General features: G+C 39.8%; 1 protein-coding gene across 1 annotated transcript; it reads right to left on the reverse strand.

The window, feature by feature from the left end:
• Positions 1-1,210: 1,210 nt before the first annotated feature.
• Positions 1,211-43,325, reverse strand: ntf3 (neurotrophin 3). The gene is made up of 2 exons (XM_038739285.1): positions 43,154-43,325; positions 1,211-6,338 (listed from the first exon to the last, which is right to left on the reverse strand). Exons 1-2 carry the CDS (start codon positions 43,169-43,171, stop codon positions 5,457-5,459), a joined length of 900 nt encoding a protein of 299 aa, XP_038595213.1. The 5' UTR covers positions 43,172-43,325; the 3' UTR covers positions 1,211-5,456.
• Between the last annotated feature and the right edge of the window lie 12,729 nt (positions 43,326-56,054).

Genomic DNA, 56,054 nt, shown 5'->3' on the forward strand with positions numbered 1-56,054 from the left:
ATGTATACTGCTGCTTAGTCTTCTTGGAGAATGCCAGTATGCCCAAGGGTTCAAGTTCTTTCATCAAAAGATATTTGCCCTTTACAATCAAGTGCACTTTCACTATAAGCACCCATTCAGTCAGCACATTGAAGGCATTGCTGATCTGCTCTCCTCTGCAGCCTGAGAAGTGGTAAGCTCCTCTTAGAATAAGAGATTACTGCCTCAAATCCCAGCTCTGCATGTATGTACATCTCCTTAAGTCAGCTTTACCTCTCTGTAAAACCCCTGGGTCATTACAGACGGCACAATGTAGTGAACCCTCCTACCACTTCCCTCAAAAATAATAACAATTCAAACACCCATGTACACTTCAAAAGGAGTGCATGTCCCATTATACCTCTAGGTGGGAAGAAAAAAATGGGGAGAAACCATCTCTCGCCTGAGGATCATGGGGTACCTGGGAGGCAGAGAGGGGTAATGGATAATCATGGAAAGTCTAATTGGTGTTGTCACTTTTTGTTACAAGCTTTGGTGAGAGATAATCAGCAATGGATGATCTCATGACCTGAGCTGGACTGTTTGCAGGGTGCCCCAACTTGGCAAACATCACAGCCAAGCTTTGTGCCTGATATCATTTCCATCGGTCTTCTGGCAACATAATGTGCTGAAGTAAAAACTTCAAAAGGCAATAATCTTCTGTAAGAATATAACTGTCTCATCAGCGTAAATCATCATCAAAGCTGCAGAGTAGAAGAGAGACCCATCCCTGCTGTGGATTGTCATACTAGTAATCCATATCATGCTACTTTTTGGATTAAAATGCAAGATCACTTTTATATTCTGGAGTACATTTTTCACCAGTACATGTTGGGCTCCGGTGAGTTGTGTATAGTATCTTTTGGTACATTGTTGTTCTATAGTACCAAATGGATATAGTTCTGGGTACAATCAGTAAAGTACAGTCAGGGTATAATCTACTTTTGAGTTAAACAGTATTCAACAGGTAAAGCCAAGGTAGACCTAATTTTTGACACTTCCTTAAGACCTCTTTAAGTGTGTAACTACTATACTCTTGTCTCTACACCCAAAACAGTCGTATTTCCCACGATATTAAGACTTGCTCCATTTCAAAAGTTAAAAGAAATGTTTCAGAATGTTGTGCTACTGCTCTAGTTTGCCTAGCATATAGGAATCCACCCTATCACCAGACAAGAGTCAATATTGGATGATTCTGCAAAACTGAGAAAAGGTTTGAATTTCTCTCTGTAGCTCTCTTTTATTGTTCTTTTCACAAATACCTCCAACACTTTTCATGTGTACAGCCAAGATAAACACTGTGAATGCCTGAAGGGAAGACTGACTGAAAATGTGTGTTGTTGTCATTATATCTAAATGATTATCTCGACTCATGACAGCCTTCATTTCACTCTGCCCGCTAAGGTTTGCTAATCGAAACAACTACAAACACTTTTAATTTCAGACATGGTCAAACAACATGTCGTACAAACAAGTTATTTTCTAGCATAACCCAGCCCTTTGAGTTAGGCAACTGAAACACTTGGTTAAAGCTACAGAAATTAAAATTAATAAATGTAACCAAAAAAAACCAATCATACTCTTATTCAGTGCTCCCAGCATGTTTTTAATCGGTAAATATGGAAAATCAGTGTGTCAGAATGACTGAAACCAGTGCTTGACTTTGGTTCATATCCAGCTGCAAAAAATTTCACCAATTGCCTGGACCAGACACTTAATTAATAAACGTTGCATAAGAGCTTTACATAGACTGTAAAGTATCATGTGGTACATTTACAGCTCAACTGAGAGATGCACTGCTCTGCAAATTATAGATGCTGTTGTGGATGCATAGGTATTACAAGATTTGTGACCAAATCCTTTGCCATGTGGGTCAATCTGGGTCAGAAAGGTAAAATAACTCACATCTATAGTATGTGCCCATGTGGAGTAAGACACATAAAGAGGACTCTGTGTTTTTGGTTAGAAGTGTGAAGAGTATGGTTATGACGAGTAGTCTAGTGTAGTAGTGTCATTGTAGGGAAGATAATGGTGTTCATAATGCTTGGTGTAGTATTAAATGAATGAGCTTCTGGACTTAGTGGGACTAATTAGGGGTTATAATTTTCTTTTTTACTTGACCAACATTCCAATGTCTTCAACTGCTTCCACTTCAGTTACTGACTTACTTTCTCAGGGTGCTTTTCAGCAGCCCTAAGAGAACATATCTGAACTTGCTGCAATCAGATCTGAAAGTTGATGGAGAAGACGATGGCAACATCAATATAGCTGTAGATTTAATTAATGGTCATGAGAGTCACGTATTACTCATCAAGTCTGTAGCTGTATTGTTATCTGCTCTATTTTGTGCTCTGTGGGTGTCTAAATAATCATTGGGATTGCTAACCATTGATGCACAGTTGCAGCTTTTGCAAGAAGCCCTTACTCTTAGGTCACTGAAACATTTTTGCCGCCAAACTTTTCATTGCAACATCTGGACATGATGTCACATATTTGGCCAATGGTCCATGAGTAGAAGAACAATCACAAATAACTAATGCTCTTCAACATTGTGTTAGTGTGTTTAAAGGTGGATGTTTCCTTTAAAACCCAAATATTCGTTGAAAAACAATCAATTGCATGCCAAGCCAATACTCACAAGAAAAAAATGTCTGAAAAAAATGCAGTCCCCTAACCCAGGCAGTGTTTGTAAACAAACACTGTACATCCATTTTTTGAAAAATGTTATTCCTAAAAATCAGTCCATTTTGAAACAACTCAGTGGAATCTGTTCTTAAAAGTTCTCATTATTGCTATGACTGATACCTCATGGCTCATGTTAACCCAGGATGGGTTGCTGTCACACTAGCAATCCTTTGTTATTTATTGCTCATAAACTGAAACCGTCTCGGTATCTTGATTGGCCAAGTCTTCGTGTCTCCTCACATACCATTTAATACACATCATACCTTTACTCTCAACACTCACATGTCTGTGCACTGCAGTGACCTCTGAGGAATTTTATAATGACTGATTCATATGATATGTTTGTCAGTCATATTGCCTGTGGTCTCTTTCTGTCTCACTGCACATTTAGGGATTTGCTTAATTAGATTTTTCAGTTTCACTGTTTTTCTCTGCCGTCCTGTCTCTCTACATTTATGTCGTTTTGTTTTTGCTGATCTCCTGCTTTTCTCTCTGATGATTATACCATTTTGTCACAGATGTGACTTTTTATCATGGCAGCAGGTTCTTGGTGTGCAATCAGATTTGTTTCTGAGCCAAACTGTATATTCATTTTTCTTTTTCACTTAGGATGTTTCTGAAACCTTTTCTCAGGCAGAATGTGTTCTTTGTTCCACATTGCAGGCTTGATTGATTTTATGTATACAAAATAAATAATAAATAACATTATGACTGAGGCTAGTTTGCTCTTGAACTTTACCCTTTGGTTCTGGCTCTGAACCTGCCATTCTGGGTTTTCCAAACTCTAAATACTGTAACTAATATCAGATAATAAAAGTGCTCTTTAGATACTTCCTGCCCCCGTTCAGCATTAGTCTTGCAGATAATTGATCTTTGCCGTCTAGTCTGCCATGTGATTGAAATGATGTGAAGTAGCCAAGAGTTTAAGCTGCACTTTCTGACATTAAAGTATCGCTGTTCTAGACTCACACACACACCTAAACACACTTTTTGTCACTTCTAATCTTGTACATTGTACAGCTCCACGTCTTTTGACCACTGACCCCATTTGATAAAGATTTAGTTACGTCTGATATATTTGTTCTCTTTCTGTGCTGTAGAGCACTGGTGAGATAAGTGAAGTGTAAAATATCTGATCAGATAGCAGAATAAATGACTATTGATCAGACCTCCAATCAGCCATCAGTGTTTCTCTCACTGGCACAACTGTGGACTCCCTGGAAGTCCCTGAACACAAGACTGGGAAACACCACCTGCAGAAAATCCTCATTTAAAGGAATGGTGATAATGAGTATGCTTGTTTTTATCAACAATTTGCCGGAAAATACCAAAACATCATATGATGAACACATATCATTTTTTATCTACAGACTTCATCATTTAACTTGAAGTATTACATTAATTTAGCAGCTGATGTAGGAAAACCCCAAAACTCCACTTGAGGGAGTTCTGTCACGGTTCTGGTGAAATTTCCATCTCTCCAGTGTACATGTACAATCTAATAAAAACAAAAAATCTCACGGTCACAAAGCCAGAAACAAAATTTCTTCTCAAAGTGACATTTTAGAGATTCAGCTATATAGCAACGAGATGCTGGTAAATTCCCCCACTCCATTTTATACAGGACAGAAGCAGAGTGAGAGCAGTGGCTGCTGCTGTTCAACAAGTACTATTTGGCTAATAACCTTGTTAGGAAATGTATCAGCTTTTACTACGTATATAATCTTTTTCACCATATAATTTTTTCAAAATTTGAAAGGGTTATTTGTTAATGAAATGCTGCCAACTTTAAGAAATATAGGCTTTTATTAATAGGAAGAAACAAAAACAGCTCATGATAACGTGGTGAACAGAGTCAAGGTGGTCTGAGGAAAACCAAGCAGTTGGATTTTCTTGAGTCTCTATCAGTCACTGCCAGCAGATTCCACAAGATCAATTAAAATTTTTATTTTGTCAAATAGGTCTCCGAGAGGACTGAATGAACTTAGGGTGTGTTACAACATAACAGCATGGTCAATTGTGAACGCAGTGTAAATATATATATATATGTTTGGTCACAAATCTCAAATCTGTGTTTTGGTCATAGGTTGCCTTGTACCGTCTGACAAAGTTATGTGTCCCATTAAAGGGAATTTGGGCCCCATATTTCTCCAGGGACAGGACAGGTCCCTGCAGCGTTATAGGTTCACCTCCAAAACATTGGACAGACACTACGTCTTGTCTCTCTGCTCTACAGCCACACTGGTCAAGGCACATGTAAAGTCTTACTGTGAAGCACCTTTGCAGCCCAGCTCTGTATTGTATTGTCTCAAAATGAGTTCATAGCTTGTTTCATTCCTTTTATAGACATTTTTTCCTTTTGAAGAAGACTTCTTTCAATAAATAACACAAATATATTCATACGTCATATATAGATAGATAAACATGTATAAACTACATGCATTTTATATAATTTAAATAATTTATATGTACAGTTCCCCCTCACATACTCACTCCCTCCCTCCCCAACCCCTCTCAAATAAGTTCTTCTGTAACAGCGGTGCTGCACCGGCTTGTGGATTTGCAGCACATTAATGTGAAATATCATGTAAATGGACCCACAATTCATTCAGTAGCAGTTTATAGCAGAATGTTGCACTTCACCACCATGACACATAATCCTGTGGTGGGGAGCACTGTCAACAGGAAATAAAATCCTGTACAGGAAGTAGAATTCCAACAGCTAGTCCCCAGCAGGGCTTGCATTGTTTTGTTTACGTCCTATGACGTTTCCTTGACAATGCACAAACGCACGAAGTGTCTATGCGTATCCACCTCCAGCCCACTGAACTGCGAACCTGTGTCAGCGCTCGAACGTATGTCTGCGTTGTCTTGCACTGTGAGTTCCAGTTCTTGTCATCAATGCCCCGGCAGCCACCTTTGAAGGGCCTGGCGGTCCGACAGCGTGTCTCATAAAAGTACTGTTTGATGTCCTGCGTGGCACTGGTTTTAATTTTGGCCAGAACAGTGACAGGATCCCCCCTGGTGTCCACTGCTTGGGTTTTATCTGTCACCCACTGGCTCTCGCTGTCGCACACAGAATATTCCCCACGGTAGCTCTTGTGCTCAGCATAACGCTTCTTCCGTGTCTTGTTCCCCGCGGCCCCGCCTTCCTGTCCGCCGCTCACGAAATCGTCCGCGAGGTAAAGCGGTGGCGGCTGCAGTGGAGGCCGGTCGCTCAGTAGCACCCGAGGTGAGTTGTACCTCTTGTGCTGCCTGAGAATGTCTGAGTTCAACAACAACACCTGCTGGTCGACCATACCCTCACTGCTCCCGCCACTGCGACCCCCTGTCGCCCACTGCTCCCCATCGCCCTGCTCCTCTAAAGGAAAGTTTGCACCGAGGAGAGGAGGCAGTGTGTCCTGGGGCTCAGTGTCCCTGCTTCTCCCCTGTTGGCTCTGGTTCCCCCTGGTCTTCCCCCTGGTCAGGTCAGCCTGAAGCAGCTGGATGATAAGGGAGTTTAAAGGGTCTGGACTCTGCTGCTGCTGCTGTTCCCCCTGGTGACTGCTGTCCATGTTGGTAGCCTGGATACCATAGAGGTACACAAGGACCATCACATACAACAGGATGGACATCACTAGATTCACCTGTAAGATCTGCAAAGACAGAAAGAGAGACAGTTTTAAGATACATGCTTTACTTTCAGTTTTCTTCCTTACAGAAACTTATTTTTCTTCCTAAGTAACAATTAACACAAGCATTAATCCCTCAACACTGGAGGTTTTCAAACTGTTCAAACTGCAGGAGTGGCTCTGACACACAGCTCATGGAGGACATTAAGGGACTTTAAAACACTTAGCGATCCATTGTAGAAGTCTGCATCATAAATCATACTGCTCAATTTTCTCTGGGGATTAAAGTTGTGAAAGTCTCTGTTGTTTTGTGGGAACCTTTGGCTTGAACTTGGTTATCCCACTGTAATTTGTGGTGAACTGCTGTAACAGCAGCAGTATGTGTGTGTCTTGGTATAAGCACACAGTTATGGGAACTAACGTGCTGCTACATGTTCAACATACCATGTAAAACACCCATTATTCTGTTCAGAGTAATACATGGAAACTCTTGACACGAGCATTTAAAATGCGCAGAATGAAACCTGGCTCACACACACACGCCATCCACACACTTTGTTGATGTCACCAAAAGGTGTCTCGGTCTCTCTTTAAAAACATTTGTTACATCAGTTGTCATGGTGAAAACCTGACACTTCTTAAGTAATTCCACAGTAATGAAGCTTAGAGTAGGTTCAGTCAGGAAGACTCTTCTCATTCGTTCACATTTCTCTCTCAGTCCCTCTTCTCCTGCTTATTCATAATCAACTGGATATTCGTTTACTCTTTAAGTTAGCCAGTCTTATTGTTGCTGTCAGAGTTTAAATCTACATCTCTCCTCTCTGCTGCTGTCGGCTTTCATTTCAGTCCAAATTATCGCAACCATCCAACTCCAGTTCATCACTTCCAGCATCCAGGTCTGAGCTCACCAGAAGCCCGCTCCACTTCACATCCATCCAGATCTCAGCCATTCTCTTCATCCCATCTCCGCCTCCACCAGCGTCTAGACTCCATAATGGGGGTATCCCATGCTACTCACAGCTTCACTACCCCCTTAAAAATATGGTGACGTCATGGTGGAGTCTAATCGCCAGAGACTATTCACATTCTCACCTTTGTTATGAACACTGTGTTCACTTTTTCTCTTTCAGGCTTTATGCCTAATGTCTTGCTATAATTCCTTGATCCGCAAAGACACATTTTCATCTCTTGTGGGTTTGGTCCTCACACCAGCTCCAGTGCCATGCCTATTCTCATGTCAGCTGAAGCCAAAAATATTACCAAACCAGACCCTACCCATCTGCAAGCTCCGGTGTTTTCAACAATATATATTTATTTACTTTTTTTTCAACACTCAGCTGCTCAAGCTGAAATTTGTCTCAGCTTTTTAAGTTTGTTTTGATGTTTGAGTGTCTTTTACAGATGGTCACTCCTTGGCCATCTGTAAGAGATAGTGTAGTAGATCTGCACTTCACATATTATAACATCATGTTTGTGTATGCCTGTGCATGCAGACAACAGCAGATGTTTCAGCGCCACATGCTTATTCCCAACTCAGAGTCAGGGTGTACTGGTGGTGTAAGCCTCAGGAAAGTGTTATTAGCACCTACTAGCTTTCAGATAAGCCTACTGACTAACCCTCATTCATAAAGTTCCATATATTAACAGCCTCCAACTGCGTCTGCATTCTTCTACTGTTGGCCATCGAACAGTTTCACTAACGGGACACTTGTTGGGAAGGGAGTGTTTTTCAGTCATTTCCTTTGCCCAGCTTTTCACATCTAAACCTGACAAAATGACAAACCATAAACACTGACATATCATCATCTTTAAAGTCCAGCAGACAAAGAGCAACGTTAGCATTCATTTGGAGATTTGGAGTTTTGGGCACCTGACAAGTCCAATATTCACTCTCCCTTTAGCTCTGTTTTTTTTTTATCTCCTCCAACTCCTGAAGGAAATACCTGGCTCTAAATGCTCCACTTTGTTCACCAGCTAGCTGCTGACTCAATGTGTCTGGTGTTTGGTAATGAGTAGGTAATGTGCAGTGGCGTTTATCAGAGATTTTTTGCTCAAAATAACAGCCAATCCTGATGTTCTAGGTAATGAACACCAGCATTTCATATGACGACTACGTCATTGGCTTTCAGAGGCTGTAGCAAGCTCAGTTTTAAAGCTAGAAATACTGGTATCATGTGAAAATATTTCTCTGTAGTGAGACAATTTTTGAAACTTGACCTTACTGTATAAAATGACCTATTGTAACCTCTAGGATAGTCACAACCTCATGAAACCTTACAAACACAAACAAGAGACCTAGGGCATTCAGAGGGTGCATACCCCCCCTCCTAAAAAGACAAAAATGGGAGTATGGTAGGGAGGGGTGGAGTGGAAGGTTAAGAAAAATGTCATGACCATCTATGATAAAGTCAAAGAACAAAATTAGATATTAGCATACTTTTCTTCTGTGTCACCCAGTGTAATTATAATATTCCCACAGATAAGCAGGTGGTGATGTGTGTTTTATGTTTCACGGGCCGTTGTTTATGTTGAAATCCAAAGTACACACAAATGTTCACTAAACCTTCTATTGACAGGTAAAGGTCAAACGCCTTTCAGAGAGAGGAGGAGAAAAGAAGCGAGGGATAATGGACAAACAGAGAACAAAAAGAGGTGACGTGTCCCTATCAGCGATGTTATGGCAGGATGATACAGCTGTTGGATGGATGGATGCATGGGCATCAGAAAAGACACGCACACACACACACACACACACACACACACCTTTATTACTCCTAAGTCATAACAGCTCATTTCTCTCTGTTTCTGTCCAAAGGGAAGTATTTTGGATTATTGGAAAGTCACAGAAAGTCACTCTCACACACACTCATACCTTTACACTTGCAAGGACCCTCATTGGCATAATACATTCATAACACGTGTCAGAGAAATAATTTTAACCCTATTAACACAAGTTTAAAGAGTAATCCACCAATTTAGCAACTCCTAAGTCTCTGATGGACTCCTAATTGACAGTTTAAAACAAATGCAGAAGAACCTGATATATTTGTTTTTAAAGCAAGGGCAGGCAATTCTTTTCAGAAGCATTTTTGGCATGTCTTTACATCCCAACAGTAATCAATAAATCAAATGCTCTGACACACAGTGAAACAGAATCCAGTATCTGTGACTGTCGCGGGACTATAATAAGCACAGCCAATCTCTCTGTAAATCAGGCGCCTCACCCATGAAAACTGCATCAAGTCAGACAAATTAATTTTCCCTCCTGCTGCCATAATCACGGCCATAAAAGCCCTCACTGTCGTTTATGATGTTGACATTCAGGCTTGCGGAGGCTAACGAAGCACAGTGGGTGAGCAATAACTGTCTCAGTGGGCAGGATGATAATGAGACTGCGTGCGCATGCACTGCATGTTCTCCCATATTTGTATGTCTACTGTAGGAACAAATGACTACACAGGAGGACAGGATAATTAGGAAACACCTCCCCACTGAGGACACTTTGCCCGTCCTCACCTCTACAAGAAGCTATTATAGGACAAGGACTCAAGTTTAAAGCTTTAGAGTTTAGAGTTTAGCTTATAATTAGGTGTTGGTTACGCTAAGGTTAAAGGTTAAGGAATAAATGTAGTCATTAAAGGTCAAAGTGTACGTGTGAGAGAGTGAAAGGAAAAAAGAACAAGGCCGACAGATGTTAATGCTCCTGAAAGATAAAATGCAATAAAATATATTGGTGTGAAGCGACAGATGGTCAGGATATTAAAAGTCCACCCTTTTTAAAGGCATCAAGGTGAAACCATTTATAGACACACTATGTTTGAATGTGTGACCACAGAATTGATAATGACTCTGTTTGCTCTTTCAGTCTGCCTTTTGTTGCCTCGATTCACTTTGCAGCTGAAAATGTCCAAATTCAGGTTGCTTTTTCTGGAGGCAGCAGGTCTGGGCAGCATTAACGTGGATGACAACGTTATTCACTACTCACTTCTCACAAGCTGTTGGTGCTCTTCTCCGCCCTCTCCACCAGCAGAGACGGAGTAGGGAGAAGATCAGGTGTTTTATTTTATCCAAGCATGTGCATGAAGTTGCTCATCAATGTCACTTTTCGTGAACCGCACCAATCTAAGTCTGGATGGGGCAAAAAGGTTGACGTGGTACTACACAAACTTTCAAATTGTTGAACTCATCTACTCGCATTGCTCCTCACATTCATCTACAAATCATCAGAGATTCCTTGAAGTTGTATACAGGACAGAAATTCATAGCTGGTGCTCATTACCATCTGTTGTTTTTAGAGCGAGGTTAATGACAGCATCTCTTCCGTTAGCATAAAATTTTCCTTAAACTGACTTTTACCCTCAAAGAAGCAGGGATTCGACACAGCTGTTATAAGCATATTTACAAGAAATTCACCATGTGCCTCTGAGAATTGTGCTTCACACTTAAATGGATAATTGCTCAAGGAAAATATATTTTTCATGTGACATTCAGATGGTACTGTGGCCTGAAAATAGTCAGAACTGGGTGAAACTGGAATGCAGGGTTCTGGGGCTTTAGTGCCCCGCACCACCACAACGGCCCATGTGACTCCTATTTATTTAACATGAAGATTGACTAAATGTTTTCTAGCATTTTCTGCTGCCAGTTTTACAGCAAAAAAGAAATTTCACTGGGACAATTAAACAAGATGGATATCTCTTTAAAATCACACAGTCCGCCTCAGACACTCAAGCAATAACTGGTACTGGAACAAACCTCTTGGTCCACCACTTTGGTCCAGACAGTAGTATCCCAACAATTATCTGATGGATTGCAATGAAATTTGGTACAGATATCCATGGTTATCCACTCCCATCAGCCTCAGTTGTACTTTGTGTTTAGCGCTCATTAGCAAATGTTAGCATGCTAACACCCTAAACTAAGTATTTGCCATACATCAGCATTGTTATTGTATGTATGTTAGTATGCGGATGTTAGCATTTAGTTCAATGCTAAACATCAGTAAGTAGCCTGATGATTTTGTAATGGCTTCAGTCAACAAATGAAATATTATAAATGGTTAATTCTATCTTTTAAAAATATTTTCGGAGCTTTTTGTGTCTTCTTTTCAGATAGGACAGTTGAGAGACAGGAAATGTGGGAGAGAGAGAGAGGGAACGACATGCAGCAAAGGGCCATGGATTGGACTCGAATGCAGCAAGGACTCAGCCTTGGTGATGGTACAACGGTAAATTCCATCTTCAACCTATAACCAACAGTGTTTCCCTAGGATGGAATTGTAGCAGCGGAGGAGAAGCGAACATTTTTTGTATGTGTGAATATAAAACCCCACCACGATGCACACTAGAATAGCTTCAAATGTCAGTGTTTTCCCTAGTTTTATGTGAGCTTTAGATTAATGTTTTGGTGTGGTTTTGGTAATCATGGTCAGGGGGGTGTCCTCCCCCAAGAAAATGTCACGTTTTCCAATGTTAAATATGTAATTTGACATCATCTTGGGCTATTATTTTCACCATATCTTCAACAAATAGTTGGAAAAGCTAGAGCAGATAATAAACAAACAACACCCAAAGAACAGTCTACTTGAGGAACTACAACATTAGATTAGGGGAAAGTAATTTGGTTGGTTATGATGCTCTCCAGTGATTTTACATTTATGGCACAGCATGTTTGGGCATCACCCCCTAAGACTTAACGGCAGGAAAACCCTGTTAATATGACCTCAGAATTATTATACATACGATTGTTCATGTTTCCAAAAAGAAACATCTCCTCATTAGCTTAAAATGACTAGTTTGCATAACTTATTTGCTTTACTAACCTCAGGTCCTCCAGTAACCACCGTCCTCAGCCACTTATTCAGACTAATCTGAAACCTGAAAAATAAATTTAGGAATAAACCAGTCTGTACAGGACAGAGCAGAAGGCTACACCAGTGTAGTCTGTAAGGGTGATGAGTGGTGATGGAGCAGTGCTAACACACCTAACCGACACAAACATTTACTGCCAGAATATTTTCCTCCCCTCGCATTCACTTTCTGCTGCTCGAACAATCGAACACTCGCTTACCCACCTCCCGATTCGGAGTTACACAGCTCTTATAACAGCATAGTGTGTGAGTGAAAATTAGTAGCGCATTGATATAATGATGATTGTGTGAAATTTTAGTAGTGGTGGACACACTACAAACAGGGATAAAAAGAAGACCACTCCATGTCAGAAAAAGCACATCAGTAAGTTAACATGGACATCATAGACAAAATACAACAAGGACCAGCTTTGTTCCTGGCAGACACATCTCAAATGTCTCTGCTTCCTTGAACAAACAGGGACAGTTTCAAAACAGTTCCTGTTCGTTACAATGCAACAAAACTGAAGACAGACAGGTATTGTGTTAGACACATATTACAAAGGATTCTTATTTCAGGAACTTGTATCTACTCTCCTCTCAGTCACCATCCAAAGCTAAGGACCACAGACGAGACTTTGACCGTAAATTGAGTGGTAAATAAAAAGATCAGCCCTAAGATTAAGCTTCTTCTTCAACATAACAGTTGCAACCCTCACTAAGACACTTTAACTCCTTCACTTTTTACACTTGGAGCTGCTGACCCCCATCTGCATCATCAACATAAAGCACAGATGCAAACCTGAGGCATTGTTTTAATTTTTACTCATTTTATGACAGCAGATTAGACACCATATGACTAAAGATGGAGTGTTTTATCTACCTTGATTTACTGACACCCAAGCCAAGACAGACATCTGAGGACAGGTCAGAGCTTGATGAGGTATGAAGGTATTTTTGTGTCTTTTTAATGCAAGCAAAAAAAAATTAAAAACTTTTCAACTTACAAAACTGTATAACCTGCAAAACTATCTGACTCGCAAGGAAAACTTTTTGACTTTCAATCAAAGAGGAAAAATTAGCAAGTAAAACTTTTTGTGACACAAAAAAAGGCCTGTTTGTTGTTAATTACAAACTTGATTTTTGATTGCAGTGCGATAAATATGCTTTCAAAGCATTTTTTTTGCTTGCATTAAAAAGATACAAAAATACCTTCATAATGAAGCAGGTATTAAAGTGTCAACTCAAACATCATAAGAATATACAAAAAAACGGGCCAGTTGCCTTTCTTTAAATGTCAGAATCATTTGGATAATCTTTCACCTCAGGCAGTGGTGAGGGACGGGGAGGAATAGGTGTTGGTCTTTGAGTGTAGAAAGGTGTGAAGGAAAGGATAAAAGGAGGGGGATTAATATAAATCCTTATGTAGAACTAGTGAAAATGTATTGCGTGATCTAGTTTGATGGCTGCTTTGTGATGATCTTCACGTGACATCATGAGTGCACTCCAGATTTTGCTGCTACTAGCTGACCGTGTGTTTCTCACAAACATAGGCTCCGTTTACCGCAGTTCTGTGTCTGTGCAAACTGAAACACTGTCTATCAGAGCGTGCACACGAAAAAGAAGGAAGACATGGCTGGTAGTATTGTCTTCAAATAGAGTTGCTAAACACCTAGTTCACTAAAGGAAGCCATCTGACTGTGCGAGGAGCAAGCTTGTTGATGTGTGCATAGAATCAACCTCTGTAGTCTGACTGGTCCACCAATAGGCGAGAGGTTCACCCTTTGAGACACAGCCCCTCCTCATTTGCATAATGAGGCAGAAATGCATAGAAAAATGTAAAAAGGACAGGCAGAAATAAATATAAAAATATAATTAATTATTAATAAGTAATTAATAAATAAAGTTGAAGATTAAAACGGACAATAAATAAATAAGGTAATTAATACAAGGATGAATAAATAAAGAAGCTAATTAAAAGAGATACTAAGAATTAATTACTGTCTACATTTATATATTAACAATTTGTGCATTTAATATGATGCGTATTTATTTATGGAGCATTTCTTTATTTCAGGATCAGTCCTCCATAGAGATGCACATTGTAAACTAGTATTAGATACTATACAGTGTACTACACACCTCAGAGGTTGCAAATCCATGCTCTATGGCCAATCTTGGCACACTAAGATTAACTACATACACAATACATTATATAAAACAAATATCCGGGGTTGAAGAAACAGATCAACATCAACAAGCAATCAGTAATAATTTTTAAAAAAGGACTTTCCATTCCACCAAATAGAAATAGCTGTAGGACTATGTAATGCCATTGGCCTTGATCTGATGGAACTGGTTCTCTCTGCATTTTAGGAGTAGTATTTCCTAGAATCCTAGAAAAAGGATGTGCCACTAGCTAATACCCTCCTGCCAAAGTCATTACTTGATACCATAACTTTATGCTAAAGCTGAAATAAAACTTGTGTACTTAGTGAATACAGAATACCAACAGAGTAAGTGAATGTGCAACGTAAAAAGTGCAGCCTGGGCTAAGACTTGTCTGGCTGAACTACACTTTACTTTAAGAGCCTACAGGTACTTAAATAAAACCTGAAAGAAGCTGGGTTGACTTAGATATTTTGGCACTTTTTCCACACATGCAAAACATGTCCTGCCAGTTTGAACACACGGAGCAAACATGGTGATTGTAAGCTTTTACAAATAATTGAATGTCAAGTAAAAGTAAAATCTTTGACAATGAAAGTACAATTGCATCATGTTTCTCTCACTTTTTATGTCCGCTTCCCATCTACCTTTTTCTTTTTCTAATCAATACATCATCGTCACGCTTCTTGTTTCTGAATTTCTGTATAAGCTTGGTTAAGTTAGTTATTGTCCTTACAGAGGCCATTCAATAACTTTAATCCAGCCCGGCTGGGAGGAATTCAATGACCTGCTACACACACACACAAACATACACAAAGAAAAAAAAACTGCATCCAACCCACCATCACCTTTGTTATCATTAACACATTCATCAGAAGCTTTTCAGGTCAAATCAAAATGAGTACAGAAGGCCTCTGAGGGGACTTCATGTCCAAATAAAAACAAATCCTTGCTGCTGATATAGAAGTAAACATGTTCACAGAGAAAATTAGATTTTACTTTCAGAAGAACCCATATTTGCAGACAAGTTAGCAATGTCTGTCTCACTCCCTGTGCTCCCTTCATATCTTCATCTTAGGCGGCTCAAGACCCATTAGATCAATGTCTAGCCCCCTGCACACCCCCCCACACACACACGCACACATTTTTTCCATTCATCATCTCACACTGCAATCTGCTCATATTCCTTCCCACTGCTCTCCTTTCTCTATCTGCTTGGGATTTCATCATTCTCTATAGCTCTATCACATTACATAATTGATAAACAAGCCTCACAAACTCATTGTTCCTCAGAATCAATAGAATTTGGTCAGTTTTTCCACAATAGTAAAGCAACTTTTTTTCAAACATGAATGATTAAAGATTTCCACTACAAAGTATTTAATGTCCCCAAATAGTTAGTCTAATGCAAACACTTTATACATGAATGAGTGTGCACCTATTTATCTATCTAAGCTCTTCCTCAATCGGTGCACATGCTCATTTACCTCTCTGTGCCCAAAGTACCTGTGCTAACCATTTCATACAAAATAGAGCTGGGTAAATTGCCAAGATCATCATCTCACCTCCTCTCCACGCTCACTGAAGCTGTTAATCCGGTACAAGCTTCTGTTGAAACAGAGCTGCTGAGCATTGTAATGCATGTAATGTCAATGCCCAGCAAATAGGAACAAATGGGAGAGAGCTTATCTATAAGATGGAAGTACTGCCCTGAGGTAGCATTTGCAAAAGTTTTGTTGCATACAGTCTGTGGGAGGTACAGGTAGAAGCTGAGAACCTGAGCTTTTAACTCCTGTGGGATTGATGTAAATAATCAGCCTCACTGTGGCAGCATCTTAGTAGGTGCACAGATGGGTTTCCTCAGTGACGTACTGGGAGGCTGCACTGTCTGTGATGTGAAGGGTGGCTGATGGGCTGGCTCATAAATGTTGTGTGTCACACCGGTTCCAGCATGCCGACTGTGGCTTTTCACACAGACATCGTTCAGCCTCTGTTACTACCAACATTCTGTTGTGTGCACATGTAGGTCAGGCACCATGATATGATGTACTATTTTGGAGATCTATTCACAGGTATGGGATAAATCATGCCACCAGACAAGTAGGGTGTATGAGCACGTTTCAACTGCATTTAAACTGGCAAAATCTGAGAGACTGTCTGAAAGTGTCCTATCCTGTGAACTCAGGTTGCCCCATATTTGCTTTTTACCCCACCTTCAACTGTGGCCATTTAAAACTGCTATTAATACATTTCTCTTCCAGCACAGTCAGACAATGTCATGCAAACTGGTTCTTTATTTTAATCTTCCTCCTTTTTCCCCTTTTCTTCTAACTTTGAATGTGTAGCAGCAACAATGTAGTAGTAGTGCAGGCAGCATGGCTTTAATACACAGCTAATGTCAGACTGTGTTAAGTCCCGTTTAATAAGTAGAGCTGTATTTCATTATATTTATGTATAAGTTCTCCCAGAGCCATTAAACAAGATTATTTAACTTAAATAACATTATTTTACTTAAATAACATTATTTAACATCTCTGGGGTCTCGATGTTGATCCGAGGACCTGTTAAAACTATATCCGTAAGCAGACCGACATACAGCCAATCAAACTCTGGCATGTCATCATCGACAGGCGCAGGCCCAAGCAGATCTGACCACCCAAGCACATCTGGTACCTACACCGCTTCTGGGATGCGCACTGACTATAATGGCAGCGATTAGCTCCAGCTACCGCAGCACACCCGTAACGAGTCAGTGGATTTAAGGGTTATATTTCAGATTTTGCCTTTTGATGTTTTGTAAATAAAACATTTCAGCGCTACACAAGAAAAAGTCACCAAATCAATCCCAACTCCTTCACCAACAAATACGTGCAGCAAGAGAAAGCATGTTGTGTGGGCACGTGCTTCTGTGTTGTTCCTCTGTGCAAATGTCAGTGGAGCCTGTGGCAATGTAAGTCAGATCATGTCAGGGTTTGTTCTGGAAGTGTGTCTGTGCGGAAACTTTGGAGCGATGTGGCCCACCAAGAGGAATGTGTGTGTGTGTGTGTGTGCTTACCCCTCAATGAGCCTCAAAAACAATGCTCCTGTGTTCACTGTTCCTTTGTTTGTTTGTGTGCATATCAGTGGTTGTTTTTGTGTGCATTGGGCATGTACAGTACAGAACTGCAGGGTAATTCAAACAAACATGAAACTACCTCATCATCATTTGATGTGACTGCAATCAGATCACTGACAAAAATATTTGGAAATAGCTAGTAAGAGTTTTACTTGCTAATACCTGGAACATCATCCTTTACATTTACTGTAGTAAGGTGGTATGATGAATCCTCCTTTATCTTATCAATGTAATGTATATTTCTTTTCGAAGTAATCCATTCCATCCATAATGTAAGCCCATTTCTACCAATGTGATGAAAAAGAGATCCTGTAAGTCATTATAATAAGAAAAAGTGAGTTAGTATTTCAAAATAATGAGTTTGTGTCTCAACATAATTAAATGTTCTCAAAAAATTACTTAGTAAATTATCTCTTTGTATCTCAAAATAATGAGATTTCTCAGAATTAGTTAACAAAATAATAACTTACTTATCTTGAAATAATTACTTAGTATCTCAAAAGAATGAGATTGAGTGTCTTATTCTTTTGAGCACAATTTTTTACCTTTTTAACATTTACAGGTTGAAAGGCAGAGTGGTACCTCATTTAATCCTGTGTGTGTGTCTGCAGGTGTGACTGACAGAGAGTACAGGGCATATGTAATGTAACCTAATTGGCAGAAATAATTGAACAATTTAATGAAAAGGATGAAAATATGCTGTTTACTGGCAGCGGAGTAGTTGCATGTTAGCGCAAGACAGACACCATCCCATCTGTCTGATTAACACAAAGGAATAAAACAAACAGCCTGGTTGACGTTTGGCAACACGGCAGCAGAAAGAGGGCCAACCAGTGGAGATACGCCAAGATGGTAATGCTAGGGCAATGCTAGGAAGAAATTACTGCTGCATTTCAGCATCTTTTAGTTCGTTGTTTTGGTTTTCTACCTCGCAACACCATTTTCAACCTTATTTTCAGCAGCTGCAGGAAGCTTCAGGAAGCTGTTTTCAGTGGAAAAAAACTTATTTACCCACTGTACACAGCCTGCTCAGCAGACAAAGTTTTTCAGCCCAGGGGTACTCTAAGGCTATGTTCAGACTGCAGGCCAATGTGACCCAAATCCATTTTTTTTGCTCATATGTGACCCAGATCTGATCTTTTTATGACAGTGTGAACAGGCCAAGTCACATGGAATCTGATCTTTTCAGTTTGGATTTGGGCCACTTCCATTTGTGGTCCAAATCCGATCATTTAAAATGCAACCTGAGTCTGGACACTCAGATCGGAGTAGCTGTTATGCTGTAGACGGAAAAGCTCCACATAAAGCCATAATTAAACATGTGGCTCTCTTTCTTCTCTACCTTGCTACATCTGCTCAAAGATTCCCTTTCTTACACTTCATTGGATCTGGGAAGAAAATCGGAATTGAGCCGTAAGGCCTGCAGTCTGAACATAGCCTACGTTTTTTATTAAAGATCCACATATCAATTTTACATAAGGTCAGAGGATCAGAAAAATGCCATCAAAATGCACCAACATAAGTAAAGGTTAACAAAAACTTTGTAAATTCAGCAACAATGTTCTTAAAGCTTACCTTTTACCTTAGTAGCAGAGGGAACCAAAGCCAGGCCTTTATTTCAAATTTCATGTTCTCCATATAATGTCCATCTCCACAGCACTAATTTCATCAGTACAGCAACAGAGTTGTATCAGGCTTTTCATTTTCCATTCCATTTCATGTGAGCTAGTAGGCAAAAGGTAACCCCCCTCAATGTCTGGTTTATTGGTAATGTTTACATATCACTGACTTCTTGTGGTTAGACCACAGAGAACACACACACACTCACACAGAAACTGACGACAGGCGCGCAGGCACACGCGCACACACACACACAGACACATAGTAGTGTGGTGTTGACGTCGGGCCTTGGTTTCAAGTTTGGTAAGCTATGTGTTTGGTATGCTAAATCCATAGCAGGAGTTGGCCGGAAGGGCAGGAGTTGGTCGAGACCAAAACAGAGCTAAAGGGAGGTAAAGTACTGGACATAAATGGGAAAACCTAAATGACACTGTTAAGTTGCAGGAGAATAAATCTATGCATCCACCTGGAGTATGTGCGTAATATATCTCATATGTTTTAGGAATAAGAGAAGAGAAACACGATGAAAACAGGGAAGAAAAGAAAGTGGCAGTACATCAAAATATTGTAATTTGCCAGGACAATCAGGAGAGGTTGTAGGAAGAGGAGAAGTTGAAAATTAAATATAGCAGGGAAGCAAAAAGGGACTAAGGGCGGTGAATAAAAGTGGGAGAAGATTAAGCTATTTTAAGAGGGTTAAGAGGTTGGGATGAAAACAACAGTGACCAGCAATTCACTATCTAACGTCTGAACTGAACTGAACTGACTGTAACTGGGACGCCTGGTAAGCTACTGGCAGACTGTCAAACGTCAGAGAAGGAAAAGAGGAAACTCCTGACTTTTTGCACATTTGACCCAGTATTTTAGCTTCTCACACAACAATCTTAATGTCCAAATGGAAATAAATAATGAGGCTTAATGGACATTATGAACGCTTGAACTTCTTCTATTTATCCTGGCATCAAATTAGTATCTTGTGATATAATTCTCCACTCTTAGACAAACAGACCTGACATTTACTTTTTTTTCTAATATAAAAACTCAGAAACAGCAGTAGTTTAACAAGCATCTAGTATACTTTTGTGACTCCAACAATAACAGCATCTTGTAAATGTAATGGAATATACTGATTTATAGCACCTTACCTTTCATTTGCAGCTTTACTTAGGACAACAAATGGGTCATTTAACTACTTTTGCTCTGTCTGGCCTTGACAAGAACACATTATTGGGGTCCTAAGCCGATGTCTAAGGGCAAACGATTAAACTTCTGTTTTGGCTGCCAGGCTAAAGATGTAAAGACACCTGCTCTAAACTAATTACCTTTGCATATGAAGCAGGAGGACAGCACTACAGACATGCATACAACTACCAGCATTCAAAAATCTCTAGTAGTTGAGTCATCTCAACCTCATAGTACATAAGAGCAGATCAGTTAAACCTAAATGCTGCTGCTAATAGCACAAAGATCTCCCAAATCCTAGCAGTGAGAACAAACATTAAATCCTATTTGAATCTCTAAAGTCTTAAGTTGCATTTTCAAGACAACCATACAAGCCTGTTTTTACTGCATTTTCAATTGAATGCTGTTAGCTTTGAGTGTTCAGCTGTTCTACTGACTCAGTTACACAACAGACACTTTAAGCAAAGTAATCTCATTAGTCAAACAGGTTCCCACTGTGTTGCAAGTGAAGCACAGTTATATGTTTCATGGTGGCTCTGCCAACTCCTGTGGTAACTACTAGAAAGCATTAATTTCCTGTGGGTGTTTCATTCCCATGCATTCTGTCCTGGGGCATATTTCACAGGCCATACACGACCCTACATCTTTTTTGTATCAAATATTACACCTTACACCTATAGCTGACTATAGTCAGTTCCTAGCAAAATAACAAAGCGTAGTCACAAGTAACACTTAAAACACTTAACTGTGCAAGCTATACAGCTGGAAGCAGTGGTTTGAGTAACAACACTGAGCACACATCAGTGGAGCAGCAACATTTGCAATTAATAATGTTAGTGTGTTACAAGTGTGTTTAAAAGAGACCGAAGCAAATCAAATGTGAATTGAATGTTTTAACAACTGGAGAAACCACTGTCAGAGGCCTCAAATGCAGCAATCAGTAATAGGCAGTTTGTTAAGAGAAACAGTCTACTTGCCATAATACAGGTTCAGTACACTGGTAATCAGTCAAAAACAGGTAAACTAATCCGGCAGGTAGTAGGCAGACCAACTAAATACTCTAGGGGGGTGAGGGTAACAAGTAACAGGTGCAACTAATCTGGAAAGCTCTTATTCTGAAATCTGCATCCTGTGGATATGCAGCCTGCAGGCGACGGAACAAAACAGGGTCAGAGAGAGCTGTGAAGAAGTTAGCAGAAGCATAAAAATGGCTGAGGACGTAACAAAACCGGGGCGCTGACGGAGTCAGTGGACTTTCGGAGTTAGTAACCACAACAGCGTTGAAACGTCACACCGGTTCCAGCATGCCGACTGTGGCTTTTCACACAGACATCGTTCTGCCTCTGTTACTACCAACATTCTCAAATCAGACCCCCCTTTCCAGCTCAGTACCTTTCATAGAGCGCAGCAAGCCGGGATATTGGAGTAATAATCCCGGAAAATTGGGCAGTGTGAAAGCGCCTAATGGCTGTATTCGGAATCTCTTACTAGATACATCTGCCAACTGCAAATGCAGTATGTATTACATACTGTTTCACAGTAGTATGCAGTAAAAAACTCTAAAATTTGATTTATTTTGCAGTATGCTAGGTCAGGCTTAGCTAGTTTCTGGTATTGGAAAGCAGAAGTAAACAATAGGAGGACGTTTGCACCTCCCATCCAGAGTCTTAAGTCTTAAGTCATGCAAAGCAGAAACACAGAGAGTTATGACTTGGTATTTATATTAAAATATTTTGTACCGTGCAAATAACACTTATCTGACTACACTTGTGCTGTGTATGTCGCCATATTTACTTTGCGACGACTCCCCGTCTGTTTTCTGCCGCCACAGCCACTTTTAACTCCCATGTTACATTCAGTAACAGTCCCAGCTCGTTAGTGGTCCATGCAAAATAAAATCTGCTGTGGTTCTCCATGTGTAGTACTTTATTCTTTTGCCAAATCTTCTGTAACTACAGAATAGACCATCTGCTTCATGTTTACACCGGCACGCACATGCCCAGTGCACGTGAATGGCCACTAGATGTGCGTTTTCAGTCGTTTTAATGTAGACGGAGATCAACTCTGAAACGCAGCTAAAACGCTGGTGTGGACGGAGATCATATTCGTTTTAATTCTCCGTTTGTAAACTAAAACGGAGTAGTGTGGATGGGGCCTAAAATAGTCATGTTATATAAACACAACACAGAACACTGTATTCTTCTTAAGTAAACTTGGTTTTCTCAACTTCTCCATTTTTTACAGTGTACAGTCTGGAAAGTCGCTAAAAGACAGCTCACACTGAGCAAACAAACAGCTGAGGTGTTTGAACATCAGAGAAACCTGAGCATCAAAAACGAATTGCAGTCGATGAAAAAATAGTATCAATAGTTGATAAAACTGGATAGTTTAGCTTCACATGGACATGTAATTTGCAACTTAACGGAGTATTATGCATATACTTAAAACAAATGAATGAATTTCAAAATAAGACAGCCTCTAGAATAAAAGACACACCAAGGAGACAGACAGGACACAAGCAACAATGTATCAAAAACAAGGGTTAGTCAAGACAGAATAATAGGATAGTGTTTAAATAATCGTAGATAGAAAAGTTTCCACAACTGATGCAAGTTAAATACTAATTATAAATAATCTTAAATTTTAGGAAAGATCACAGAATAAAGCCAATTCTCATGCCCAGTGGTGCCTCTCTAAATATCGATTCTGACCACAATGCTTGTTCTCGCCTTGGTAAACACACTGAAAGGCAAACCACTGTGTACAGTGTACACTGTAAACTGCAGTACTTTAGTCAGAACTCAGTGGAGCTTAATGTGGCAGTATTGTCTTTCATACTAGTATTGTATCAGCTAATATATTAGTCAAACCCTGATTCAGAATATACTAGCAGCACTCATAATCAATATCAAGATTATGTCAAATAAACACACCCCGGACCCATTTGTTGGAACTTTTTTCTTCTCGTGGCTCCAAGCAGTAACCTGCTGGCTCAGAAACCCACAAGCATATCAGTTTGAGATGGTGGCGATGGATGGTGTGCATTGCAGTTACCGTGGAGACCCCAGTGATGATGCAGTCAGGGTGCTTAGTGACGGGGCTTAGCGAGCAGTGTGCCAAAACCAGCAAATCCTCTAGAGAGATTTTCGCCCGCCAATGTCTGAGCCTTAATACTGTCCAATTGACTCCAGATGTTACGGCACAGTGAGAGAGGGAACTTGACACATACTGTGGAGAGAACCAGTCTGCAGCTCAGTTTCCAGCCAAGCTGGTTTTCCTTCTGTAAATTATAATTCCTCAACACAGAAAAACTGAGCAGAACTATCAAAACTTGAGAAAATGTCCTGAGTGGTCCAAAAGAACATTTGCTGGAGGTGTCAACACATACAGACATAATGCAATTAACACTATAAAAGGTTTTGTCCAGAATCAATGGTATGCTGAATGGCTTCATTTAATTACACAACTATTTAGAAGTGGCTTCTGTGGTCTAACTTACTGTTTCTTGCAGCTCAGGATAGATGGAACTGATGGAAAGACATTAAAGGGCTACTGGTTTTTATGCAGCATTTCCAAAGCTCACATAAAATGTCCTTGTTTAGAATTAAAACATTGCTAATGTGCAGCATGTGTACATGTGTGTAGTCAGAGCAAGAGTCAGAACAATAGGAAGAGAAAGTTGATTGCAACAGAATTATCTGGATTTTTTAATCTCCAACTCCCTACCATCTGGTCTGTTTTGAAGGAGGAATAAGGAAAATCAGAGGGAAAAGATTTGCAGGTATTCCAACACAAAGGAAACTTGTGGTGCAAATCAACTATCAAGGAATTTTAAAAAAAACTTTTGACACTTGTGTCATATTAGAAACCTGAATGGAAAATATATTCGGAAAGCAAGTACAAAAAGTTTTAACTCATGGAAATGCTTTGTCTTGATGGAAGAATGTTGTGGCAAGGTCATGGTGGGAACCCTGGTGTGGAAATGACAAACTGTCATGTTGAAAGAATTCATTGTGAAACACTGACCACTTCTGAAATACACACCCACTTTCTGCAGTGAAATTTCTCCCTGTTTCAGCTATCTCCTTGTGCTTAGCTAAGCTAAGTTAACCAGCTACTGGCAATAGCGTCATATTTAGCATACAGACATGAAAGTGGTAGGCCTATTGAGTTTTTCAACTAACTCTCAGCAAGAAAGCAAATAAATATATTTCCCTACTACTCCTTTAAGACAATTAAAGACATGTTATAGTTTATTGCGCAATTGTCCACTTCTTGTGGGCAGATATTAACATAACATTTACAATACATTTTAATTGAGCAAATAGAGTAAATTTGAAACCTCACTTATCCTCCTTGGCTTGCTCCACCTCCCACCTTGCTCTTTTCATCCCCGGGGTGTTAAGGTAAGTGATGGGAAGGGCAGAATTCCAATCATAACAGTGAATTATCCTCTGAATGTTTTTCTGCCTCTTGCCAGGTGAGTCATCTGCATTCACAGTGATTATACCTTGTGGTTGTATGAACGTGCAGGCCTCTTTGGTGTGGTGTGTGTTTGTGTGTCGGTTTGAGAGAGGGAAACTTATGAAGGTGGCATAGGAAGGGGAAGTTTAGCAAGCATGTTAAGGCCAAAGTGTTTTGTGTTTTAGAGTGTGTGTGTGTGTGTGTGTGTGTGTGTGTGTGTGTGTGTGTGTGTATGTGTGCGCACGTTTGTGTGCGTGCACAGTTCAGTATATGCATACATACATATGCACATACCTACGGGTACACATTCCTTCATCTGACAGAGAAAAACAAATGAGAACACACACCTTGCAGCAAGTCTGACTACATAAACCAGAGAGAGAAGAGAAAAGGAATATTCCTGTTCTCCAAATACATGACAGTCTGATCACTATTCCCAGTCCACATATTTAATTGCAACGATAAATCGTTTATATTCTAAAGGCAACAAGTAAGACCCTAACAAGAGTGATGTTTGTACTTGAGACTACAACAATTTTTTAAAAGTTGACAGTGTTTTCAAAAGTGACCCCTTTTGATCCTTTAATATCCAACACTGACTTGGGCCATTGCATGGAGTTGAGCAAGAGAATTCATTCATCAGTCATTGGTATGGCTTTATGTAATTTCCAAGCTTTAGATGGAGTAATAGTAAAATTACTATTCAGTTTCTTATTGTCTTTCCGAGCCAAACAGGGGTCCTGGTAAGACAATGGACTTGATAGCTGTTTTCTGTCTGTCAGCGAGTCCATCCATCAGTTAAAACCCACAATAAAGGATGACAGCCGAGCACAGATTGTTCACATATACACTATAGACAAGCACCATATCTGACAAACTTGATTAATTCTGAAGGATTAACCCGTTTTACAAGTCACGCTTTCACCCACCCATCATTTTACAATTGCCAGTAAAATTCGGTTGTATGAATCAATCTCACAATGCAATGATTTAACTTTGAACTTCAGCATCAGTAAACTGTACACGAACCCTGCAGAGAGGTTAACTGAAAGGCACCCTGTGGAGTTTTTGGCCTCTAATAGCACTAAAACAGCGTGTCCCCATTTTGTTTGTTCTCATACATGCACATGAGAACTCACATGCACAATGCATTTCACATTCACAACATGCCAAGAAATGTAGCAATGCGCCAGCAAAGGCGGGAAAGAAGAAGACTGCAGGCAAGTAAACACTGATGTAAACAATGCAGGTCTCCAAATTAAGAAATTTGGGGATGCCCCTGTGCCCTGCGATGGACTGGCGACCTGTCCAGGGTGTACCCCGCCTTGTGCCCGATGTCAGCTGGGATTGGCTCCAGCCCCCCGCTACCCTGTAAGCAGGATAAGCGGTTGACGATGGATGGATGGATGTATGGGGATGCCCCTGTGGGTTAGGGATTCAGACACAGTCCACAATCCAGAGTATCCCCAGTTTAAGTATAACCTGGGACTTTTGTTGCATTTCATCCACTTTGCAAATGTTTTATGAGGAAGGAAATGGATTCACTACATTTATAGGGCCATGAGGATATACACTATATGTTTTGTTGCGTAATGCTGAATGTAATCAAAAAAAGTCACAGGGCATTTTCAAAGCAGCAGTAGGGAATAGGCACATTTGCTGAAACTGTCACTTTATCCTGACAGTAGTACGTGAGACAAAAAAGAAAGAAAAAAATAGGTTCCTCTGACTCCTCCTAGTGCTCCTAATTCCATTTGCAAGAATCCACAGCTCCCGGATTAAAACAACTAATCAGAGCCAGGAAGAGTCTCTAACGCAGTGTCAATCACTACTCATGCACACGCTGCGCAGGCCCCCTCCTCACGCATGCTCTCACTCAGTCAAGCTCAACATCTTTAGCATGCGGCCTCAGAAGTTTTGCAAACACAATGTCTGAGAAACAACCACCAGCAATGAAAGAACTGGCCATCCCTCCATTGCCAACAACAGCATATAGACAAAACACATGTGAACACATCCCGACTTGACACAGCGTTTCGGGCTCATTATGTTCAATGCCATGGCACTCGTAACTATGAGTGGCAAAGAGGCATGAAGACAAACATTGGGGAATAATTTTTGAGGGGGGACACAGTGGTGTAGTAGCCTCTCAAAACCTGGGACGCTTTCCCCTGGGCCGCAAAAGTGTTGGAGGGGTGTCTTTGAGAAAACAAGCAAGATGGATGAGGTTTCTCAGGGCAACGGCTCCTTCTTGTGGGTTTGGTGGGATGTTCTTAGCAGAGTGATACGAGCAGCAGAGAGAGACGTGGAAGGTTTGGAATTGCGTCTTTAATTGTTACCGCCTGCTGCTTTAATGCTGTTTAGAACCCTTTGAAATTTGATCTTATGAAACCATTTGGCTCCTGTGGAAAGTAAAGTGACTATAACACACCCAGTAAATTAGTGCAAAGTAGAAATGTGGTGATCCACTTCGTTGCAACCATAATTTATGTTTTAGGTTGATGGAGTATTTTTACAAAAAGTAGTATTGCACTTAGTCCTAGGTATGCCTCAAACTTTTAAAGCTAGATTCTACATTTTCCATGATGCAACTCGTTCGTTTCTTCTGTTAGACCATCTTTGATGAACACAAACTTCTTTCAAACACTACATGCCCAGATGGTAATGCAGGCTTTTTGATTTTAAAAAATCAGTCTCTCAGCCCAAGACATGTCATAGTTTCTTCAGACTTAACAACGCTCAGTAAGACAATATACAACTGTTCATTGTTTAAATAGTGGCTAATATGACTATAACGACTAGTAGATTATCTTTGACGTAAAATTAGGAATCATTTTAGGGCCTTGGCAAGTGTAGCTTTAAGTCTGAATTAAATGTCAGGTAATTGTACAAAGAAGGAACAGCACCCATGCAGGAGTAGGTTACTGTGTACCACTGAGAAATCACAGTATGCAAGTAACATCATACCGACTACTACGTCACTAGAATGTGTTTCTGTTTAACCGAGCCTTCACACTTCACACAGATTAGATGATCTAATGAGTGAAACCAGTTGCTGAAGTGCTTCGGTGGCAAAGCGAACTTGCAGACTCCTGACCCTCAGCGGCGCATGTTTGTCCCTGCTTTGTATATTGGATAAATGAGTGCAGCAGTGTTGACACACGCCCATTAAGTCCTTGTGTGAAAGAGGAAGAAAACAGAACAGGAAAATCTCTGTCCTTTTCCTTCTTACACAACAGGCCAGACAGACACAACAGGACTGGCCACAGTGTTAGATTTCTGTGGTTTGCGTTTGAGTTAAGGAAAAGAACGCTTTTTTACTTTGATGTGGTTCTTCATTATGCCCTACATCTGACAAGGTCCACTCTGACTGGGATTACACACAAACACACACACTAAGAAGATTTGCGCTCTTCCCTCCAGTTGCCCTTTTATTTGTAATCAATTTTCTGCATCATTTGTTTTCTCTCAAGCTGTGACACGTGTTTGTTGAAAGCACTCTAGAGTTACCTGTAAGTACACTTCACTTCATATCACACCAACACTTAAGAATCGACAGGCTTGATGTGGAGCCTCAGGATGAGAGTGAACAAAAACCGAACAGGCTGACAAATAAGAATTGTGTGACCTGACCACTCTGTAAGAAATGTGATAGATGGAGTGTAGCACAGAGAGTGAGAGAGACAGAGCGGTAATAGGTTACAATAACCAACCCGAATCAGCCGCAGAGATCAGGGAAGCTAATCCAGTGTCAAGCCTAATACAATCACAGACACAGGAATAGACTGTAGGACTGAACAGTGGCTTTGACCTTGCGTCAGTGTGTGTATGATGGTAGTATTTCAAGTCGGCAACTGCCCTGGAGCCCCAGAACTTCAAGGGCCCCAAAAAAGCTCCGGGCTGAGTTTGTGTTTGTACATTTTAGGTTTTCAGGAACTATGAATGGACAGATTTATTTATTGAGGAATGTTTTGGCGCAGACTCCACAGACCCTTATAGTCTGAGGCTGGAGCAGATCTTGGCACGGAGGGCGTCTCAGCTTGCCACACTCTTTTTAACCACTGGTTTAAGTCCTATTCAAGAATGGACTAGTCTTCCTCATCGCTCTGAGTCAGTACACCACTGGTTCCAATTTGCATCAGGTGCTTGTACTCAGGTGTACCTGCTTGCAAGTATAATTTAATTGCAAATTTTAAGTTGAGTTGTGCTGATGTCTGATCATAAAGAATGTTCATATGCCAAAATCTATTTTTAAGACCTATTTTATTTACGTTTTTCTAAAATGTTTCATATTCCAGAATTAATGTGTGAATTAACAGAAAGTGGGAAGAATGTGGTGTTCTTTGGGGCCCAGCATTTTTCTCTGAGGCCCCGTAGCAGATTCATCTGGCCACAGAGTAACAGATCATAAGTACTTCCCTGGAGTATTTAGGCATAGTTATACCGACAAAATAGCCTTTGACTATCCCTTTTTAAACTTCTCTGTGTTTGTGTTACCACGGCACATGACGTTCCTGATATCAAATGGGAGAAATCGAAGTCACATTAATCCTGCACACATCCTTCTTGTAATTACCACCCATTAGCTCTCAAACCATGGTAGATTAGATAAGGATCAAATGAGTCATTAACACAATGTGTCACATAAAGCACACATGATCAACTTTCCCCTGAGTGATAAAAGAATGAACTGCACTAAATCTCCAAAAGCATGTCAACAACAACAGACAATTACTGAGCTTTCGCAAAACAAAAGTCATGATGAATTTCTTCTCGATAGGATCTACTCTGCTGCCTCTTTCTCCCCAGCACTATTTGTCATCTGACTGAGACCCTATAATGATTTTTTTGTGATTTCCCTGTGGTTGAAGCAAACATAGTGGAAGCTTATGGTGGCTAATGTTAGCTGAGCCTCCAAAAGGTCCTTGTGCTGTGGAAGACATCTTGCCTTGTGCCTGTACCAAAGACACAACGTCCTAATGGCTCCAAGGACTACAGACCTGTGGCACTGATGAGACTGCGTACAGGGCTGTGGTCGGTGACTTTGTCACATGGTGCGAGCAAAACCATCTGCAACTCAACGTGACAAAGACTAAGGAGCTGGTTGTGGATCTAAGGAGAGCCAAGGCACCAGTCACTCCTGTTTCCATCCAGGGGGTCAGTGTGGACATTGTGGAGGATTACAAATACCTGGGAGTGCACATTGACAATAAACTGGACTGGGCCAAGAACACCCAAGCCCTCTACAGGAAGGGCCAAAGCCGTCTCTATTTTCTGAGGAGGCTGAGGTCCTTCAACATCTGCAGGATGATGCTGAGGATGTTTTTATGAGTCTGTGGTGGCCAGTGCTATCATGTTTGCTGTTGCATGCTGGGGCAGCAGGTTGAGGGTAGCGGACGCTAACAGACTCAACAAACTGATCCGCAAGGCCAGTGACGTTGTGGGGGTGGAGCTGGACTCTCTGTCGGTGGTGTCAGAGAGGAGGATGCTGTCCAAACTACATGTCATCTTGGACAATGTCTCCCACCCACTCCATGACATGCTGCTCAAACACAGGAGCGCTTTCAGTGCAAGACTCATCCCCCCAAAATGCACCACAGAGCGCCACAGGAAGTCATTCCTGCCTGTGGCCATCAAACTCTATAACTTCTCCCTCTAAGTGGCTGACACATGGGACCTTAGGTAGGTGTTATACTGGACAGTACTACATGTATTTTCTGTTTTAATAATTATTGTGCAATATTCTCTACTGGTATTTATTCACTAGTACTGTTCACCATAACAATTCTTTAATACCATAACATTCTTTAATAATGTAAATATTGTACATACCCACACTCCTTTATATTTTTCTTTATATTTTATATTTATACTCTCATATTTATATACTCTTTATTCTACCTACTTTCTATTATTATTTCTGTTCCTGATGCCTTGATAAGTGTGCAACTGTGACAAAAGAATTTTCCCTTGAGGATCAATAAAGTATTTCTGATTCTGATTCTAATGTAAGCAAACCTTAGATGGAGATTGCTATATAAGGGACATCACAGAAACAGCTTGCTGACTTATTGACTATTTTCAACTTGCACTACTGTTACAATACCTTTTCATTATTTACCTTTATTCCATACATGGCCACTGCAAAGTTCACGTAGGCTTGCTTGAACATTGAAGTGAGAACATTCCACTGGTCCTCACTGTAGTTTAATTTAATTTAACATTACAGAGTTACAGTTAGTTACACACACACACACACACACAAACACACACAAAAAAAAAAAAACGTGTGCATCCCTGAGCCAATTTATGTTACATGTCTGTGCAAATAGTTTGTGAAACATTTACTGCCTGAAATTCATCAATATTTAATATCTCCCAAAACAACTATTATGGGGCAAAAGTCCTAACTTTAATGGCATCTACTTTGCTTTGCTTTCTTGCCTGAAATGTACAGTATGGAGAATGCGCTCAAATGTTGGGCTGCAACAGAGAGAAGCCTCCTGTCTCACCTATAATATGATATTTTAAATTCCCCAAATTAGACACTGATGTTGTTTTTGGCTCCTGTCTTAAAATCTTCTGCACACAGAAGATGAATATTCAAAACCTTGAAGCAAGATACAACGTGCTTGAGCAGCAGCAGAGAGCACTTTGTCCTCAGTGGTTTCGCTAAACAACAGATATCTGATTTCTCAATTCAACTGCAGTTTAATAAAGTTTAGCTGTTTTCTGGTTTGACCACTAATTACCAAGTGTTGACAAGGCATTGTGTAAAGATATAATGGGTTGCATTAAGGTAAATGCACTACCTGACACTGTTCTCAGTCTGTCAAAACAGATGTTTTAAGTGTCAAAAAACAAGTCTTTTATAAGAGGTCTAAGAATAAAATTGTTTCACTTTCAAGATACTGAAGGTATGGTTTTGGCATTGCTGTAAGGCTCCTGTCAAGCCTGTCAAATTAGCATTTTCTTAAACTTTATGTTTTACAACTTTCCTACTTTTTTAAATCTATCTTTTGATCTTTAGCTTCCCTAACTGTTCATTTCATAAGAGGGGATGTCCTGCAATGCCTCCTGTCACATCAGGATGAATAATTGCAATATTAAGTTTACCCAAAATATAAGTAAATGTAAGAAAAGAACCAACATCCATTTATGTTTCTACGCATTATGTTATCAATACAAGCATTTAGATTCTGACTAAAGTGAAGATTCAATCCAAAAACCAATCAAGATGCTATTTATCTTTCTTTTTGTTACTCTGTCCTCCTTTCTGTGCCAACACTGTGACAAATCTACTCAGTTAAAATTAGATTAACTTATTTAAGTCACATAGCCATGATGAACTAACTGGAATAGAAATTGCAGTTTTATTTCTTTTCATAGTAAGCTCCGAGTCACATGCATGGCAGTGTGAACATAGTCAAAGTGAGCTGTCTGCATGCATAAACTAGATTCATAATTCATGGATTGGCACCAGATTTTGTGTCCTAATGACTTTTGTGATCCTCTGACTTTTCCTCTAGCACCACCAGCAGATCGACATTTTCTTTTCAGAGTGGTATGTCTGGACAACTATAGGATGGATTGCCATGCAATTTGATACAGACATTCATGCCCCCTCAGGATGAATCATACTTCTTTGATCCACGGACTCTTCCTCTAGCACCATTGTGATATTGACATTGTTGGATTTTATTGAGATATCTCGAAAATTACAGGATGATTATCATATATTTTGGAACACAGATTCACGGTCCGCAGTTTCTAAAAAAAAAACAAATCTAGGACCATTAGGAGGAGAACTAATGACCTTCCTATCAACCAAGCTGTACTTTGTGTTTAGTGCTAATTAGAAAATATTATCATAGTAACATGCAAAGCTAAAATGGTAGACAGTATACCCGCTAAACAATATTTAGCATTGTAGTCTTAAATATCAACATGCTAACATTTTCATTGTGAGCATGTTAGCATGCTAAAGTGAGCATTTAGCTCAAAGCACCACTGTGCATAGCCTCACAGAGCTTCACAGCATGGCTGTGGACTCTTAGTCGTGTTTAATTCTTCTGTTACTTTTAAGCATAATGAGTGTGAGCAAGTTAAAACTAGGAGTGGCAAACACAGATGCAGAGAAAAGTAGACACATAACAGCGTTTAGAAATGAATGCCATAGGCTGATTATCTAGGTGTACACGCATGTTGCATACTATTAAGTTTTACACGTTCTAGTCTGTGGTTCTCTCACAGTAGTTATCATATTTCATGCAAATGACATAGAGATGAGTAGGTGTGCATGTAGGCCGAAGGTTGCGTGTAAACTGTGCTCCTTGTCAACACTAGTACATTGGTAGTAATTTGGCAGTAAAATAGCGGCTGCCAACTAAGGCGGTGTTTGGAATATTATCAAACAATGTCTGATGCAGTGCTACTACTTTACCCCAATTATCTGCCTGCCTAAAAGTTGTTTGGGCATGTAAAGTCCTGTACACTGCCTTTTCAAAAAAATACATGCTATCTCTTTAATTTGCAGAATAGCACTGCATACATATACATTTATATTTTTAGGATCAGGCATGTAAAAGAACTCATACTTTGGTAAAGATCTGTACGACTCAGGCTGTCATGATACTCTGTCCAGAACTCACCACACATGGCAAATCAGTATTATTTACCGTATTGATACGTTTGAATAATTGCAGGTATTTGAATTTACCATGAAGGCTTAATTTGCCTTTGTATGATGTTGACTGTTCCAGCTTTCAAAAAAACAAAAAAAAAACTAACTCCTACTGTCCTTCCACACACGCTGTTTCAAGAAGTCATGCTTTCAAGTCCCAAAACTACATTATGTTTATTTTCTGCAGTTGGGTATTCTCTCCATCTGCTTTTACTAATTGGTTTACCAACCATAAGGTTCTTCAACATTGAATCCCAAAAAGTTCTAAAATTATCTGTCAATTTATCCTCCACCTATTCTATCTTGGTTTGTTCATGCTTAAATAGAGGAGTTTGTAAAACCACCAAATGGTCATATTAAGCTGACAAGACACATCAGACTAATATCACAAAATAGCTGATCTATTGCGTTGAAGAAGACTACTCCACCGATTAAGCATCTAATTACCCATCAGTTCTAAGCAGGAACATCAGGTTTTCAAACCCTTTCACCATGCAAGAACACTGACATTGCAGTTCTACAAACCTTATTTTTCAACACATATCATTTTTCAACAATTACAAAATTCTCATTTTCTACATAAGCATTAATTCCAGGGATGCAAATTATAGTGTATTGTATAAAAATGGTGAAGCCTTTGAGCTTCATTTATACTTCTACTTACAGTGGCTTCATGCATAGGCTCCGGACCTTCGCAGTAGCTGATGTGTGCCAGGGGAGAGTGAAGATTATGTTAACGCTTCTTCTTTTCATTAACACATACCTTGCAATGCAATGAAACAAAGCAAAATAGAACCTGGATGTAACTAAGTATGTGTGTAGCCTGTCGTTGCTCTGTATCACAAAGTTAAGTGTGACAATCACTGTTTCATTTAAAGGAGGCACCAAAATTAGCACGATAAGCACGATAGTGCCTTATCACATCCAATACAACTTGTAATGTTGCAGGGATCAATCGAAATCTGTTGCTGATCTACAAATCAAAACCTATGTTGTAGGTATCTATGGCGAGAGGTCTGTTGACCACCTGCATCAAGCATAAATCCAGCATTACTTTCCACCTCCTTCAGACAAGCCCTTTGCGCTGGCACATTACATTTACATTGGACATAGATACTGGGTTGGGATGCAGGGAGCTCCTGCCAAGGGGATAAAATGCTCTGCAGAAAGTTATTTAAAAATATATATTTACAGCAGGAAAGCCAGGCACAGGATTTATGCAATCTATTCTATAGAAAGTAGGGAACCTGTGTTACCCTAAAAATAAGGAGAAGTACAATTTGTTCTTTTGGATTTCAACATACCGCCCACCAACATGCACAGTGCTGAAGTCTCAAATGTCAGAACCTCCAACCACCACATGATTGCACCACACCAGCACGCTTTACAAATCAATCCAGTGCATTATCTGTGACAGATTACAAATTACAAATGTCAGTATTCATACAGTGCTTTGGCAATACTGTATCTGATTATGTTTTATGCCAATAGAGCCAATTAAATTTGATAACCTACTACATGAGTTTCATAAAGCTGCTATAAAAATCACTGTCCAGTAAATCTAATGTTGGTTATTTAGAATTTTTCAGATAAAGTAAAGGATTATGGTTTGAGACACATTCTCACACATTAAAAACCAATTGGACTGTGGTGAAAACAGGCCTGTTATTCTTACTCAAGAAAAGTTAACATTTTGGACATACATGGTTTTTATAGGACAGCCACGATATGCGACTTGAGATGTCAGGGTTAGAGTTCAATCTTATGATGGGACAATAGGGATTGGGTCTGAGTGCCTGTGTGTGTGTGTGTTTGGGGTGGGGGGTTAGAATCTAAGGAGCAGGTTTCACCCTCTGGCCGTCCGAACATCTGTCAGCTCAAATATCAAAAGTAGCTACCTGACAGCTTTTTCTGAAGATGGTCTGGCCAAATCAACTACTCCATGCCATGTCTCAGTCAATGATACAATGGCTTTTTATTTTGCAGATTTGGGAAGCACTGTAGATTAGCACATAGCCACTCAGATGGTGTAAATCTCTTCTGAACTTTTATAAACACCATAAACAATAATGGCAAACACCACACATTTCAATCTGATATGATCATTAAATATCCTATAATGCAGTAGCACATTGGATAAGATTAAGCAAATTCAATGGAAATATGTGCCTAACTTTTTTAGACACGCATCTGACAGTTAGACTTATCAACGGAACACATGTCTAACTTCTTTGTTGGATGGAATAGTTCAGTAGCTAAATTCAGTACTGTAGGTTTTACTAATGATGGAAAGCACATTTTCTGTACAAGTTCTGTACTTTATTATTATTTCCTTCATACTACTACTCCACTACATTTCAGAGTGTAACAAATTACATTTCAAAATGACAAAAAAGGTTTTTTTCTTCTTTTCTACCACATTAAATATCTCACAACTCCTTAGATTTATCTTATGACCCTAAATTGGGAAGTGTGTATATAGACGTTAAGACAAGCTTCCCCTCGATCAGCTATAACAGTAAAATGCTACAGTTACAGACTAATGCATCAGTATTAATCTCATAAAGAAATACACCTATAATAACATATAATAAGATATTAGCCACAGGGGCATTTGTATGGTCTAGACCTGCCTTTTTATGAAAAGCGCTATGAGATAACTGTTGTTGTGATTTGGCGCTGTATTGAATTAAATTGAAATCAGAACAAGTTTTTTAAATTACTTTTTGCTGATAATATTTGTGTTCTTTCAATAATTTTGAACGCAGGACATTTATCTGTAATTCTTTAACTTACGTAAAACTTTCTTCCCCTATGGTATTGATACAGTAAACATGTAAACAACTTTACAGCTTCTATTAATATGTTTGAACTAGATTTGAAATAGATACAAAAAAGGCAAAAACATATGATACAGATAGAAATAAACAATTCTCCAAAGATACAAACCACCTCCACAGGAGAGATACATTATACTAAATTCACTGTGTTAACTGCAAAGACGTTTCCATAAATTTATTGTTGGCATGCTGTTGGACAGAGAGGAAGCTACAGGAGATGTTCTGACAGTTTGGTAGGTTTTCAGTTTTAAGTAAGAAACGAGACGTCTGATTTCTCTGTGTGTTCTGCTTGTATTTTACTACCAGGTTTAAATACAATCTAGCATCATCAGATCTAGACACAATCTTGGCTTGGGAAGTAGGTTCATGTGGTATAAAAGCAGTCCAAAGATGCTCACCGGCATACATACATAAATCAATTACTAGGTTCCAGTCTACATAAAAAACAACCAAAGAGTCTTATGAGTAAATGAAAGATAGGCTTGTTTGGGAATTCATCCCAGTGGACACTATCAGTGGACAGCTGTATCAGGGATAGGATGCTATCAGCAGGTCACTGAGTCTACCTTTAATGAGGAAACGGAGAGCGTGGAAAGAAAAACAAGCTGGGACGGAGAGTCCGAGATGGGAGAGGGGGATGTAAAGTGAGGGAGGAACAAATGAGGGACATAAAGATCCAGACAGTGAATGTGAGGAAGATAAAGAAAATCGTTGAGACAGAGAGGCAGATTACCGGGTCAAAACGGACAGAAAGAGGAGGGCTGAACTGTCATATGACTGAACTGCTGGGAAGGCCGGGCATCACCTTCAAACCGCATGATCCATATCTGCTCTGTCTCAGGGAATTGTGGGAAAGAAGATGAATTACAGACAAGGAGAGGAACTTTTGTTTCGTTAGAACTGTGCTAGAATTTATGGTTAAGATTTAGGACTGTTTACATCACGGTGAGCAGTTTAGGTTACAGGTTAAAGGAATGAATTTCCTAAATGAATGCCCTGGCATGTATATGCGTGTTTCTCCACAGAACTTCACACTATGCTGTTTTTGTTCCACAGAGCAGAGAACACTTTCTAATCTAAATCCTTACAGCATGTTTTTGCTCTAACTAGCCATAAGAATGTGCAGCATATAAACACACAGCTAATTGTGTAAACCATCTCTGAGCACGCAGGGCCGTGAAACAGCAAGCATATAGAATGAGGGGAACAGCTTGAGCCACGCAGACAGGCCAGGGAAGTAAGGAAGAAAACCAAATGTTGTCCTAAACACTAGCTGAACTCATGGACATCTTTTGCCTCTCTCATCTCTTTGGAATGAAGCATCACAGACCTGCAGTTTACTCATATCACTTTACAGAATCTCTTAGTATTTAGGCTTTAAGTTCAGAAGCGTTTGAAGTGTCTTCATGCAGATTTAAAGGTCTTCAGTACCCAGATATCTTTTAAAGTGATGCCATTCATGTTCGCTAACCTGTTAGGCAGCAAAGCCTCTACAAACCTTTTAGGTGCTTGACCCCACACCAATCTATTAGAAATGTACTGCTGCACTTAATGATAAAACCCTTCAATGTCAGAAACAGCTAAAAAAAAAAAATCATGTTAGGTGCTTTTAGAGTTGCAGAGTGACGGATGGAAATGCGGCCTATCTGTAGAAAGCAGCTGTGATAGGATGTGGCAATTTATTAATTCTAAAGTGTTAATCTCTCTCACCCTCTATCGTTTCCCTCTTTCAGAGTTTCAATTTATCTAACATTTGACATGTTCTTGTTAAAGTGAATCATAGACTACGTTTTCCCAAATGCAGCAAAACTGTACACACTTTTACCTGAAAATAAAGGTGCCTGATATGAATTTGGATCTGGATCAGTCACTAGATCAGATGATCCTTAGGCTAACGGCAGTCTGGTTAACAAATTTCAGTTAAAGGTAAAATGTTTAACATATGGCCAGAATTTTTGTATAAAACATTGATCTAACATGATCAACAGAATGGGAAGTAACAGTTCTGACCTTATGTCAAAACACGGGACGCCCGCTAATCCAGAAAGACATAAAAAGCTTAATTTATGAGGTTATAAAGATAAGCTCTAACATTACATGTAATGCAAGACCAGAGGAGCAGAATTGCTTAGAGAGTAGCCAGGCTGTAGACAGTAAGTGAAATGCTGCCTCCAGGCCCGGACCGGTTGGCTCATTGCAGAGGATGCGAGGATAAGGCCCTATAAGGTGGGCACTGTTTTACACTTTTATTGTTATGTTATGAATAATGGCATAGAGAAAGGGTGACGAGGCTTATTACTGTCAGATCACTGTCACACACTTTTTAATGGACTTAAGGAACTGACAAAGTACACAGAGTACATGCATACATGGTTACCAAATAATTTGCATTTATGTATACATGGCTTATACAGATCAATAATGAGATCACTTCCTGAAGGGTTAGAGTCAGCACATAGATTTACAACGCTCACATATTAATCACATGTCTGCTATAATAAAATCCTATGGCTGGTCTGTTTGCTTTCACATTGCAAGTGAGCCGCACCAGAGTGTGCGGTTCTGTTGAGTTGGTTTGGTCCACACCAGCATTCGATTGACTTGACTTGCTTTCATATCAGCGCAAACGAAACGCACTAACCAGGCAAATGCACCAGGGTTTGTTTTAAGCAGACCAAACAGGTTGGGTGGCCCACTTCTCATTCTCCAGTCCTTCTTGTCCCTTCATCACTGGTCAACACTGTCCAGGGAAAAAGAAAGAGGGAATTCTGTACTCAAAAGACTAACTTTGGAAGATTTTATTTGATTGACTCAGACTGCTGAAGCCTCATATTAACTTCAGATAAACTTTGGAACACAGTTTTGGACTGTGAATTTTGTCCCCCATCTCTTTATTGCCAGAATGTTCATATACATGAGAGTATTGATTTAAGACTGGCTGAAAATGTGAACCTATCCTTAAAGGTCATCTTTACTTTTTAGAGATAGCTTGGTACAAATAGAGGTGATGGTGTTCTAACAACTGGTGTCCACCTTCTTGAAGGGCCAAATTAACCCGTGAGGGGGCTCTGAGGAAAGTGCTGTTGGTGTAAACTGACTTACACGTAAGGACACAGCACGAGGAGAGGTGAAGAAATGTGAAACATCACATGTTGTGTGAACAGATTTCCGGAAAAGGACACAAAGGACACAAAGACACCTGAACTTCCAGTGAGTCCCTCTGGAGGTGTCATGAACCCAAATGAATGAAACATCTGTGATGGGACAACATCAACAATCCTGTTCTAATCCAGGGAAAAGTCATCCATGACCAACATTAAGTTAAATGCCACAAGGGAAAATTGGCTCACATAATTTCATCTGTTTGTTTATTTAAACCTCTAATTAGCAAGGTAAAGTATCCTTACTTCCCGCGACCCTGTATGCAGGATAAGCGGTTGATGATGGATGGATGGATGGAAGTATCCTTATTTGACAACACTATACTGTACAACCACAAAAGCTGTAGCAATTAATTCCCAGAGAGAGTGAGAATTAATCGGATGCTCTGTGAAATGTCTTCCAAGTGTGTATCATTTAATAGACATTTCACTATTTGACTTTTGTGCTTTCTCACTGGTACCTAAATAGTTCATTCATATTTTCCACACACACATGTTCTCAGTTTGTCTGAGTAATCAGCATTAGGTCCAAACTGCATCATAAAAAGCTAGAGGCTAAGATTGATGTTGTTTATTTCTTTCACCTGGTGTTTCTAGACAAGTGCTGCAACATAAATGAAAGAACTTGGGGCAACAAATGAAACAGGTAAGGTTGCAATGGTCATTTTTAGAAGAAATAAAAAGATAATTCACTTAAAGTAGTCATATTATGCTCATTTTCAGGTTCATCAGTTTATTCAGGGGTTGTTCCAGAATAGGGTTACATGGTTTCATTTTCAACCTTATATTATTGGCAGACTGCACATTGCTGCAGCACCTCTTTTCACCCTGTGTGTTGAAAGCTCCAATTTAGCTACCGAGTGAAGCATCTCACTTCTATTTAATCTTTTTTGGGAGTTGCACATGCAAAGCACCTAGTTAAGGACTGCAGGCCAGTCAGAAGCAGAGTAGGGCGGGTCCCAACAAACCAGTAACCACGGCTTCGGTTCAGCTGTACGTGTTCAGTTTCAGAGTGGTAAGTTTTTAATTTGTAACAAATGTATACCGTTCACTGTCTCTACATCACAGTAACAACTTTATGTCCATTGACATATGGAGGGTGTGGGTGAGGGGAGGCAGTTCAGTTTGTTTTTGCACCAGTGTTTTTGAGGGCTTACTGCACAAGCCACATAGCATTATGGTGTGTGTTACATAGTGACGCAAATAGGTTACAAAGTTAAATGCTGGACTACAATCGAGCTGTTTGAAAAAGTCAAAAAGCATAATATGACCCCTTTAAAGGCAAATCACATGATACATACTGGCCATTAATAACAATTTATTACAAAAGCAAATATGAATACAGTTAAATAAATTATTTGTGCTAATAAGTGTAAGAAAATGTCTAGTAATTTACAGAAATACTATGATTAAATCATTAAAAAAATGAATATGAATAAAACATATTAAAATACCAACACATAACAAATGCACATGTACTTTCTTAAAGATGTCTTCATCCTCTTAAACAGGCCATGCTTTTTCCAGAGCAACTTACTTATTTTTATCTACAAGTGAAAAGTAGCAGCACCACGGGGTTTTCTTTCTGCCAGTCTCTCAAAAGTTTGATGCGGGAGTCTGCTTTTTATTTTTGTTTTCTCAATGCTTCATCTGTATGTATGCCATTCTGTGTTGACAGTCTGAAACAAAGATTTCAAAAAGGCTGCATGCTCCATAGTCTATGTGCACACTCGGTTCTCATGTCACATAGGTTGTGCATGTGACACGGTCCAGCTAAATGTGTCAGGGCTGTTTATTAACATTATACAAAACTACATAAAATGCTTGGAAGTGATGCGGCCACCCACATTTTGTATTTATATAATTTTATTATCTGTATTTTTCTTAAAGGAATCGATGCCAAATGAGCAACAACAGGAACTCTCCATAGTAACATTATCAGTTATAACCACCTGGGAGCCATGTTGGCCTCTTTCTACCCTTATCTATTTTATGTTCTTCCCATGAGCCCAGCCCCTAATATGTTCACCCCCTCACTCTTAATTTGTCTCCTTTTTCCTGCAGTAAACCACAAAATGAACACTGGTGAACTGAGGCGTTGCAGCTGCATGCACCCAGAGCTCTAACATGCACTCAACAGCCCGGGAGACCATTTTTTACTCAAGTGCCCAAAAAGGGAGTTACAGAATGGAACCTGCCCCTCTCTCGCCTCCTTCTTTGCATCCTAATTTCCTTGTCCTGTTGTGTGCCTGCATGTCAGGAGGGGCTCTGCGTCAAATCCACCATTGCAACAGCTGTTCCAGCAACCTCTATGTGCATGCACACACTCCAACACATGCAAGCACACACAGTGGACTCCCACAGAAGCAGGAAAGCATAAACCAAAGGCTCAAGATGCCCACTGATTTTGGCCATTACGCAAAGCTGCCCGGGCCACATGCCATATCAGAGATCATGCACTGCAGCACTCTTAAGGCCATTATGCGGAATATACTCCATGTTGCATTACCAGACTGGATGCATACACAGTCATGCACACACACACACAACACACACACAAGACACACACACACACACACACACACACAGCATGAGTATTTTGGGGTTAGTGGGCTATTTGGCTCTAATCCAATCACCAGATTCCTAAATTCAATTCTGGTGTCTGAGGGGGGAAATTAGCCCTGGTTTAGGGGGAAATAAATATATCAACTCCTGCACACCTCTGCTCAACCTCAGCTCCAGAAGAAAACATTCACAGTTATTTAATACACATGTTGTGTTAAACTTAACAGGCAAATGTAACATTACATGATGATGATCAATTTATTTGCATTTACCCCAAAAGACATTTGGGAAAGTTTAGGACCGCATAAGGCACTGGAGAGAGCCTCTGTGAGCACAGAGGCCGTTCAGTCTCTCCAACTCATGCGCACTCAGGCTATAGTTCATATGCATACACAAACAAATGTGCACGCATGCACAGGAACTTCGCAGGGAGGGAAAGAAGGATTCAACGCATAGTCCGGCTTTGTGTTGCGAGTGTGCAACTGAGTGTGATCAGCTTTCACTTCCACTAACATCGAGCTGAGGCACAATTAGCGCGTCGTTAATCCAAAGATACAAGCTGAACCGCATCTGAACCGTTCCAATGGCATTCTGCCAGTCCCGCTCCCTCCAACACGTCACACACGCCTTTGAAAAGAGCAAGATTCCCGAGTGCATGTGAAAACAGCAGGAGTCTCTAACGTTTGTCTGGTAAGCGAGCTTTGGAAAGACCCAACCCTCTGTTACCTGTGTGCACACACCGAGAGACGTGTTGAAGAAGTGTTTGTCCACACTGGTTTACCTTCAGGCAGCGCGCGGCGCCTTGCGTCTGACATTCTACTTCAACTGCCAAAGCTAAAGGGAGAAATAAGTCCCTGATCATTTCATGCAACCCTTCTGTTATACAAAAAGTAAATATTTAATCTAGAGCGCTCAAAACCAATTTAGAGCCTCTGTGGTGCCAAATTCAGTTTCCCAAACTTTGTTTTTACAGCTATTCATGCAAGTTCTAACTCCAGCAGTTCCAAAGCTGTTTATCACAAGATTTGGTGCATTTAAAGTAGGCTACAAAGTCTTTGGCTTCTATTGAACATATTGAACTCTTAGGTCAGTTTCTGTCACTCCTTTCGTGTCACATTCCCCAAGAAGAGTTATTCAGCAACAAAAATGTTCCATGAAGCATCAGGTCAAAAATGAATAAAGCAGTTCCTACCGTAATAAAGGTAACCATAGCATCGGCAGGTTAGTATCCAACAGAGTCGACATGAAGGTGATTAATTTTTAGACAGAATCCTTTGGCGAAAACTTCCCACTTCTAAGGGCTGCCGCCGGTCTGTGCGCCACACTGGTTCTGTGTGGAGAGGATCAGGGTGTGCGTAAGGCTCTCTCTCTCTCTCTCTCGCTCTCTCTCTCTCTCTCTCTCTCTCTCTTCCCTTCCCTTCCCCAACATAATCTACGCCGCTCTTTCTGTTACGGGACAGATGGCTCTTGGCGCATGTTGCCGCAAAGACCTGCATGCATGCTGCCACTGTCTGTCAGCGGCGCAAGCCTGGTGACATGAATTAGGACACCGTATTAAGAGCGCGCGCGTGTGTGTGTGAGTGTGTGTGTGTGCATGCGACTGCGTGTGTGTGCATATGTGTGTGCGTGACTAATGCGCAACCTTTAGGACTTCATAGGCTGGCTGACATTTAGCAGGTTTACCAAGACTCAAAGTTTCAAGTCAAATATAGGGCTATAATCTTTTAAGAATGAAAACCTTAATGAACGATGGTAGCAACAAAATACAAAATAAACAATTTGTTTTATGGGATTATGGACATTAATAGGTTTATACTCACCATTGATCAATTTATCCTCTATATTAAGGATATCATAGGAGCATACAACAAAAGCTATATTACATACATTAAAGTTCCTGTAAAGCACAGGCAGAGTTAAAGGCATAGTAACCTTAAAAAGGGAGACAAAAAGTTGAATGTTTTAATGTCTTAGTGTCCACTTTGTGGACATGACCTATAATTGTATGCCTCTATGCCAATTCACACTCCTTCCAGGGAATATGAGGGGATTTATAAACAAACACTCAAAAAATGTGTAATGTTTCTGACTGGTAACTTTCGGGAATTTCGTAACTGAATAGACTTTCACAATCACACAAAATGGCAGACTTTTGACACTGGTGAGCGCTGTTTGCATACTATTCTATTATTCTTCACCCTCCATCTCTTGTTGGTAAAGCTATGAATGCTCTCTCATCGGCCAGTGTACACAGGCAAGACCTGGCCAAACCTTGCTGAAACTTGGACAGGTGGGCGGTGGACTTATTAAACTGTGGCATAAGTAAAAGGTAAAGTGTCTGGCAGGCACAGCCTCCTGTCAGGGTGTGTACTAAAAGCCCTGCCAATCAAATAGTTGTGGTTGGATTAAGCTCTGTTTATGGAGATTAGGTTTAGTACCATTATGGGGTTTGAGCCAGCCAAACTACAACCATAAAGGCAGATTTGTATGGAGTCTGACAGAAGGTCTGCCTGAAAGACAAGACAGTCTCCCTCTACAGCCAAATTCTCAAAATATGGAGTTTTGACCACCACAGAAACGTTAATGAGGGGATCTCTGTGTTGTTTGTATCTCGAGGTTTACACATTTGCTCACATGGTTATTGCACTGATCAACAGTTGAAACTTAATAATTTATGACTGATAGAATACAATAGTTGTCCAACAAATACCAAGTTCATTAAAACCTTTTATATTGGTCATTCTTAACACTTAGGAGATTTGACTATATTTACTAATGGGCTGCTATGAGGTTTAGCGCCAGTGAAATAGAAGAAAAGTGGTACCACAGAAAATTGCATGTTGGAGCTCGTGCAATATGTATTTTAGGGCATTCCTGTTCAGAGGTGCAAAATAAGGAACAAAAAAAAAATGGAAATGTACACATATAGCTGCAGCACTTTACAAGAGCTCTCAGTCCAGCACCACAACACAAGACAAACAAAAAGCAGTGCAAAACCAGTTTTTTTAACACAACTTTGCCTTTCTGCCTCCTGCTTATATTTCCTAACCTGGAAAACCATGTCACAGAAAGACCATATGGTGCACTCACACTCTACCAGCTACATTACAACTCGGTGAAATATTATGAATTAAATTATGACGTTATGTCTCATCATATTACATTACATTACATATTTTTTTCTCAACATGTCAGAGAACACAGAGATGTGGGATAGATTTTAAATTTGCAGAAGTTTTGAAACTCAGGAACTATTAAAGTCCAGGAGTTTATAAATATTAAAGAACTAATATATCTTTGAACTGGAAAGGTGTGACAAACCAAAAAACATCCTGAAAACAATATTGTTGCTGGCAACAAGTTTATGTGGACTCATGTGGTTATACCTGAAGAATTGTGCAAAAACACGAGGCTGGTTTTTTACATGGGTGTCCTCGATCTGCCAAAAGTCAGTGACATGTGGCGTGTAAAAGTATATTCCACATCAGCGTTTTATCACAAGTTAATGTCCAGAGGTAATGTTCCTCATTATAACTTGCAATGAATGACGGAAAGAAAGGCATGGACGATTACGACAGGCTGCACAGGCTCCGCCCCCTCTACACATCATTCTGCAAACTGCTTGCAAGGCTGTCTACCACCCTCATCAGAACCTGGCTGTGGATGAGCGTATGGTGGCCACCAAAGCTGAAATTGGACTGGGATCCGATTACCACATTTATTGTGGTAACTTTTCCTCCAGCCTGGCACTCTCCAACACCTCTGCGACCTTTGCTTAAGAGCCTGTGGGACCTATAGGGAGGGCAGAGTGGGATGGACTAAAGAGAGGTGTCTGTGTGCTGCACGGTGCACATTGCATACTCAGCGGAGACAATGATGAGAGGGACGAAAACCAGCGATGGCTTTCAGAGGGTGGCAGTTTCAAAACCTACCGCTGTGGGGGAGTACAAGTACTTCATGGGCTCCATTTGAAGCACCTAAAGTACCTAATGACCAACCACTGATCCCCATTGTTTGTTTAGGGAACACCTACTTTGAGTATGTTCTAAATGATTTAGCTTGACATTTTAATTTTTTTAATTAATTTTTCTTTCTCAAAATACACAACAGGTAATTTAAGTTCAGTGTCAGAACTTCCGGGCAACAGTCATGACACATCAACATGGCAGAATCTTTAAAAAAAACTGAGCTTTTGTAGCATACCAGAGGGTTCCAATTAAAAAAACACAATCGGATCTGTCCTTTAATGCGTTTCCTAAGGACCTACACATTATAGGACGATGGACTGAGTTGCAGTGTGCAGGTGACACTTCTCTCCACAGGATTACGTTGAACCAGTCAACTCAAACATGGAATGGCCCTTAGTAGTTTTTCAAAGAACATAAGTATGGACGGTAAGCGGTTTTGCATTTTACATTTCATGAAGAAACACAGGGTAGTAAAAAAATTGTATGTTTGAAACAAAAGGTCACTTGCCCATTTGTCATAACTTTAACAGTTACCCAGTTTACTTTCATGCCTGTATGGGTTAGGGTTACCGCAGTGACACCAACACAGCTGGATTTTTATAAAACAACAAAGTTCAACCACAGCCAATGGTAAAACTCATGGTAAAATTCATACTTGTTTAACCTATAAGGCTTATGTTGTGAAATATATTTCTTTGCATCTCCTGAACAAGAAGCAAAATGTGAATTTTATAAACAGATCCTGTTAGAGCTGAAGCATAGACATATCTGCACTGCATGCTGTTTTCACTTACCTCACCTCAGTATGTTACAAAGTGAGGAATATGCTGTATATTTTTTTGTTCCCTCTATGACTAAGCATTAGTCATACATCATAAGAGGTCCCTTAATACCAGACTTTCGTTCAGCATCATCACTGTAAAGGAGGTGTTAAATTTTTAATGCCCACAATGGTAACGCACATCTCCAGCCGCTCCCTCGGGCTCTCCACGTGACATGGCCACTGTGTAATTATTATCCTGGACCGCACTGAAATCATCAAATATGAAAGGAGCAAGGGAGATGGGGAAAGTTTTAGATGAGAAGGGGGGTGAAGAGGCAGAGGAAGAAAAAATAAAAGGAGTCAAGAGTATGAGTTATGCGAACCAAGAGTTGAGAGGAGAGAAGATGATTGTGTAGAAGGAGGAAAGTCAGACTGTGAGAAAAGAGAGGAGAGAACAGATTAAAGTGGGACAGAGTGAAAAGGAAATTTAAGATAACTTCAGAAATGTCCTTCTGAATTGATTGTATTAGAGCCCTAAATGATGTTTATATGAATTGAACAAAGTGTCCACTTTTGGATCTGGATCTTAGCAGCTTGCAACATACTACAAACATTCCATGCATAAAGTAGGGAGCTGCAGCCACAAATAGGCAGACCTCCACATAGCCAGCACTGGAGAAGGGTCTAGCTGAACCCTTTATCATTCTGGTATAGGGGAAAAAATGCTGTGGGTTGTTTGAACCAAGCACAATCATCTGCAGCAATGATGCCCTTGCAAAACAGTAATAAGCACATAGCGGCAGGGGAGAAGAAATTTTCTTCAGTCAGCCAATAGCAGGCTTAGACCCACAGCCTTCTTCCTGTGAGTCAGACTAGGCTAAGACTAGCTTAGCATAAAGACAGGCAGGGGAAACGGCTCCTGGCTGGTGAACATAGTGGAAAATTTATCAGTAAATCAGAGTTAAAGAGGGGGAATATTGACATATATTCACCAGGTGGCCAGAAACATAACCTCAAATGAATGCCATATGTTTCACTGTACCTGCTGGATTTGTTTGCTTACACACTCACCCTATCAATTTTATAAGGTAATAATGTGTCAATGTTGTGTTTAAAGTTGTGGCCACAAAACAGTTAATAAAAGTATAGCCAAACTCACAATTTAAGTTCTAATTAACATATTTTTCTGTTTGTAGAAGAAGGTCGTGGGTTCAAACCCCGGTTGCCCCGGCCTTTCTCTGTGGAGTTTGCATGTTCTCCCCGTGTCTGCGTGGGTTCTCTCCGGGCGCTCCGGCTCCCACCATCCAAATACACGCAGGCTAATGAATGTGAGTGTGAGTGGTTGTTTGTCTATGTGTGGCCCTGCGATGGAGTGGCGACCTACAGTTTTATGACTGTTTTATTTTCCTGCCCTTATGAAGCACTTTGTAACATGGATTTGTGCTCTATAAATAAAGATTATTATTATTATTGTTATTATACACACCCAATTGTGGTGCATTTTTGATTGACAGTGAAATCACTGAATATGATAAACTGACTTCCCGTGGGAATTACGGTCCTAGTCTCCTCATTACGCTGTTCCCTCTTTCGTTTTGTGTTGTGTCCTTTATTTTTTGTTTTGTCTGTACTTATCTTTGTATATTCCTCCTCCATAAGTAAATATGAATAGTATTAAGCTGACTGGATTCCAGATTTCAAGTCTGGAGTTGTTCCATAGAGCTTGAAACATGATGCCATGTTGGGATACCCCAGATAACCTTAAACAAGGAGACTTTCTGACTAAATCCTGATGAGATCACAAGCAATATCCTAAATTACATGAACCGGATTAGATTTGTTTGCACAGTAAATTCCGCATGCTTTATGCTGAGATCCAAACATGCCTATTCAAAAGCACTGCGCGCTTATTTCTTTGTTTGCACTGTGATAGGCATCAGTGAACAATCCCAACCACCAACAGCAAACACTGTTCCTGCTGAAAATATCAACAAGGAGTAATTGATGGGACAATATTTTTTGACACGGCATTCTGCGTATCGTGCAAATCTATGCTTCATGGAAAATTAAACAGCAGTGTTGACAGATACACACATTAAAAAGAGATGAATGCAGCACACGCACACTTATTCAAACTCCAACAGGAAGACAAACGCAGACACACACGCACTCATACTCACAGTAATAGGGACAGATGTGTGCTGGCATACAAAACAAACACACCTGAGAGAGAAATGAAAAGAGCAAATGAGTTAGGATGAGGAGGTGAGAGAAGGGAAAGTGGAAGGAAGGTACAAGAAGAAGTGACACAAGCCAAAAAAATGGGATTAAAAAGGAGGTAAAGTGCAATATATGAAGGAAAGCAGATAGTGGAGAAGGAGGAAGCATGGGATGAAAGAGTAGAGTACAGAAGGAAGAGAGGGTGAATATAAGGAGGAAAATAAGGGTGTTTGGGGTGAAAATAAGAAGAGAAAATAAGGAGGGAGGAGAAGGTAAAGTGGGCTGCTCTACTGCCTCCCAGACATTCAGACAAATAAACAGAGGAAGAAGAGAGTGATGGCTATGGGTTACACACACACAGGGCATGTGGGTGTGTGTCTGTGTGCTAACAATCATGCAACCTGTGGCTTTGACAGAGTGGAAGCCTCCCTACATGCTGGTGAACATCTCAGAACACACGCAGACCTCACAGGGAGCGGGCATATTCGTGTTGACACAGGTGATTCTAGACTACTGGTCTGGAGGGACTAGTGAGAAGAGTGTATGTGTTTTGTGTTTGAGCTGGTATGTGTGTGTGTGTGTCTGTCTGTCTGTCTGTGTACAAACCCTTTTTCTTTTTTATGTGTTTTGTCAGTGTGTGTGTGTGTGTGTGCATTGAGGTTTTAGTGTGTAGAGGAGAAGTTTAAGAATGAATGTGTTCGGAGCATAATAAGTGTACAAACTTGTATTTGTACTACATGAATGTGTAGACACATATTTAAATAATATACTGTAAAGCTTCAATAAAAACCCTAGACCCTGTCCCTTTTACTTTTGTGTGAAAGGAAAGAAAGGCCTGTCCCATATAGACACTGTCCCAAATAAATTAGTAGTTTTACAGTATATAGCTAGTATGTTAATGTATGTCTGACATCAATGCCCAAAACAAAGATGATACAGACCACACATATTTCAAAATATTGCAAATATGGCCATATCAGGCTAAGTATGGCTTGATTTTTTATTTATTTTTTGCTATACATAATTCAACAACAAAGTGGTTTCAGTCTGTCTCAAATTACAAAAAAAAACGTAAACCACTCTCTTCCCACTAGTGGTATCTATCTGGTCAGATAGTTTGGGGCTTTTATAAGTATCTGTCACTTAGATTTCCACCTCTACTATACTGCAGAGGAACTGAAAGTTTGCGCTGTTCACAATAGAAAGATGACATTTAAGTGTCTTTCTGGATATATAAAGAGGCGGGTTTGAAACATATTTGCTCCATGGCTTTGTCCCTTACCACATGCATATAAAACATAAAATCTAAATTTAAGAAATCTAAACTTACAATGAATAATCCCAACTCACCAACAATAACCTTAACTTTAACTTCATCAAGGCGTTATACCAGCTCTCTCCTATGCCAACTCACCCCATGAAATAGTGTCACATTGATTTATACTGGCAAAATCACAAGTGTGTCTCTAAGGGTTTTACATACATAACATACAGCATCATTTTGTGCCTTCAATTCAGATAAAAAAATCAGTTCTGTTTTATTACTGTATTTTATGACTGCTTCAACTTAAGCGCAGTTGTGCTTGTCAGAACTCATTTTTTGCAGGGCCAAAAAAAGAAAGAGAAAGAGACATAAGTCTTTACTAGCTAAGAGAAAAAAAAAAGAGAAATCAGAGGAAAGACCAATGATGATGGTGATGATTATCAGAGCAGAACACTGCATTATTCATCCTGCTCTCTGGGGAGAGAGACAGAAGCAGGAGTGATGGAGTGAAAGAAGGTTAAAAAAAGTAGGTGAAGGAGGAAACCATGAGAAATGAGCCAGGAGCACGAAGAGAAGAGAGAGCACAAAGAGGGGGAAAGGGAAAAGAGAAAACGTAGAAGGAAGATATGTGTGAAGGAAGGAATTGAAAGAAAATAAAGGTACTGGACGACAGGAAGAAGGACAAAGAAAGTTGAGGAGGTAAATGAGGATAGAGAGGAGGCAAAGATGAAGGTAGAAAGTACTGCATTCATTCGGTCCGTGTTGTTTTCTTTTAACCTTGTCGACGTTTTTTCTGTAACTTCAACCAAACACTTCTAGTCTCCTAATGTCAATCAATCAAACCTTTACTATAGCAGATCTCAGAACAATTGTATGAATCATTATTATAAGGCCTGCTCCCACAGCTAGCAAGCTAATCGCTAACACGCAATTAAGCCAGCTGTGCTAGCAGTAGTCAGTCACAATTGCTCTCTGAACTTCTCTCTGTTTTCTCTCTACTGTGCCACAGACCAGCCATTAGGAATTATGGACAGGGGGAAAACATTTTTCAAATTGGGCCTCATCTATACCCATCCCAACACCAACACCACCCACCTACCCTTAGTTCTAATACAAACAAGGGCAATTTCAATGAAGCTCTTGGCCCTTAGCCTTATAGTTGCACAGATGGAATCCCTAACGACCTTTTCCAAATTCAGTGTTGTAGACTCATCCAGGCCATGCTCACATTCAATTACTCAATAAAGCACAAAACGTCATTACAGTTTTTGTTTTTATTAGACTGTGACAGTTATGTTCCTCCTTTTAACTTAAAACAAGACAAGGGAAAAATACCCTTCAACGCTTGAGTGATTAGAGAAAAGTAAAATCAAACATTGAAGAAATTACTGCAAATCATTAAATCATAAAATCGAATTATGAGTGACCAAATAAACATGCTTCATCTATCAAATTCAATCTTGAGAACTACATTAATCAAAGTATTAGACAAACTATGTGCAGAACTGATATACTGTATAGAGTATATTGCTGTGTCAGCTGTAATGGTGATAATAACAATATAGTTTTTATGTAGCCTATAGCTTATTATAATGTAACCATATTTGCTGCTGTATCCTATGACTTGTCATGTGCTGCTGACTAGTGTTTACCGTATAGGTCGGTTTTCTTGAGGCTGTTACAGGGAAACTTGTGGGTGTTATTAATCTTTATTAATGTAAAGTGAAACACAAAATTCAAGTGGCAGGTGAAGATTCAAAGTATAATAGAATATAATGCAGTAAAGCTCTCAGGCACTCTTGCTTTTAATGTGTGTTGCTTTTAGATATATTTGTCCTGTAGAAAAAGCTTTAACAACACAAGGTTGTTCATGCTACACACACAGAACTTAACAGATTAATATATTAATATTTGAATACACATTAAATGTGTATAATTTTTCCCATCATGTCATCTCTGCTGAGTCAGCACACATGTATGATTTAGTTAGCTTTTTTTGGGCCCCTGACAGCTGCAGTGTTCACTTAAAGGGACTCGCTTTGCAGGTCCTGCACATCTGAATGGCCAAATGTTTTGACCATACCATTTTCACAATAACAGCGGGGGTTCGGTTATCAGAAGTATGAAATATGTTGTAATGATAATAATACTTTTATTTATCATGTACATAAATCCAAAAAGTTTTTGTTATTCATATGAGACAGTAAGTAAAATGTTGTATTTGATCCAATTTAAGGGTCAACCATAGACCTTTGCATGGGCCCCCCCTGGGCCAGGGTCATCTGTACCCTTGGTAAATGCCGTCATGCCCGCTGTCATGGACCCCCCATGATGGCGGGCCTGCTGTGCCATTTACTGTCGCGTGCTGTTTACTCTCTATGTGGCATTTTGTTCACCATCGTACACCATGTTCAATAACACGTTATTGAAGAGGGAAAATAAAGCTCTTTGACCTAATAAACTTCCAAACAGTGAGTTAGCCTATCTCGATCACTAACGAGACAAAGTTCACACAGCTGTTTCAGAAGGGATATGTACCATTAATTCCTGTCGCATAACTGTCTGCTAACTAGTCCTCTTTTGTAAAGGAGTTTAAATTCTGACATAATGGTTTATGGTGCAACACACCTAATAAGCTATGATAGCTTCCTCCATTTTGGACACTTCAGCTCTCTGTTCCCTCAAGTCAAGATGATGGACCACTTTTAAAGTTTAAAGTTTAGTTTGTTTGTTTTTTTCAAACAGAGGGGACTACAGTACAGCATACAAGCTGTTAAACATGGTCACATTGTGTGCTTTCCCTAGGAGAAAACACATTACATATATAACCAGTAATCATCAAAGTCGTCACAGAGGGGACTGTGCTTCTTTGCAGTACATGTTGGTGCAAGAATTATTTCAGGTGTGATAGATATGACAATTGTCTTATGAGAAAGTGGTGTTTGAATCATCATGACCACGAAACTTGATCAGGACATCCCTAGTAGGTAGATTAAAAAAAGACAATGGAAATAGAGTGAGTCAATATTGCTTTACATGTTTTAAAAGAACACCTTGCTTGTTTTATGTAGGAAATTAAAGGCCAAAAACATTTACTATTACTATGCTTACATATTTTAGGCTTCAGCTAGTGACATCTTCCAAATTACAAGCTATTGTGAAATCAGTGAAATGAGCCCATTGGCTCTGCAGCCGCTTTGGCAGATTTGCATATAAGGCCGCCCTGTTTGTCATGTGTGAGTCACTTAAAGGCGTTAGTTAAAGTTTGATTGCTGTCATGAAAGAGAAGGGATGTACAGCGTATAAAGGGAGTAACAGAGGAGTATCAGTTTGACAGTACAGATGTTTAATAAAACAACAGCAGCTTTTTCTTGATTATGTATGTGGACATGTCTCTTGTTGTTTCAAAAGTTCTGTTTCTTTGAGGATTCAATAATTTTTTTGCCATTAATAAAAGGAATAAGTATGAAGACATTGTCTTAACACACTATTTGATGTGTATATATAAGAGATTATAAGAGATTATGATGTGGAAACTGATGAAGTCACATAAGTGTTACTAAATTACTAAATAAGTTTAATTTGGGTGGTAAGTTTACATGCATGCTTATTGAACTTCTCCTTTAGTGTTTTCTAAGTTGCATTTCCAAACAGACCTATTATGTGTAATGAAGTGCTATGGCCCGGTCATGCCAGCATTTGAAACAGAGCAATTTCACAGGGAAATCAATCAATGGAATCGCCATGATTAGTGGATTTAATCATGGGGGCGAAGTAAGTTCAACATTGGTGAACTTTGACCTACAGATTTGTGCTGTTGTTGCCTAAAATAAATTTATCTTCACTTGACTTGACCGAACTACAAAGACAGCAAGCTGTCTTTGTAGTTCTGACTTTATACAGTTTATGGACAGACCGAAGAAGCTTTTGTAGCTCTGTTTCATCATACACTCTAATTAAAGCCTCAAAGTATAAACTGCTTCACAAAAGATGAATGGTTTGCAGACAGTTATGTCAAAAAGTTACAAATTTGTCTTTTGAATAAACTGTGTTAACTGATTTTGTTGTTGGCAACAAATGAGCTGAATGTGACTGAGCTTACAGTTGCACGATCAAACAACCCCAAGAACAAAATGCCAGGGGGGATAGTCACAATGTGAAACCATATAATTGGCAGAGATGTTTGGATGAGTTTCCTTCTGCCACTCTCTGGTGTAACCAAGCCTTTAGTCATCAGAAATGATATGATAACTGGCTTGTAATGAGATATTTGTCTGTTTAACAGGCAAATATGGTACCACTGTGTGACATAAAAGAATGAAAACGGCACTTTGACATACAACACTCCCAACCAAGAAGTGTGAATGACTAACAGTTGCCCCAGAGTCTGGGCATACTGGGCCACAGCTTGTATATATCTGAAATAGGGCGTTGCTAAAGGAGCATTGGTGCTTAGCAAACCTTCCCAGCGTAAATAAAGGTTTATTTAATTTATTAAGACATGCTAACACACACAGTACACAAAAGGTGATACCACCATGAGTTCCAGTAATTACAGCTGTGTGTATATTGTGCTGGACAGACATTTTGTGTGTCGATAATTTGGCAAAATTTGTTTGGTAGTAAAAGATATTGCACAGTGCACTCTGTACACTAGTGTCACCCAGTTCATACTAGGAGAGCATCTTAACAGGAATAAGCAAAACATTTATGAATTAGAAAGCCTGGTATAATCTATGTAATTGAATTGAGTTAATTTGTTTCACATGTGTAGGAGAACAAGTCTTCCAATGTCCAAAAGTGTCAAGGCCGTACAATGATTCCAACACACGTAATTAGGAACAAAGCGAGCAAAGAGTTGGTTATAATTTCATGTTCTTTGGTTATAAGAAAAGTCAAACCTGTTTTAAAAATAGTTTTCCTAAATAAATAAAAACAATGAACAGAAGCAACAGCTTTCAGTCCTGAGTTTATTTTTAAATTCATATATATATTCAACTATGTTGTCTCACTGAAAGCATCCTAAATAATACCTGCAGTTGTTGAAAAAACAACACTTTCATCTTGAATTCCTGAGATTGAAAGATTTATTACAAAGAAACATGTCTGTTCCACACCTCTAATTCCACCAAACAACCTTAACTTGAAAGTATTTGAAATGTTTTGGAATTGGAAGCATGATAAATGCCTTAAAGTGAGTTTAAAAAATTGTGTGCACCTATTTTATAACAAGAAACCAGTATAAATGTGGGTACCGGTCAGAACTAATCAGTAGTTTTTGCAACATTTTTCAAAATTATGTAAAAGGAATTGTGTGAAAATGCAATATAAATCCGGGAAAGAGGATGGTTTGTTTTCCGATCGTTCTAGAAAGGCAAACGTTGAGTGTTGCCAACATTCACCAACCTAACTAGATTATTTACATATGAAATGTAATTAAATTAATATTAAAAAAAATTTATTTACTGTCCAGCAGAGATGTAATTTATTGTTGTCTGTTTGCCTTCTGTTTAGTTCTTAAGTTAGTTTTTGGTGGTTTTAGTAAATGTGCATGAAAACCAACCAGCGCCAGACCATCAGCCAAGGCTTTCACTCATTCATGGGACGCTACAACATCTGTAGCTCTGCATGTCAGGGGCAACAAAAGATGAACAGAAAGTGAAAAGAGCTTTCCTTCAGCTCCACCTCTCTATTTGTCCAGTCAGAAAAGTTGGTTTACGACCAACAGCAGCCGACTTGAGGAGAAAAAAAGCTTTGCTTCAGACAATCGACAGGACTCCAGTGGGCTTTGTAGTGTGGCAATATCTGTTTGCTTATTTTACAACGGCATGTGTGTGAGAATGGAAGGAATGTACATTATGTTTGTGTGTCCAGCATG

Source organism: Micropterus salmoides, unplaced genomic scaffold (assembly GCF_014851395.1).
Source record: "Micropterus salmoides isolate LMB-PRFRI ecotype aquatic unplaced genomic scaffold, ASM1485139v1 Ms_hic_scaffold_23, whole genome shotgun sequence".
In the NCBI taxonomy this organism is placed as follows: Eukaryota; Metazoa; Chordata; class Actinopteri; order Centrarchiformes; family Centrarchidae; genus Micropterus; species Micropterus salmoides.